General features: G+C 35.6%; 4 protein-coding genes and 1 pseudogene across 8 annotated transcripts; 3 read left to right on the top strand and 2 right to left on the bottom strand.

The window, feature by feature from the left end:
- The first annotated feature begins 32,808 nt into the window (after positions 1 to 32,808).
- Positions 32,809 to 35,077, top strand: LOC132313542 (uncharacterized). Of its 2 annotated transcripts, none has more exons than XM_059812350.1 (2): positions 32,809 to 34,801; positions 34,894 to 35,077. In XM_059812350.1, exon 1 carries the CDS (start codon positions 34,054 to 34,056, stop codon positions 34,780 to 34,782), a length of 729 nt encoding a protein of 242 aa, XP_059668333.1. In that variant the 5' UTR covers positions 32,809 to 34,053; the 3' UTR covers positions 34,783 to 34,801; positions 34,894 to 35,077. The 2 variants fall into 2 exon arrangements, with proteins under 2 accessions (XP_059668333.1, XP_059668332.1); XM_059812349.1 differs by having other exon boundaries at positions 32,816 to 34,801; positions 34,897 to 35,077.
- A 3,801-nt stretch (positions 35,078 to 38,878) lies between these two features.
- LOC132313541 (pentatricopeptide repeat-containing protein At2g35030, mitochondrial-like) lies at positions 38,879 to 42,011 on the bottom strand (annotated as a pseudogene).
- A 255-nt stretch (positions 42,012 to 42,266) lies between these two features.
- On the top strand, positions 42,267 to 54,858 carry LOC132313540 (condensin-1 complex subunit CAP-D2). Of its 3 annotated transcripts, none has more exons than XR_009483441.1 (18): positions 42,267 to 42,998; positions 43,093 to 43,418; positions 43,537 to 43,697; positions 43,801 to 44,983; positions 45,148 to 45,339; positions 47,660 to 48,322; positions 48,455 to 48,631; positions 49,221 to 49,288; positions 49,393 to 49,615; positions 49,697 to 49,796; positions 49,920 to 50,035; positions 50,114 to 50,171; positions 50,809 to 50,960; positions 51,078 to 51,255; positions 53,118 to 53,279; positions 53,362 to 53,452; positions 54,399 to 54,478; positions 54,622 to 54,858. XR_009483441.1 is itself a non-coding variant. In XM_059812347.1 (17 exons), exons 1-17 carry the CDS (start codon positions 42,866 to 42,868, stop codon positions 54,400 to 54,402), a joined length of 3,987 nt encoding a protein of 1,328 aa, XP_059668330.1. In that variant the 5' UTR covers positions 42,267 to 42,865; the 3' UTR covers positions 54,403 to 54,858. The 3 variants fall into 3 exon arrangements, 1 of the variants encoding a protein (XP_059668330.1); XR_009483440.1 differs by having other exon boundaries at positions 54,399 to 54,498; XM_059812347.1 differs by having other exon boundaries at positions 54,399 to 54,858.
- A 1,367-nt stretch (positions 54,859 to 56,225) lies between these two features.
- LOC132313539 (cystathionine beta-lyase, chloroplastic) lies at positions 56,226 to 66,819 on the top strand. 2 transcript variants are annotated; one of them, XM_059812345.1, is made up of 13 exons: positions 56,226 to 56,397; positions 56,945 to 57,113; positions 57,194 to 57,306; positions 59,883 to 59,953; positions 60,063 to 60,154; positions 60,525 to 60,612; positions 60,702 to 60,813; positions 62,393 to 62,489; positions 62,594 to 62,675; positions 63,269 to 63,386; positions 64,588 to 64,695; positions 64,790 to 64,892; positions 66,425 to 66,819. In XM_059812345.1, exons 1-13 carry the CDS (start codon positions 56,335 to 56,337, stop codon positions 66,607 to 66,609), a joined length of 1,401 nt encoding a protein of 466 aa, XP_059668328.1. In that variant the 5' UTR covers positions 56,226 to 56,334; the 3' UTR covers positions 66,610 to 66,819. The 2 variants fall into 2 exon arrangements, with proteins under 2 accessions (XP_059668328.1, XP_059668329.1); XM_059812346.1 differs by lacking the exon at positions 56,226 to 56,397 and adding an exon at positions 56,716 to 56,837.
- Positions 66,820 to 68,207: 1,388 nt separating this feature from the next.
- LOC132313538 (two-component response regulator ORR9-like) lies at positions 68,208 to 70,380 on the bottom strand. Its single transcript, XM_059812343.1, has 5 exons — positions 69,744 to 70,380; positions 69,523 to 69,626; positions 69,308 to 69,385; positions 68,837 to 68,907; positions 68,208 to 68,732 (listed from the first exon to the last, which is right to left on the bottom strand). Exons 1-5 carry the CDS (start codon positions 69,847 to 69,849, stop codon positions 68,459 to 68,461), a joined length of 633 nt encoding a protein of 210 aa, XP_059668326.1. The 5' UTR covers positions 69,850 to 70,380; the 3' UTR covers positions 68,208 to 68,458.
- Between the last annotated feature and the right edge of the window lie 1,235 nt (positions 70,381 to 71,615).

Genomic DNA, 71,615 nt, shown 5'->3' with positions numbered 1-71,615 from the left:
ATATCTATCCGAATCCAATGTGGCATAGCCAAGTAGGCTAAAGAAACTACTCCACTAAAACACCTGTTTCATTTTCTCTCATTGATTATCCTATATTGTGCCTTTCGTTTCTACCCATCTACTATCCTCCGGTACGCTATGAATTTCTCTATCACTAAATATGTAACCATGTTGAAAGAGAGAGATCATTCTAGTGATGGTATCTGTGGGGCGGATGCCACTTTGTCTAAAATCAAATAGCACAGTTAGGGCAAAATTAGTTTATACATCAAAACATTAAATTTGTAACCAAATCACCCTCTATACAAAGTTATAAACCCTTACCTTTAAGATCACAGTCTATACGAAAATTTAAAACCCTTGCCTTTCAACAGTCATGCATACATACACAGTCAGATGCATATATATATATATATATATATATATATATATATGTATCTGACTGTGTATGTATATATATATATATATATATTATTTAATAAGGGAATTCTTTGATTATTATGTTCCTTCTTTGATGATTATCCAAAATCAGATGAAAAAATCAAGTTTTCCGAAAAGAGTTTCGATTTTCTAAGGGATTTGGAACGTATTCAACGAAATTTTCAAAAACTCGGATTTCATTGATCTTCAATCATATCGTCAAACTAGTTGGACGTCTTCAATAATGGATTAAACCAATTCGGTTTGATGTTGTTTTGAATATTAAATCAATTTTGTAAAGATAAAAGATATAGACAGAGCCAGAAACGAAGAAAGGAGAAAAAAACAAGGAAGAGATATATAAATAGAGAGACAGAAGTGAAGCAATAATGTGGTATTGTCACATGGGATTCGGACAATTTGTTGGCCATATGGATGGGACAGATTATCATTACTCAAGACTTTAATATTGAATCAGCTGGATATATTATTCTTTTCTTGTTTTCATTTTTTTTTAATCTTTTTCTTCGGAAGGTTAAACAAATATCGTAAAGTATAAAGAATAATCCATGGGTTACAGCTCAAGGCCCAAAAGGGATACAAAATCACACATACTTGCGTCATTACCGGCCAATTAGGTGATGGATACCAGAGAATGCTTTATTTATTTATTTTTTATTGAATACTAAATAATGTTAATAGTTTAATTTTTATTTAGTGTAACTATGCTTTACCTGTAGTTAGACTGTTTGTCTCTATATATATCTCTAAACCCCCTTTTTTTTTTTTTTTTTTTTTGAGAATTTATAGAACAAATATCTTAATTTTTTGAGATTTCAGTTTATTATTTTCTACTAAATTTATTTATTTCTTAATTTTTTTTCCCTACCAACACTGTTAAACAAAAAAAATAAAAATAAAAATCCCAATATAATTGTGCACTGTTTTCGGAGCTCGGAGTAAATTCGTTTTATTTAATTTGCACTTTATTTTTGTTTTTTTTTTTTAAAATTTCTATTTTGTATCTTTAGATTCTTTACTTTTCTTTTATATTTTTATTCTTATTTTTATTTTCTATTTTTATTTTTACTTGTCTATTGCCGGTGTCCTCCAGAAGTGTCATTTTTTATCATTTTACAAAATTATTTATTTTTATATATTTTATAAAATGGTTTATTAAGGTTAATTTAGTAAACTTAGGGTTTAAATTTGTCAAAGGACCTATTTGCACCAAATTAAATTTTTGAAGTGTTTTTTTGCACGTGAGGACGTCCTCCAACAATGTCATTTTACAAAATTATTTATTTTTATATATTTTATAAAATGGTTCAGTAAAAGTGTTTTAGTCAACTTAAGGTTTAACCTATTTGTACCAAATTGAAATTTTAGAGATGTTTTTTACTTGTGAGAGGCTTGGTATGCACTATAAACATAATTTAAGATTATTTTCTGCACTTGACTCTAATTTCAATTCAAGTTTAGCATAAGCATTATTATTAGTTAACAATTTTTTTTTAATTTTTTTTTATTTTTTAGCATGTGTTCAGTTTATTCATCAGCTGAGCTCATGAATGATTTATTAAAAGAAAAAAAAGGAGGAGGAGAAGAAGAAGTAGTGCCTTTGAAGCAAAATATGTGTGCCCCAAAATGCAACAATTAAATATAATATATACTGCTATTAAGTAGGTCCCAAATAGAACTGATGACGTAAGCTTTTTTTTTTTGGGGGGGAGGGGGGGGGGGGGGGACAATTTATTTGCTACATCATCATTAACATAAAATTATTGCAGGCCAGGATAAACACATTTTCCTTTCTACTGTTTATTCTTTATGCAACAATATATATATTGTGGGCCAGAAGAATAAAGTTCACTTCATATATATTCTTTTCCTAGAATTCAAGTAATTAAAGTGAATTATTACCGGATTCAAGAGTATTTTAGGCTTAATTAACTATTACGCAATAGCGCCCATTACCAAATGCTAACAATACATGGTATATAATAAAAACATATATATATTTGATTACTCATTTCGAGTTGCTGTGAAGAATGCCCCAAATCTTATAAATCTGACCAACATCTTAAAATCATATATATATACCAGAATGATCAGATGTTTAGTCGGTTGTTAAGGTGAGTTGTTAAGTAATGAAAAACAGTGGAAGTACAAATGAATAGCATACAACAAATTTATTAATTAATTAAATTCGTTCCAACAAAAGCAATATACAGCTAATACGTAGCTTTAATTACAGCTAGCTCTCTGCAATTCAATTCATCTCACGTGTTAGAATATGTATTAAACAAGATTATAAATTGAATAGAGTAAAAGACAAAGATGTTTGCTTTGTGAAAAAAAGAAATAGTACTGATTGAAATTTATAATACAATACAATAATACCATGCTTGTTGTGAGAGAAAGGTTGAGATCCTTGGGAAGAGTACCAACCCAACTTCATCATATTCATCATGCATGTCTAAGCCAAGCGCTTCAGTTAATGCGCCTAACTTGCTAATTCCCTTAATCAGTTTAATTTGTCAAACAAAAATGGCAAAGAGGGGTGATGAGTTGCGCAACATGAATATATCAGATGAGTACAGGAAATTAGAAGAAGGTACTCAATCCTGTGCTACTCAGCCTAACTTGCCTGAAGCAGCAGCAGCAGCACCTGAAATCGAAGTACAAGATATTGATATGCAGCAGTACCACCACCACCCGCAGCAGCAGCAAATGACAATGATGATGCCCAAGGTTCCACGAGAATTACGTTCGGAAGAAAAGAATAAGTGATTGTTTGATCCTAGAGTGGTTTCAATTGGTCCCTATCACCATCTTGCCAAGCCTGAGTATGAAGAAGCGGAAAAGTTCAAGAGCAAGGCAGTGGATGCATTCATAGCAGGTGGCAGCAGACGAGGAAAGCTATGAATTCTATAAGTGCAGGATCTTGGAAGTGGTCAACAATGCTAGAAAGTGCTACCTTCCTGGCTCAACAGATGCATATGATGGCGAAGCATTTGCCAAGATGATGCTCCATGATGGTTGTTTTGTCCTTCAATTAATATACACCTTCAATCAAATTACTTGTAGATATTTTGTTGAGCATCTAGGCTACGCAGGTTACTGTATGTTATTCACGGACATCATTATGCTGGAGAACCAACTTCCTTTTTTGATTCAGCAGACCTTGATTGATACTAAATTTCTATTTGTAGAAGACAAAAACAAAGACAAACACAAAGACAAATGGGAGGAATCGATTGAGACTGTGATCAATTTGATGTACACGCATAAAAAAAAGAGAAAAAAATTATAAGCAAGAAAGCAGAGAGCTGCCGTTTCATTTCCTCCAACTTATGCGGAAAAGATTTCTCATGATGGAGGACTCTCTTGATCACCCACCTCCACCTCCACCACCGCCTCCACCACGAAGTAAATCATCAGCAGGGCAAGATAGGGAGGAGGAGATGACAGCCACATTGGACAGGGTTTATAAGCACTCATTTCGTTCAGCCACAGAACTGAAAGGAAAGGGGATACATTTCAAGGTTAGTACCACATTTTGTTTGAAAGATTTGAGTTTTACTACTCCTCTCTATGGCTACGGACAGCTAACGCTTCCTCAGGTTGTGTTTAACAGCGATACCAAATACCTCTTTTTAAATATGATGGCTTATGAATTGGCTCCCCCTTATGAGGATGATCCGGAGAAGAGCCTGGAGGTATGCGGTTACGTCTATTTCATGAATTCAGTCATAAATAGCGCTGAAGACGTGGTGGAGTTGAGGTCACATAATATAATTCATAACCTTTTTGGCACTGATGAAGAAGTTGCAAAAGCATTCAACTCCATGGCCAATGATGCCATTCTTCCCATGCCTGGCACTATTGCAGATGTGACCAGTGATCAAATTCAACAACACTACAACAGCAAGAGCAAGACTTGGATGGCTCAACTATTTCACAACCATTTTAGTACTCCCTGGTCTGCTGTGGCACTCATTGCTTCCTGAATTTTGTCATTTTCTAATTTCTGGAATTTTCTAATTTTCAGGGGTATTTTTATCTTTTTCTCGTTTTGCGTGTCGGACATCGTGGGGTGTGCCGGCTATATTCGAGTGTTGGGTGGGACATTTCTTTGAGTTCAGGACTCTTGGAAATGCACCGGTTGTCATTTCGACTTTTCTCCGTTTTTCGGGTGAGACACGCTACCGGAATCGTTGTGTACAAGAATTTTATTTTGGGTTCATTGCATATCATACGTAATTATTTTGTGCATATTTAATATGGTTGTGTGCCATTTTGTATAGTTTTATGCACATATGTGTGTGTAATGGGAAATAGAAGGAAAAAGAAAAGTCAAAAAGAAAATTTTGTAGTGTGACCTACCATTAGAGATTTTGTGACCAAGAGACCAACATTAGCCTCATTCTCCTTCTCTCACCCGGCACTAGCTCTCTCTCTCTCTTTCCTCTTCATTTTTCTTTTCTTTTTGGCTTCAAGCTTCAATCTTCAATTACTTTTTCGTCTTTTGAAAATTTTGGGTGCCGTTTGCGGCAAATCGAATAGCTCGGCAAGATCTTCAAGTTGATGTAAGCAATTGCAACTTTGGTGCATCCTAGGAATTTCAAAAATTAGGGCTTTGACTTGGAGTTTTGGGGGTTTTCATCTCCATTGAGGTAAGGGTGTTCTAATACACGATTTCTTGTACTTTTGTGAGTTTATAACTTGAAATGATGTCTAACATGTTCAATTGGTATAAATTCTTATAAAAATTGCTTAAATGATATGTATGGAATATATGTGACTAATTGTTAGTTGTTTTATTGTATTTAAATATACTTACATGAAGTTAAATCCATGTCTTCTATGCTTGTTATGCAAAGTTGATGTTAAATGAAAATTTTAGTTATTTAGTTTATAAATTTGCTTTATATAGCATGTATGAGAGTTTTATGGTGAAATTGATGAATTTAAGTACGAAACATTCCATGCATTCATTGGGATAGAAAAAGGGGGAAAATGTTTTTAAAACAAGTGAAAATTGTTGTGAGAAAGGTTTTCTAAAAGTGTTTGCGAAAACCCGGACGCTTAGGAGGCGCCTAGTGGCCCGTGGTGTTAGTGTAGTCTAGAGGGGAGTTTAGTTGAGCTAACCAGGTCAGATGCGACGCCTTGGAGGTGCCTTGTGGTCGTGGATGGTCAGCCAATCCTCCTTTCGTGACGCCTTGGAGGTGTCTTGGGTCGGATTACACTAACGGTTTGAAAGTTGAAACGGAAATGTTTCGGACATAGGGAGTGACATTTGCATGGCATTGCACTTCATTAGAATATTTGGTATGTATGTGTTTGGGTAAAAATTGTTATATACTTGTCGCTGTAGCTGTTGCCATATACCCCTGTGTTATGATCCCGCTCTCTTTTATCTATTCTTTAAGTAGATTCACGGGGTCACAAGAAGTGTGTCTTAGACACTTCCTACTGAGCGTTTAGCTCACCCTATTTTTTTTTAACATTTTTAGGTTCAAGAAAAGAAGTGACGGATGACAATCCACCGCAATCTTAGTTTAGATTAAAAGAATGTATCTTTTTGCTACCTTTTGTATTAGCCCTCATCTTATAAAGTGTTGACCCAAAGTGTATCATTTTGCAGCATGCGAAGTATTTAGTTTCATTTTGTACATGGCCATTGAATTTATTTACACTAAATCATTTAGTGTATTTTATATAACGTGTTGTAAATTATGTTAACATTGTTGTTGTTAATGTATTAGATGTTAAAATGTATTTAAATGTGTACGTGAGCGTAGTAGCATGGGTGATTGGTTATCAATATTGGTGTATCTTGGACAGTGAAAAATTTTGAGTTTGGATAACCCAGAACCGGTCGACGTAAAATTCCTACACATGGACCGGATGACCTGAACCAGTGGACGTGAAATTCCCACACGTCGACCGGTATCTTGGCAATGGGCAATGTCACTGTGCGTGACCCAAACCAGTTGACGTGTAATGCATAAACGTCGACCGGTTCCTGTTCCACACATTTTTTGTTTAGTTTCCTAATTATCCTTTTATTCAAAGTTACGAGTATTTATTTTAGGACCCAATAAAATTCAATAATTATTTTTTTATCACAGAAAAGACTATAGTGCCCTGAACTCTATCTTATTTATTAAGTGACAAAAGTAAATGACCATTATGCCCTCTGAATCTCATATTATTAGATTTATGGCAAATGACCATTTTGTCCTTGATGGGTTTTAATATACAAATTTAACGTGAAAGGACCATATTACTCTTGGATGATTTTGGGTCAGATAAAAACCCGTTTAACGATCCGGACCGAGTGGATTTAGGTCGTTACAGCCGCATCTTCCGCAATCACCTTGACTACCCTTCAAACGTACTACCAAATTCATCCATATTAAAGGTAAATTCACAATTATTTCTGTGTTTGCTTTTTTTTTTTTCTTTCTTTCTTTTTTCGGTAGGTAAATCATGTACACATTCATATTCTAATGAGAACTTGAATGCTTAAATTTTCATGCTTTAAATACCACCCAAGCTAAGCCTTTGATGGCGACTTAAGTGGTCTTCTTGTATCATTGGCCACAAACAAAAAATTAAATTATTGACTTCACATTAAACTAATTAATATAGAAAAAGCTACTCCCATATTAACTTTGGATATTTGTTTGTTATCATTTAGCAATCCTTTGGTGCTAACAAAATTTAATAGTTAATTCTGAATAAATAAAGTACTTAGTAAATTTTTTTGCACTTTGATAATGCATGAATGCCACTTTAAAAAATAATAATAATAACAATTGTTATTTAAAATAAGATAAAATCTAAAATGATAAAACTTCACTTATCAGTTATCATTAATCAACTCCAGGAACTTCAGATTTCCATCTTATTTGTCGACTATGATGTCATAAAAGCAACTTAGGCAAGGTTTGGCACCTCGAGGTCGGCTATTTCCCACCTGGGCAGGAACTGGTAGCAAGCAATTAAGAAGCAGCAATCAAATAAAAATCACTCTACTAGAGATGGGAAAAGTAAAAGAATGACAATTCTGTAATACCCCTAGTTTTCAAAAGGATACAATGGGAATTTAAATTTGATTTTATTGCATTTTTATTTCATTATGTGATTTATGTGCTCATTTGCGTAATTGTTTAATTGTTTCTTTTTTTTAAAAATAATTGTGTATTTGTTCTTGATTCTAAATTACTTGTTTATTTGTTTTAAAGTAATTGTTTAATTTTAATAATGTATTTGTTTTAAAGTAATTGTTTAATTTTAATTATTTAGTTGTCTAAATTAATTATTTTATTTGGTCTTGTATATGTTATAGGATTAGGGTTTTTTTTTATATAGTATGGACGCAGACTTATATTAGGTTTTAAATTAAACCCGGTAAATATAGAGTTACGTAGATTAGGGTTTGGGACGTCTATATATATTTTTCTTTTAAGTCTGCTAGGGTTGGGAACAATCCTACTCACGTAATATTTATGAGAAGGAAAACAGAGGCTCTAGACTGGTCTTGAGAGAAACATAGAGGGTCTCGGGTGATTTTTTGTGAGGCTAAAGGAGGAAGACTGGAGGAAGAACAGAGGGGTTGCTTCTGGATGGAACCAAGAAGCAATAGAGGAAGGGAACTGTGGGCAGAGCAGAGGGGAAACAGACTTGGAGAATTCTGAAACTTAGAGACGACGCTTAAGGTTTCAAACTGGAATCGTGAGGCAAGTTTCAGTCTATTCCTCTCCTGTAAACTTGTGTTTTGTGCATCTTATATAGACTCCAGGAACTTAATTAAACGTTTAAAAATGGACTTTATGCATGCTAGATGATTTCGGTAATCTGTTCTGTTTTTTTTTAACGTTCAAACTTATTCTTGCATAAGCTGTTGTGTGCAGTTTAAGTTTTTGTCAATTGGTTCACACTGGAATAGGAGGAGTCTCTAGGGGTTTGAGAGCTTTAATGGAACCCTAATAATCTTAAAAAGATCTGGAATAGGACACTGGACTTCGCCGGAATCACAGACGACAACCGGACGAAGCAGTTGAAGCAGAGGAGGCTCTCAAAGAGAGAGAGCCGGCTCTAAGAAGCAAAGAGCCGGCTCCAAGGGTTATGGGAGCCGACTCTAAGCAGGTTAGACCCTGCTCTACGTTTCTAAGAGCAGGCTCTGTGATTCTATGTACTTACTGGAGTGGTTTATACGTTGTTTGGCTCGTTGGTGATTTTTTTGAGCTGAGTTTGGGCTAGGCAGATGAAGTTATATATTAATTCATGAAATATTAGAGCCCTAGGATGCATTAATTTATTTATATGCTAATGTATTAAACGGTGGGAAAATCTAAGACAAGTCGTAGACTGTTTACGGACATAACGGATTGTAAAGGTTTAATTGCTTAAACTGTGTCTAGCAATTAAAAGAGTTGGAACATGGATTCCAAACATTACACCATGCTATATTAGAGCCACTTCTAATAAATTAATGTCTTAGTACTCATGGAATTAACTATAGGGAAGTATACAATGGTACAAGGTAAAAATATGCGACTTTGTACACTGCTAACGGATAGGAAGGACTAATTCGCTAAGTCTTGTTTTAAAAATTTAACGGATTGTTGCATGGTGTCTAAACAGGATATTATGCTATATTAGGACCCATAAAGCATAATTTATTCTAACATACTAAAGGTTTTCACAGTGTGGGAGTTTTAAGTAATGACGCACATTGTTGGTGATTATAAAGTATCTAGTTGTGTAAACTTAATTTAGCAACTTAGATGACTGGAGGATGGTTTTGAAATCTATGTTGGGTACAAAATAGGGTCATGTGTCTGTTAGACCTTATTTGTGCATAGGTTGGATTTTAATTAAGGAACTAATAAATTAGGTTTCATTAATTAAATGGAGATCGTTATTTTAATTGTTGAACTGTTCTATCTGTTCCAGCAAATATTGGTTAGAACTGTGGATTTACTGAGTTATAGTTTATCATTCTCAGATTTATAATTGACACGTTACTATTGTTAATGTTGCCAACTGCGGGATTGTACTATGGGTTAGCTGAAATTTCAGTCAAATGAATTAAATTGTCAATGACATGGATGGATACTGGATCTTAACTTGATGAATTATTAAACTTTGTCTCGTTAATCACATGGATGGATTCTAGATTGCAAGTTGATGAACTGTTTAAACTCTGTATATCAACTATTTGGATTACGTGAGTATGATTTGATGAACTGTTGAAAATGTTGCATCATTCAAGGATCATTTGCATTATATGTACCGGTATGGGACGGTGACATATCAGGGATGGATTAGATCAAAAAGCTAAGTCCTGCCCCTTCATACATATGGAATGGATTAACTAAAACAGTTAAATCCTACATGGATGCATGTCCTGTCGACTAAAACAGTTGAACGATATAATGGATATTTGTTTTATCTTTCTGCACTAGGAAGGAATTTATATATATTTATGGTACCGTGATACGAGCTTGAGTCTCCTAATCACGGTTAGGGTGCGTATATTGCAAAGGTTGAGTAGCTAGATATAGCTAATGTTCCCTGGTAGGTCTAGGTACTTGGCCGCTGAAAAGCGTGTTTTATATGTCACCTTCTACCCAGGCTGAACTATGTTATAGGCTAGTGAGCATCCTATAGTGTGTGTGTGTATATATATATATATGGACTATTGTAGATATTGCCGAGCTATCTAGGATGTATCTGCATATCGGGTTTATGTACGGATTGTAGTAGATTGGAACTTGCATGTGGGCCTGACCCACTCCTATTTTTCAGGTATTTGTCAGTACCAGGCGTAGAGTTTGTTCGTGTTGATGCAGATACAGACACTCACTCTTCCGGTTACATAGGGTTTCCTTTCTATTTTGGTTTTGGATTTTAATACTGTAAATTTATTCAAGGATTTGGGATCAGGGGTCCACTAAGTGGATTCCCGAGTTGTACAGATTTAAATTATATTAAATTATTATTTAAGGTTTGAGAATTTTCATATTAGTATTCTTTCTGTTTATTATTATTTAAATCTTACTTCAGTTTTGTTCCTACTTGTTTACATATTGATTGTTTGGTATCCCTCGGATCTGTGCTCGGACTTGATCACCCGTGGCTCTAGAAATGAGGGGTATCACAGTTGGTATCAGAGCACTCCAGGTTCTAGTGTCCTTAGGAGTGTCTTTTGTTAAAAGTCTTCCGCGTTGCGTCTCTTAAAAACTCAGAGCTATATCAGGATTCGTTGTACTCTGTTACGGTTTGTTAGGAAGAGCAGCTGATGTCAATTATATTCCATAATTATGGAATGGTTGACACTAGAAGGAGGATGGGGTTGAAGGCAACAGCGAATCAGACCCGACGGAGTAGAGGAGTACATTATCGAGTTCTCTATCAGAAGCAGAATTTAGGATTGAAAGTTTAGTTCCGGTTGGCGCTACTTTTCTAAGTATAAGCCAATGAGGGATATAGGAGTGTGTTTTAGGTCACCGTATAAAGGGACTAACACGATTTCAGTTGTTCTCATAAAGGAGACAACCGAGGAATAGGAGTCCAAAGAGGATTCTAGTGGAGGAGATTTCAACATACCCAAGAAAGAGGGTATTGAATGTTGAAAATCAAGGATCACGTGAAAGTGATCTTGTTCGCTAATAGTATAGTGAACAATATTCATAAAGTTGAGGTGGATAGCTATTCTTGTGTATTATCTTTAAACGAGGTAGATAAAGGGAACTCTTTAGGGGTTTAGGAATCGGATGGAGTTCTTCTTAGAATGAAACAAAGATTATATAGCACGTTCCGGGAAGTAGGGGGATCAGGTTTTGACGATCTAAGTTGTTTTATACAGCTACATTAGACGGTTTGTATTCTGTGTATAAGGAGGATGAAGGTTAAGCCTTTGGCATTTGCTGAGGCAAATGAAGTTTGTTTTGTGATATGTTTCGAGGTTGGATGATTACCTCCGAAACTGTAGAAAGGAGATTGTGAACCAATCGGGTAAAGTTGATTTTTAAAAGAGATTTTCTTTGCTAGGAGGAACGATGTTTTACGTAGGGGTTTATTGTGTTTTATTGTGTGTGCTTTATGTGTTTCTTTTTCGTCAAGTATTCAAGATTGGTAATACGGTTTAGTTGGGGACACAAGTGAGTGATCAGTTAACTACCGTTTTGGAGGAATAACGTTAATTACGCTAGGATGTTAGGCATGTGATCATAGGATTTGGTAAGTATATCTAACTTTAGCCAATCTAATGAACCTAGACATGCGTGGTTATAGTATATGTTCAGGATGGGATAAGAAAACCAGCAATTTGAGTCAAATGATATAGATTCATTTGATAAGCTGTAACGTCATGCTGGTTTATCAGAGGAACTGGCTTGGCTGAATATCTTCTAGGAAAATTTTAAACAGGTGTTCCTAAGTCAGTAGGAGGATTTTGGTATTGGTTTAAGTACTTGTTGGAACGACACTGACTGAAGATAGTAGAAGGATTTACTAGTCATCAGTCAATTCTTAATCAAGAATTTTATTTTCATCAAGGAGTGTCATTAGGAGGAAGTGCTGGAGATGCATATCAAGGAGGAAGCAGAGTTACTCATCTACACAAATAATATGGAAATTTTTTTTGGTTACCGTTCGCAACAAGTAGTTGTTGCTCAGAAATTGTTGACTATTTGGAGGATGAAAAGATTTCCATATGCGGTTGCAGTTAGACGGGATGTCTAATAGACTCTTACTTGTGTTAGAAAAGTAAGATGTCAAAGACTTGAAGATGAGACCGAACATCTAATATCTATCTCAAAGTCTGATGTCTGGTAAATAATCTAGATGGACCGTCAGAGATCATTATACCCTTACGGCCACTTCTCATGCTAGAGCGGGACTGACAGAGTAGTTTCCATGGATCTGGGTGAGAGATTTCTGATACTACAATAGGGTTATGATTCTGGTTGGGATATCGGTTGACTGATAAAATTAAATCAGCTTCACTTTGTCTATTTTGGGAACTAGTAAGATATCAGTTCCTACGAATGACATTAATTATGAAACGGCTTGGATGGATAGATATGGTGATTCACACTTTGCATTAAGCTTCATCTGGTGAAAGTAATAGGGAGGATGATGATCTTATCAGCCGAGAAGGTAATTGAGTTTTAGTATGTGGAAATATTAACGCTTGTTGTTACCAGGGAAAGGGAGGCGGTCAACTTAGAATATTTGAGCTGACCCCACAGGAAGTCGTACTTTACTCAGAGAAGTTTAAGGTACTGAAGGAGGCTTGGTAGATGTCTTTCTGCTTCTAGGAAAGTCGGAGTGACTGAGATGTAAAATTCCTAACTTTTGCAGTGTAGTCAAATTGATAGGAGTTACAACACGACATGCCAGGTTCGTTTTGGTGAGCCGGTACGGATAGGGACAAGTATATTACTGTCTCCAAGTGTCACCTGTTAATAAGGTGGAAAGTTGATACTTGGATATCATTGGAGGTTTTAGCCACTCCCTATCTCAACACGGAAGTAGGATTCATCAGGAGGTGGATGGTTGGTAGACAGTACCGTCATTGGTTGGAATTTTAATTCCATATGGATTACGAATTGTGGATCAAGCGAGTTCGATTGTGGACATTATTGTTAGTCGGGTTTGTTTTGACGCGTTGTGTCAGTTCTATATTGCGCTGCTAATGGAGTTGTAGTATGTGGTTATCTCTTATAAGCGTTAGACACTGCTATGTCAACGGAGTTTTTGAAGGTGTGGGAGCAACAACTATGCTTCGCATCTCTAGATGGAAAATTTGATTGGGATGTAAATTTTGATCATGGCAAATATGCTTAGGATATATCTTAGGATGGCACGGATTATTGAAAGCGGTATTTAGCTTTTCCGTATTATCTGTGCTATTGTCGGCACAAGGAGGTTAGTGCGACAATGTTTGGAATTTTGGATAGTATGTTGTACAGATCTCGCCCGGGTTGGTCTGGCATGGAAGCAAGGTTATATAATAATACCTTGTTTTTAGTAAGGGTACATTGGAGATAAATACTCTCTTTTGGTAATGATTGCGCACAGTTTGGAGGCGGCAGTCGGATTTTGTAGATAGTTGAACTCGTACATGAGCGTTTTCTATCAGGAAATGGTTGTTGGGAGGACTTTCGTATTGGAAACAATGTTTTTAGAGGAAGGTCAGTTTTATGTATTACACTGACTTTTCCAGGATGTTGTCTCTCGAGTTAGGCTGTAGCCTATTGTTTAGCGTTACTAAATAACTAGCGCTGGATGCATGGGAATTTTATGCGTCTGTTCTATGGAACTTTGAGGAACAGGGATGGTTACCCTTCGTTAACTATTGGGTAAGATTGGATCGTTGATCGATACAACCTAAGAGTTGTACATTTATGTTATTGCTACATAAACACTCAGTACATGGTTAGACATGTTGGAATTTGGTGGGGCTCATCTCAAGAGGCTGTGCCACATGAAAACGAAAATGAATTTTGCAAGGGCATTAGTTCAGAGTTTCGTGAATTCCGCGGAAGGAATTCCTTTTGTTAGGGGGGAAGAATGTAATACCCCTAGTTTTCAAAAGGATACAATGGGAATTTAAATTTGATTTTATTGCATTTTTATTTCATTATGTGATTTATGTGCTCATTTGCGTAATTGTTTAATTGTTTCTTTTTTTAAAATTAATTGTGTATTTGTTCTTGATTCTAAATTACTTGTTTATTTGTTTTAAAGTAATTGTTTAATTTTAATAGTGTATTTGTTTTAAAGTAATTGTTTAATTTTAATTATTTAGTTGTCTAAATTAATTGTTTTATTTGGTCTTGTATATGTTATAGGATTAGGGTTTTTTTTTTTTTTATAGTATGGACGCAGACTTATATTAGGTTTCAAATTAAACCCGGTAAATATAGAGTTACGTAGATTAAGGTTTGGGACGTCTATATATATTTTTCTTTTAAGTCTGCTAGGGTTGGGAACAATCCTACTCACATAATATTTATGAGAAGGAAAACAGAGGCTCTAGACTGGTCTTGAGAGAAACATAGAGGGTCTCGGGTGATTTTCTGTGAGGCTAAAGGAGGAAGACTGGAGGAAGAACAGAGGGGTTGCTTCTGGATGGAACCAAGAAGCAATAGAGGAAGGGAACTGTGGGCAGAGCAGAGGGGAAACAGACTTGAAGAATTCTGAAACTTAGAGACGACGCTTAAGGTTTCAAACTGGAATCGTGAGGCAAGTTTCAGTCTATTCCTCTCCTGTAAACTTGTGTTCTGTGCATCTTATATAGACTCCAGGAACTTAATTAAACGTTTAAAAATGGACTTTATGCATGCTAGATGATTTCGGTAATCTGTCCTGTTTTTTTTAACGTTCAAACTTATTCTTGCATAAGCTGTTGTATGCAGTTTAAGTTTTTGTCAATTGGTTCACACTGGAATAAGAGGAGTCTCTAGGGGTTTAAGAGCTTTAATGGAACCCTAATAATCTTAAAAAGGTCTGGAATAGGAGACTGGACTTCGCCGGAATCACAGACGACAACCGGACGAAGCAGTTGAAGCAGAGGAGGCTCTCAAAGAGAGAAAGCCGGCTCTAGGAAGCAAAGAGCCGGCTCCAAAGGTTATGGGAGCCGGCTCTATGCAGGTTAGAGCCTGCTCTACATTTCTAAGAGCAGGCTCTGTGATTCTATGTACTTACTGGAGTGGTTTGTGCGTTGTTTGGCTCGTTGGTGATTTTTCTGAGCTAAGTTTGGGCTAGGCAGATGAAGTTATATATTAATTCATGAAATATTAGAGCCCTAGGATGCATTAATTTATTTATATGCTAATGTATTAAACGGTGGGAAAATCTAAGACAAGTCGCAGACTGTTTACGGACATAACGGATTGTAAAGGTTTAATTGCTTAAACTGTGTCTAGAAATTAAAAGAGTTGGAACACGGATTCCAAACATTACACCATGCTATATTAGAGCCACTTCTAATAAACTAATGTCTTAGTACTCATGGAATTAACTGTAGGGAAGTATACAACGGTACAAGGTAAAAATATGAGACTTTGTACGCTGCTAACGGATAGGAAGGACTAATTCGCTAAGTCTTGTTTTAAAAATTTAACGGACTGTTGCATGGTGCCTAAACAGGATATTATGCTATATTAGGACTCACAATGCATAATTTATTCTAACATGCTAAAGGTTTTCACAGTGTGGGAGTTTTAAGTAATGACGCACATTGTTGGTGATTATAAAGTATCTAGTTGTGTAAACTTAATTTAGCAACTTAGATGACTGGAGGATGGTTTTGAAATCTATGTTGGATACAGAATAGGGTCATGTGTCTGTTAGACCTTATTTGTGCATAGGTTGGATTTTAATTAAGGAACTAATAAATTAGGTTTCATTAATTAAATGGAGATCGTTATTTTAATTGTTGAACTGTTCTATCTGTTCCAGCAAATATTGGTTAGAACTGTGGATTTCCTGAGTTATAGTTTATCATTCTCAGATTTATAATTGACACTTTACTATTGTTAATGTTGCCCACCGCGGGATTGTACTATGGGTTAGCTGAAATTTCAGTTAAATGAATTAAATTGTCAATGACATGGATGGATACTGGATCTTAACTTGATGAATTATTAAACTTTGTCTCGTTAATCACATGGATGGATTCTGGATTGCAAGTTGATGAACTGTTTAAACACTGTATATCAACTATTTGGATTACGTGGGTATGATTTGATGAACTGTTGAAAATGTTGTATCATTCAAGGATCATTTGCTTTATATGTACCGGTATGGGACGGTGACATATCAGGGATGGATTAGATCAAAAAGCTAAGTCCTACCCCTTCATACATATGGAATGGATTAACTAAAACAGTTAAATCCTACATGGATGCATGTCCTGTCAACTAAAACAGTTGAACGACATAATGGATATTTGTTTTATCTTTCTGCACTAGGAAGGAATTTATATATATTTATGGTACCGTGATACGAGCTTGAGTCTCCTGATCACGGTTAGGGTGCGTATATTGCAAAGGTTGAGTAGCTAGATATAGCTAATGTTCCCTGGTAGGTCTAGGTACTTGGCCGCTGAAAAGCGTGTTTTATATGTCACCTTCTACCCAGGCTGAACTATGTTATAGGCTAGTGAGCATCCTATAGTGTGTGTATATATATATATATATATATATATATGGACTATTGTAGATATTGTCGGGCTATCTAGGATGTATCTGCGTATCGGGTTTATGTACGGATTGTAGTAGATTGGAACTTGCATGTGGGCCTGACCCACTCCTATTTTTCAGGTATTTGTCAGTACCAGGCGTAGAGTTTGTTCGTGTTGATGCAGATACAGACACTCACTCTTCCGGTTACATAGGGTTTCCTTTCTATTTTGGTTTTGGATTTTAATACTGTAAATTTATTCAAGGATTTGGGATCAGGGGTCCACTAAGTGGATTCCCAAGTTGTACAGATTTAAATTATATTAAATTATTATTTAAGGTTTGAGGATTTTCATATTAGTATTCTTTCTGTTTATTATTATTTAAATCTTACTTCAGTTTTGTTCCTGCTTGTTTACATATTGATTGTTTGGTATCCCTCGGATCTGTGCTCGGACTTGATCACCCGTGGCTCTAGAAATGAGGGGTATCACAGTTGGTATCAGAGCACTCCAGATTCTAGTGTCCTTAGGAGTGTCTTTTGTTAAAAGTCTTCCGCGTTGCGTCTCTTAAAAACTTAGAGCTATATCAGGATTCGTTGTACTCTGTTACGGTTCGTTAGGAAGAGCAGCTGATGTCAATTATATTCCATAATTATGGAATGGTTGACACTAGAAGGAGGATGGGGTCGAAGGCGACAGCGAATCAGACCCGACGGAGTAGAGGAGTACATTATCGAGTTCTCTATCAGAAGCAAAATTTAGGATTGAAGGTTTAGTTCCGGTTGGCGCTACTTTTCGAAGTATAAGCCAATGAGGGATATAGGAGTGTGTTTTAGGTCACCGTATAAAGGGACTAACACGATTTCAGTTGTTCTCATAAAGGAGACAACCGAGGAATAGGAGTCCAAAGAGGATTCTAGTGGAGGAGATTTCAACATACCCAAGAAAGAGGGTATTGAATGTTAAAAATCAAGGATCACGTGAAAGTGATCCTGTTCGCTAATAGTATAGTGAACAATATTCATAAAGTTGAGGTGGATAGTTAACCTTGTGTATTACCTTTAAACGAGGTAGATAAAGGGAACTCTTTAGGGGTTTAGGAATCGGATGGAGTTCTTCTTAGAACGAAGCAAAGATTATATAGCACGTTCCGGGAAGTAGGGGGATCAGGTTTTGACGATCTAAGTTGCTTTATACAGCTATGTTAGACGGTTTGTATTCTGTGTATAAGGAGGATGAAGGTTAAGCCTTTGGCATTTGCTGAGGCAAATAGAGTTTGTTTTGTGCTATGTTTCGAGGTTGGATGATTACCTCCGAAACTGTAGAAAGGAGATTGTGAACCAATCGGGTAAAGTTGATTTTTAAAAGAGATTTTCTTTGGTAGGAGGAATGATGTTTTACGTAGGGGTTTATTGTGTTTTATTGTGTGTGCTTTATGTGTTTCTTTTTCGTCAAGTATTCAGGATTGGTAATACGGTTTAGTTGGGGACACAAGTGAGTGATCAGTTAACTACCGTTTTGGAGGAATAACGTTAATTACGCTAGGATGTTAGGCATGTGATCATAGGATTTGGTAAGTATATCTAACTTTAGCCAATCTAATGAACCTAGACATGCGTGGTTATAGTATATGTCCAGGATGGGATAAGAAAACCAGCAATTTGAGTCAAATGATATAGATTCATTTGATAAGCTGTAACGTCATGCTGGTTTATCAGAGGAACTGGCTTGGCTGAATATCTTCTAGGAAAATTTTAAACAGGTGTTCCTAAGTCAGTAGGAGGATTTTGGTATTGGTTTAAGTACTTGTTGGAACGACACCGACTGAGGATAGTAGACGGATTTACTAGTCATCAGTCAATTCTTAATCAAGAATTTTATTTTCATCAAGGAGTGTCATTAGGAGGAAGTACTGGAGATGCATATCAAGGAGGAGGCAGAGTCACTCATCTACACAAATAATATGGAAATTTTTTTTGGTTACCGTTCGCAACAAGTAGTTGTTGCTCGGAAATTGTTGACTATTTGGAGGATGAAAAGATTTCCATATGCGGTTGTAGTTAGACGGGATGTCTAATAGACTCTTACTTGTGTTAGAAAAGTAAGATGTCAAAGACTTGAAGATGAGACCGAACATCTAATATCTGTCTCAAAGTCTGATGTCTGGTAAATAATCTAGATGGACCGTCAGAGATCATTATATCCTTACGGCCACTTCTCATGCTAGAGCGGGACTGACAGAGTAGTTTCCACGGATCTGGGTGAGAGATTTCTGATTCTACAATAGGGTCAGGATTCTGGTTGGGATATCGGTTGACTGATAAAATTAAATCAGCTTCACTTTGTCTATTTTGGGAACTATTAAGATATCAGTTCCTACGAATGGCATTAATTATGAAACGGCTTGGATGGATAGATATGGTGATTCACACTTTGCATTAAGCTTCATCTGGTGAAAGTAATAGGGAGGAGGATGATCTTATCAGCCGAGAAGGTAATTGAGTTTTAGTATGTGGAAATATTAACACTTGTTGTTACCAGGGAAAGGGAGGCGGTCAACTTAGAATATTTGAGCTGACCCCACAGGAAGTCGTACTTTACTCAGAGAAGTTTAAGGTACTGAAGGAGGCTTGGTAGATGTCTCTCTGCTTCTAGGAAAGTCGGAGTGACTGAGATGTAAAATTCCTAACTTTTGCAGTGTAGTCAAATGGATAGGAGTTACAACACGACATGCCAGGTTCGTTTTGGTGAGCCGGTACGGATTGGGACAAGTATATTACTGTCTCCAAGTGTCACCTGTTAATAAGGTGGAAAGTTGATACTTGGATATCATTGGAGGTTTTAGCCATTCCCTATCTCAACACGGAAGTAGGATTCATCAGGAGGTGGATGGTTGGTAGACAGTACCGTCATTGGTTGGAATTTTAATTCCATATGGATTACGAATCGTGGATCAAGCGAGTTCGATTGTGGACATTATTGTTAGTCGGGTTTGTTTTGACGCGTTGTGTCAGTTCTACATTGCGCTGCTAATGGAGTTGTAGTATGTGGTTATCTCTTATAAGCGTTAGACACTGCTATGTCAACGGAGTTTTTGAAGGTGTGGGAGCAACAACTATGCTTCGCATCTCTAGATGGAAAATTTGATTGGGATGTAAATTTTGATCATAGCAAATATGCTTAGGATATATCTTAGGATGGCACGGATTATTGAAAGCGGTACTTAGCTTTTCCGTATTATCTGTGCTATTGTCGGCACACGGAGGTTAGTGCGACAATGTTTGGAATTTTGGATAGTATGTTGTACAGATCTCGCCCGGGTTGGTCTGGCATGGAAGCAAGGTTATATAATAATACCTTGTTTTTAGTAAGGGTACATTGGAGATAAATACTCTCTTTTGGTAATGATTGCGCACAGTTTGGAGGCGGCAGTCGGATTTTGTAGATAGTTGAACTCGTACATGAGCGTTTTCTATCAGGAAATGGTTGTTGGGAGGACTTTCGTATTGGAAACAATGTTTTTAGAGGAAGGTCAGTTTTATGTATTACACTGAATTTTCCAGGATGTTGTCTCTCGAGTTAGGCTGTAGCCTATTGTTTAGCGTTACTAAATAACTAGCGCTGGATGCATGGGAATTTTATGCGTCTGTTCTATGGAACTTGGAGGAACAGGGATGGTTACCCTTCGTTAACTATTGGGTAAGATTGGATCGTTGATCGATACAACCTAAGAGTTGTACATTTATGTTATTGTTTATACATAAACACTTAGTACATGGTTAGACATGTTGGAATTTGGTGGGGCTCATCTCAAGAGGCTGTGCCACATGAAAACGGAAATGAATTTTGCAAGGGCATTAGTTCAGAGTTTCGTGAATTCCGCGGACGGAATTCCTTTTGTTAGGGGGGAAGAATGTAATACCCCTAGTTTTCAAAAGGATACAATGGGAATTTAAATTTGATTTTATTGCATTTTTATTTCATTATGTGATTTATGTGCTCATTTGCGTAATTGTTTAATTGTTTCTTTTTTTAAAATTAATTGTGTATTTGTTCTTGATTCTAAATTACTTGTTTATTTGTTTTAAAGTAATTGTTTAATTTTAATAGTGTATTTGTTTTAAGGTAATTGTTTAATTTTAATTATTTAGTTGTCTAAATTAATTGTTTTATTTGGTCTTGTATATGTTATAGGATTAGGGTTTTTTTTTATTTTATATAGTATGGACGCAGACTTATATTAGGTTTTAAATTAAACCCGGTAAATATAGAGTTACGTAGATTAAGGTTTGGGACGTCTATATATATTTTTCTTTTAAGTCTGCTAGGGTTGGGAACAATCCTACTCACATAATATTTATGAGAAGGAAAACAGAGGCTCTAGACTGGTCTTGAGAGAAACATAGAGGGTCTCGGGTGATTTTCTGTGAGACTAAAGGAGGAAGACTGGAGGAAGAACAGAGGGGTTGCTTCTGGATGGAACCAAGAAGCAATAGAGGAAGGGAACTGTGGGCAGAGCAGAGGGGAAACAGACTTGGAGAATTCTGAAACTTAGAGACGACGCTTAAGGTTTCAAACTGGAATCGTGAGGCAAGTTTCAGTCTATTCCTCTCCTGTAAACTTGTGTTCTGTGCATCTTATATAGACTCCAGGAACTTAATTAAACGTTTAAAAATGGACTTTATGCATGCTAGATGATTTCGGTAATCTGTTCTGTTTTTTTTAACGTTCAAACTTATTCTTGCATAAGCTGTTGTGTGCAGTTTAAGTTTTTGTCAATTGGTTCACACTGGAATAGGAGGAGCCTCTAGGGGTTTAAGAGCTTTAATGGAACCCTAATAATCTTAAAAAGGTCTGGAATAGGACACTAGACTTCGCCGGAATCACAGACGACAACCGGACGAAGCAGTTGAAGCAGAGGAGGCTCTTAAAGAGAGAGAGCCGGCTCTAGGAAGCAAAGAGCCGGCTCCAAGGGTTATGGGAGCTGGCTCTATGCAGGTTAGAGCCTGCTCTACATTTCTAAGAGCAGGCTCTGTGATTCTATGTACTTACTGGAGTGGTTTGTGCGTTGTTTGGCTCGTTGGTGATTTTTCTGAGCTGAGTTTGGGCTAGGCAGATGAAGTTATATATTAATTCATGAAATATTAGAGCCCTAGGATGCATTAATTTATTTATATGCTAATGTATTAAACAGTGGGAAAATCTAAGACAAGTCGCAGACTGTTTACGGACATAACGGATTGTAAAGGTTTAATTGCTTAAACTGTGTCTAGCAATTAAAAGAGTTGGAACACGGATTCCAAACATTACACCATGTTATATTAGAGCCACTTCTAATAAACTAATGTCTTAGTACTCATGGAATTAACTGTAGGGAAGTATACAACGGTACAAGGTAAAAATATGCGACTTTGTACGCTGCTAACGGATAGGAAGGACTAATTCGCTAAATCTTGTTTTAAAAATTTAACGGACTGTTGCATGGTGTCTAAACAGGATATTATGCTATATTAGGACTCGCAATGCATAATTTATTCTAACATGCTAAAGGTTTTCACAGTGTGGGAGTTTTAAGTGATGACGCACATTGTTGGTGATTATAAAGTATCTAGTTGTGTAAACTTAATTTAGCAACTTAGATGACTGGAGGATGGTTTTGAAATCTATGTTGGATACAGAATAGGGTCATGTGTCTGTTAGACCTTATTTGTGCATAGGTTGGATTTTAATTAAGGAACTAAAAAATTAGGTTTCATTAATTAAATGGAGATCGTTATTTTAATTGTTGAACTGTTCTATCTGTTCCAGCAAATATTGGTTAGAACTGTGGATTTCCTGAGTTATAGTTTATCATTCTCAGATTTATAATTGACACTTTACTATTGTTAATGTTGCCAACCGCGGGATTGTACTATGGGTTAGCTGAAATTTCAGTTAAATGAATTAAATTGTCAATGACATGGATGGATACTGGATCTTAACTTGATGAATTATTAAACTTTGTCTCGTTAATCACATGGATGGATTTTGGATTGCAAGTTGATGAACTGTTTAAACTCTGTATATCAACTATTTGGATTACGTGGGTATGATTTGATGAACTGTTGAAAATGTTGCATCATTCAAGGATCATTTGCATTATATGTACCGGTATGGGACGGTGACATATCAGGGATGGATTAGATCAAAAAGCTAAGTCCTACCCCTTCATACATATGGAATGGATTAACTAAAACAGTTAAATCCTACATGGATGCATGTCCTGTCAACTAAAACAGTTGAACGACATAATGGATATTTGTTTATCTTTCTGCACTAGGAAGGAATTTATATATATTTATGGTACCGTGATACGAGCTTGAGTCTCCTGATCACGGTTAGGGTGCGTATATTGCAAAGGTTGAGTAGCTAGATATAGCTAATGTTCCCTGGTAGGTCTAGGTACTTGGCCGCTGAAAAGCGTGTTTTATATGTCACCTTCTACCCAGGCTGAACTATGTTATAGGCTAGTGAGCATCCTATAGTGTGTGTGTATATATATATATATATATGGACTATTGTAGATATTGCCGAGCTATCTAGGATGTATCTGCGTATCAGGTTTATGTACGGATTGTAGTAGATTGGAACTTGCATGTGGGCCTGACCCACTCCTATTTTTTGGGTATTTGTCAGTACCAGGCATAAAGTTTGTTCGTGTTGATGCAGATACAGACACTCACTCTTCCGGTTACATAGGGTTTCCTTTCTATTTTGGTTTTGGATTTTAATACTGTAAATTTATTCAAGGATTTGGGATCAGGGGTCCACTAAGTGGATTCCCGAGTTGTACAGATTTAAATTATATTAATTATTATTTAAGGTTTGAGGATTTTCATATTAGTATTCTTTCTGTTTATTATTATTTAAATCTTACTTCAGTTTTGTTCCTGCTTGTTTACATATTGATTGTTTGGTATCCCTCGGATCTGTGCTCGGACTTGATCACCCGTGGCTATAGAAACGAGGGGTATCACAAATTCCTATATTTTTCACAATACAATTGCGACTACAGAATGAAAGAAGATAAATATTTGGCACCTCTATTATTATTTTTCTTATATATCTATTATTGTGTAATTCACCTTGCACTTCTATAATTTTGTTATTTCATTATTTCTGTACTTATGTTTTCCCATTAATACATGTACTCATCATTGCAAGTTTAATGGGCCGCGTGAAAGTTGGACTCACCCAAGCTACTGCACTACTGCTGTTCCTCAATATATATATTATCGGAGGAGGTGATCTACATACCAAAATTAGATGATTTGATGAGTTGTAAGATAACTTATAATTAGGGATTTTATTTCAATTTAGATGATTTACAGATTGCTTGTAGTTAGGAATATTTTTTGTGGATACCAAATCTTGGGATATGATTGTGGTAAGCATTCCTTGTATAGTATATATTATTATATAAAGAAAGTCTCCCGAAAGGAAAGGGACAGAAGTTTTCTCCAGAAATCTCTTTGTTCTCTTCGTATTGTCATGGTATCAGAGCCTAATTTTCTTCCTAGGTTCAGACCCCTATTTTGGGGTATTCCCTTAGCATCTGAAATGTTGCTAAGGGTTTCTTGGTGCTATTTGTGCCTTGTTTGGGCTGCTAGTTTGTTCGGCGGTAATGTTTTCGCCTTTGCCGTGTCTCCGGCAATTTTTATTGACTTATTTGGGCTGCCGGTGTGTTCGGTAGCATTGTTCGTCACCTTCGCCTTGTGTTTGGTGTTATGTGGACTTATTTGGGTTGTGTATTCGGTAGCATTGTTCTTCGCATTCACCGTGTCTAGCAGTTTTATTGTCTTTTTCCAAATCGTTAGAAAATGATCTGTTTCATGATTTGATATGCAAGCTGAGCGTTATTTCCATACACTCTTCAGCTTGAGGAGGAGTGTTAGAAGATGTTATATTTGGAAAATAGTATTATAGGAACCCTTAAATTACTCCTTGACAAAATATTTGATATGAAAATATCATAGGAGAGATTTTAGAATATGATAGAATATTGATTGGAGTGATTTATGATATTGATTTTGGGAATCTTCCATTAATGTATTTTCCATATTTATCAATTCTATTATTTCACCTATAAATAGAAGTGATCATTGTATATAAAGATTAAGAGAGAATATATTATGAAGTGATGTAGCCCTTTGGGCTCTTTGTGCCGTGGATGTAGGCCTTGTGTTATTCGTGTTTCATTTCTCTATTCACTTCCGTTTTATGCTTTACAACATGGTATCAGAAAAGTCAGAAAAGTCAGAAATCTTGCCCATTAAATTAAATGGGAAGAATTATTTTTCTTGGGAGTTTCAATCCCGTATGTTTGTTAAAGGGAAAGAATTGTGGGGACATGTAGATGGATCAATCCCATAACCAAAAGCTCGGACTGAAAATGATAGCATAGCTAAATGTGAGTCTAATGATGCAAAGATAATTAGTTGGATTTTAAGCTCAGTAAATTCTAATATTGTACTCAATTTGCGGCCTTATTCTAATGTTAAAGATATGCGGGGTTATCTAAAAAAGGATTATAATCAAGAAAATTCTGGGAGGCGTTTTCAGCTTGAATTGGACATATTTGAATACTCCCAAGGGAATATGTTAATTCAAGACTATTATTCTGGATTCATGAATCTTTGGGCTGAATATAAGCAACTAATTTATGCTACTGTCCCAAGTGAGGGGTTACCATCTCTTCAAAAAGTGCATGAAATTAATCAAAGAGATCAGTTTCTTATGAAATTGAGACGTGATTTTGAATCTATTCGCTCAAATTTGATGGCTAGAGATCCTTCTCCATCATTGGATATGTGCTTTGGTGAACTTTTCCGAGAAGAACAACGTTGTTTGACTTAAGTTACAATTGAACAAAAGGGTGTTGGCACTAATCCACTGGATGTAGCTTATGCAGCTCAGGCTAAAGGAAGGGATTTGTCCAAAATACAATGTTATAGCTGTAAGGAATATGGGCATATAGCCAATCAGTGTAAGAAAAAATTCTGCAACTATTGTAAGAAGTCTGGACATTTGATTGTTGATTGCCGTAAACGACCTCAAAATCGATCATCCCAGGCTTTTAATGCTACCACCGTAGTGGGTTCTCCCTCTGCTGCTACGACCATGCAACATTCTCAAGCTTTTACTGCTTCTAGTTCCATAACTCCAGAGGTAGTGCAACAAATGATTCATTCTGCATTTTCTGTTCTTGGTCTCACAGGTAAACATTCCTCCTCATCTATTTGGTATGTTGATTCTGGTACTTCCAATCACATGACCTTATCCTCAACACATCTCACTAATGTGAAACCATATGTGGGAAATGTGAAAATTCATACTGCTAATGGGGAACATCTTCCCATTAAGTTAATTGGTGATATCCCTCATTCTTTGCCATTACATAATGTTTATCATACACCACGTTTGACCTCTAATCTTATATCTGTCGGTCAATTGGTTGATAATAACTGTAAAGTTTCATTTTCTACATCTGGATGTATTGTGCAGGATCAGGAGTCGGGGAAAGTGATCGGGAAGGGACCTAAATGTGGAAGGCTGTTTCTTCTAAGCTTGTTTAGCTATCCCAGGAATAAATCTTTATTTTCATTATTTTGTCCTTCTTCTAGTACTTCATATCAGATGTGGCATAAACGATTGGGGCATCCTAATGCCAAAAGATTGTTGTTCTTGTTAAAATCTGGTTTGTTTTCTAATAAAGACCTTGTTTCTTTCAATGATGTCTCATTTGATTGTAGTAGTTATAAATTGGGTAAAAGTAAGACTCTTCCTTTTCCAATTCATGGTTACATTACTACAAAATGCTTCGATTTGATTCATACTGATGTTTGGGGGGATGCTCCATTTCCCTCTCATTCTCGTCACAAATATTTTGTTTCCTTCATCGACGATTATAGTCGACACACGTGGATTTATTTTTTGCATTCTAAATCTGGAGTTTTTGATACCTTTAAGCGTTTTTTGGCTTACCTAAAAAATCAACTTTCCACATCCATCAAAATTCTTCGTTCCGATTCTGGAGGTGAATATATGAAAAATGAATTTCAAAATTATCTTCAACATGAAGGAATCATTTCCCAGCGAACTTGTCCATCTACTCCTCAACAAAATGGAGTAGCCGAGAGGAAAAATAGGCATCTTTTGGATGTTACTCGGACCCTACTTCTTGATGCATCACTACCCTCTCATTTTTGGGTGGAAGCACTTTCCATAGTTGCGCATCTTATCAATAGATTGCCTTCTCCAAAGCTTTAACATCAATCTCCATATTTTCGCTTGCATCAAGCTAATCCCAATTATAACCAATTGTGTGTTTTTGGTTGTATTTGTTATGTCCATCTACCTGCATAAGATTGAAACAAATTATCTGCACAATCTGCTCGTTGTGCATTTCTTGGGTATGCATCTCATCAAAAAGGTTTTTTGTGTTATAATCCTTTTGTCCTTCGTATTCGTGCCTCTCATAATGTTGTTTTTGTTGAAAAACAATATTTCTTTCAAAATACTCATGTCCCTTCTCCTCCGTCCTCCTTTTCTTATCCTCATGACTTTAGTAGTAATAATCCTTCTGTTTTCACAAGGTTTAAACCTGGGCTGGTTTATAAGCGACGAGGTAAAACAACAATTGGTGCAGAAGAAGGTTCTAACTATGACTCCTCTTCATCTCCTGATCCAAGTCCACAACCGCCTCCTCTTCGAAGATCCACTCGCCAAATCAAACCTCCTGATCGCGTAATTCTTATGACTACTCTATCATCAAAATCTATTCCCAACTCATATTCATAGGCCATACAACATTTATGTTGGAAACAAGTTATGAAGGAAGAATTGGAAGCTTTAGAGAGGAATCATACTTGGGATATTGTTCCTTGTCTTCTTGGTCATAAACTAATTGGTTGGAAATGGATTTTCTCTGTTAAACTTAGATCTGATGGCTCCTTCAATCAATATAAAGCTTGTTTGGTCGCTCTCGGGAATTGGCAAGAGTATGGGATTAATTATGAAGAGACTTTTGCTCCTGTGGCAAAAATGACAACTGTTCATACAGTGCTTGCTATTGCAGCTTCTCAATCTTGGCCTCTTTTTCAAATGGATGTAAAAAACGTCTTCTTACATGGTGATCTGAATGAAGAAATCTATATGAGACTTCCCCCTGGTGTCACAAGCAATTCTGCATCAGATGTGTGTCATCTACGACGCCTCTTTATGGCCTGAAACAAGTGCCACGAGCCTGGTTTGAAAAGTTTTGTAACACTATTCGTCAATTTGGCTTTAATCAGAGTACCACTGATCCTTCTATGTTTCTTCATCGCATCGCTATTCTCCTTGTATATGTGGACGACATCATCATCACTGGTACAGATACAATAGGCATTCAACAACTACAGGCTTCTTTACACTCTTCTTTCCACATGAAGGATCTTGGAAACCTTACGTATTTCCTAGGCCTTGAAGTGCTTCAGTCTGGTAATGGAATTTTTATTAATCAACACAAATATGCCAAAGATCTTATTGCTTTGGCTGGACTCGAGAACTCAACTCCAGTAGCTACTCCACTTGAAATTAATGTTAAGTATAAAAAAGATGAAGGCCAACTACTCTATGATCCTATGACATATAGGCAACTAGTTGGGAGCTTGGTTTATTTGACAATCACAAGACCAGATATTTCTTATGCAGTTAATTTGATGAGTCAGTTTATGCACTAACCTCGACATTTTCATCTTGCAGCTGTCAAACAGATCATTCGCTATTTACTCGGCACTCCAGAGCGTGGGTTATTTTATAAAGTTGGTTCATCTCTCCAACTTACAGCTTATAGTGATGCTAACTGGGTAGGTTGTCCTGATTCTCGTCAATTTACAACGGGGTGGTGCATGTATCTCAATGGCTCCCTTGTGTTATGGAAATGCAAGAAACAAGAACGAGTTTCAAAATCTTCTACTGAGGCAGAATATCGAGCCATGTCTTTTGCCTATTCTGAAATCGTTTAGCTTCGTCGTCTTCTATCTGAATTAAGTTTCCTTCAATTAAATCCTACTTCTCTACATGCTGATAACATAAGTGCCATCCGGATTACAGAAAATCCAGTATTTCATGAACGGACTAAACACATAGAGGTCGATTGTCACTACATTCGGGAAACCTATGTTAATCATCTCATTACTTTGCCTCATGTGTCAACAAATTTCCAAACTGCAGATATTTTCACTAAAGCCTTAACTAAGACTCGTCACCAGTTCTTAGTTGACAAATTGATGCTTGTGGATTCACCAACATCAATTTGAGGGGGGGTATCAGAGGAGGTGATCTACATACCAAAATTAGATGATTTGATGAGTTGTAAGATAACTTATAATTAGGGATTTCATTCCAATTTAGATGATTTACAGATTGCTTATAGTTAGGAATATTATTTGTGGATACCAAATCTTGGGATATGATTGTGGTAAACATTCCTTGTATAGTAAATATTATTATATAAAGAAAGTATCCCGAAGGGAAAGGGACAGAAGTTTTCTCCAGAAATCTCTTTGTTCTCATCGTATTGTCATATATATATATATATATATATATATTTGCATTTAAATTTTTTTTTTTCCTATTGGTTTGCTTTTGGAGTGTTTAAAATGCAAGTTCGTTATTTTTATTGATGGTTAAACAAAGATGTGTGTGTTGCAGTTGGAGAGCTATTTTTTCTACGTACATGTTTTTGCAGCCCTTGGATTATATTTTGGTGTCAAAATTGTTTGGAGTAAAATAAAAACGAATCATCTCTAAGAATATCCACTACACAATATCCCCATTGCTGCAACAACTTCAAAGTAGTCTCTCTAAGAACAAGAACATCAGCCAAACCTACTGAATTAACATCAGAGAAAAATAGGGAAGCAACTCTCACTGGATTACCCTCATGATTTCATAAAATTAATATAAAATGTGGTGGTCCACCGACTCCACCACCACATCCTTTTGAATCCACATTAAACGAGGCATCCAAATTGAGCTTAAACCTACCAGTTCCTCTTATAACTGGTAGCAGCATTAAGAATCCCAAGTGGAGATGCATTTTTAGCCATGTGTAACGAATTATGGTTCTAAGCAGGGGCCGAGCCGTTAGGAAAATTTAAAATTTCACTATTCCTTTGTACTAAGACTCTCTCTTTTACTTCGATCAACTCAGATTACTCTCTTTAAATATTTGCTTGAATTGAAAAGTTAATGGAGCTCTTGTGTTGAGCTGAATGTAGGCCTGTCAACGGATTGGATTTGGATCGGATTGATCAAATCCATATCCGATTTGTTAAGCAAACGGATTATCGGATTTGGATCACTAACGGTTCTCGAACTGAATGTCCCAATTCATATCCTATTTAGCTCGGACTCAGATTGAATAAGAACGACACACTATTGTATATATAACATTATGATTTTTTTTTTTTTCTTTTGGAATTTTTGGGCTACCTCTAATACAATTTTAATAGGAATATTGAAAATTATTTATATATATAATTTTAATGGGATCGGATCGGATTATTAACGGATCGGATCAGTATAATCCATATCCGATTTGTTAAGCTAACAGATTATCGGATTCGGATCGTAATCGGATTATCGGATTTTTTTGTTGAATTCATATCCGACTAATTGGATCCGGATCAGGATTCACTCCATTGATCATGTAATGTTTTCGATTTTTACAATTTTTCCATTTACTGGAATTTTCAGATTTTTCGAGGGCATTTTTGTCTTTTCACGTGTTGCGTGCTGGACACCGTGGGATGTGCTGGGAGTGTCAGAGAGTTATTTGGGGCATTTCATTGAGTTCAGGACTCTTTGAAATGTAAGGGTAGTCATTTTTACATTTTTCAGGTCGGACGATTCGTGTGGGAGCCGCTACCGTAATTGTTGCATACTGGGATTTTAGTTGGGTTCATTTGCATCTCATATATTTTATTTAATGTGTATATGTAGGTTTTATATGGTTGTGTATGTATGTAATTTTGTGGTAGAAAAATTAGAAGGAAAATAAAAGAAAAAGAAAAAAAATGGTGGGACCTACCATAATTGTTTTTATTGGCCAAAAGGCCATTATTTAGTCACACCTTATCTCTCTCGCCTCTATCCCTCATTTCTGTTTGTTTTTTTTTTTTTTTTTTTTTTTTTGCAAAATTCAAGCTTTAATTTCTCTTTCATTCTTTGGAGTTTTTAGGTGCCGTTTGCGGCAAATCGAAAAGTTCGGTGAGATCTACAAGTTGATTTAAGCAATTTCAGCTTTTGGACACTCTAAGAATTTCGAAAATTTGAACCCATTTGAGGGTTTTCTACAAAATTGAGGTAGGGGTGTTTTAATACCCATTTCTTTGAGCTTTGTGAATTAATCTCCTTTAATTGATGCACAAGCATACTTATATTGTGTTAAATTCTTGAGATGTAATTTATATATTGTATACATAATTTTTTTTATGTTGTAGAAAGTGTGTGATTATGTGATAGCCGCCTTGTTGAGATGATACATGCTTAAATTAATGATGTTAATTTAAGTTTTATATATTTAAGTTGTTGGATTTGCAAATTGAAAGTATGTAAAATGCCATGAATTAGAAATATGAGAATGTGATATTGTGTGGAAGTTCATGTTTTAAACATGTCTAAATGATGTGGATGATATGTACGAAATTTTTATATTGCCATAACATTGAAGGAATTGCATAATTCATGCATTACCATTGGAAAAGTTTATTAAAAAATAAAAAATAAATGAAATTATTTTTGAAAAAATATTTTCAAATGTGTTTGCGAAAACCGCCTAGGAGGCGCCTAGTGGTCCATGTTGTTAGTGTAGTCTAGAAGGGAGTATGGTTGAGCTAACTAGGCTGGATGCGACGCCTTGGAGGTGCCTTGGGTCGGATTACACTAATGATTTGGAAGTTGAAACGGTATTGTTTCAGAAATAGGGAGCGACATTGCATGGCATGGCATTGCGTTGGCATACATTGTATATTTGGTGGTTAGACGACTTGCGTATGTATTTGTTGATATAACCGTTACTTTACTTGTTTTCCCCTAGGCATGATCTCATTTACTTATATTCTATTCCTTGTATGGATTTACGGGGTCGTAAGAGGTGTGTCTTAGACATTTTCTACTGAGCGATTGACCCACCCCATTTTATTATTAACATTTTTCAGGATACGGAAGGGAAGTGGCGGATGACGCTCCTCCACAGTTTTTGACGGGTTAATGGACTGTTTTGACTTATTTTGTAACTATGATCCCATTTTATTATTATTATTATTATGTAGCAAGATAGAAAATGACGGTAGTATCTTTAGTTAACCTCAGGTTCGGATAAAGATCCGATTAGCGATTCGGACTCTCGGATTCGGGTCGTTACAGTAATCGGATTATCGAATTTTTTGTTGAATTCATATCCGACTAATCGGATCCGGATTAGGATTTGCTCCATTGACGGGTCCATCTGAATCAAATTAAAAAAATGAGAAAAAGTGATCGTGAATTGAGCAACATTAGTAACAGGACAGAAAAGAAGCTTGTCAACCAGGTGCTGAAATAATCAAAGATGATGACTTCGATGGGTAGATAATATCCATAGTTGAAGAGAATCGTCCCATTGCATCTTTACAGAAGGTTCCACAAGAAGTAAGGGAGGAGGAGGAGATAAGGGATGCTTTGATCCTAGAGTGGTTTCAATAGGTCCCTATCACCATGGCAAGCCTGATTTGAAAGAAGCCGAGAAGTTCAAGACCAGAGCCGCGCCTTACACTCATAGCTGACAGCAACCGACTGCCTACCAAGGCCCTACTGAAGATGTAAATGATCGAATACAAGAGCATTACAATAGCACGATGAAGACTTGGACAGCTCCACTATGGAACAACTATTTTAGTACTCCATGGTCTGCTGTGGCTTTCTTGGCTGCAACTTTCGCACTGCTTCTCACCATCATTCAAACATTTTTCCCTTGATAATTAAGCAAATTAGTTCAAGGTAAATTTTTTAAAGTTAATTGTTTTTTTTAATTAACTCAAAAGAAATTAATTTAATTGATAAATATATGAATTCAGTCGTTTTTTCCCCTCAAATTGGGTCTTTTAAGACTTAAAACTGGTTCTCCATCTTCCATTCCAAAATCCCTCCGACATTCCCCTGGCTTTGAAGAGTCTTGCCACCGCTCTTCATTGTTGGTTCCGTCGACTAGAGATGGCATGTGGGGTTCTTAGCTTATTGAAATTACAGAAAAACAGTGTGTAATTATTATAAATTATGGAGTACATCAGTGTAATTTTTCTATTATTTTTGTTGCATGTATTGTGGGAGAAAAGTTTGTGGTTTATATAATTTGGAATAGACCCCTCCAGGTCAATTAATGTAGTCTGAATTATTAGGAAGATGTGTTATCCATACAGAATCCACTCATCCAATCAAGAATTTTTTTTTTATTTATCATTCTTTTTTCTTATTTGTTTTCAAGTTAGAACCTGATTGTTTGAAGTCAATAAAGAGTATTGGATCGTCTCTGTCTTTCTTCTAACTCCGGTTTAGTTTCTTGAATTGCGAAATTAATCGAGTGTGTCAACCGATCAAAAATGGCAAAAAGTGATGCTGATGAGTTGAAAAGAAGAGAGGAGAGAAAAGAAGCTGGTCAATCAGGTGTTGAAATAATAAAAAATGATGAGTGGAAAATATTCATAGTTGAAGAGAGACCCATTGCATCTTTACAAAAGGTTCCACGAGAATTAAGGGAGAGGGAGGAGAACAAAGGATTATTTGATCCTAGAGTGGTTTCTATGGGTCCCTATCACCATGGCAAGCCTGAGCTTGAAGAAGCGGAAAAATTCAAGAGCAGAGCGGCGCGTACATTCATAGCTGACAGCAACCGAGAGCGCGAATTCTATCATAACATCTTGGAAGTAGTCAGCGATGCTAGGAAGTGCTACCTCCTGGCTCAACAGATACATATGACGACCAAGCATTCGCCCGTATGATGTTGCTTGACGGTTGTTTTATCCTGCAGTTCATAGATGCTCACACCAATACTAGACAAAACGAGCCTTTTCTACTTGAACTGGCGAAGCAGGTAGGTGTTTCTGCTTACCGTGTCATAATTTCCGACATCGTGTTGCTGGAAAACCAACTTCCTTTCATAGTTCTCCAGACCTTGATTAGAACCAAATACCCAGACAGCAGAGGCGAGGAATTGATGGAGAATTTCATTCTCAAAGTTTATATAGATAACATGGCAACATGGACAAAAAAAACTTACAAGCATGAGAAAGTACAACCACCCCTTCATTTCCTAGATCTTGTGAGGAGAAGATTTCTCGGCCGCTACCCTCCCAAAGATGAAGAATTTAGCAGCGAGGAAGACAAAGATGGTCGTCGACTTTATTCCTTCAAAACAATTATTCCCTTCTTGCCCAGAAGATGTTCCGTCAAAACAATTATTCCCTTCTGGTGCAGAAGAGGGCATAGCAGGGACACCAAGAGTAAGGACGGAGATGCAATCAAGGATGCTTTCACTTACTCATTTCGATCAGCCAAAGAACTTAAAAGCAAAGGGGATACATTTCAGGCCTAGCACGACATTTTTTTTGAACGACTTTGCTTTCACTTCTAGATTTGGCTACGGACGCCTGACTCTTCCTCAACTCGTATTTGGCTATGGAATGAGGTACTTCCTGCTAAACATGATGGCCTATGAATTGGCCCCCTCTATAGAACTTATTGAGTGGGAGATATGCAACTACATATATTTCATGAATTCACTCATAAATGGAGCTGAAGATGTGATGGAGCTGCGAACACACGGCGTCATTCATAACTTCTACGGCACTGATGAAGAAGTCGCAAAAGCATTCAACTCAATGGCCACAGGTGGTGCATTTGTTTGCTACCAAGGCCCTATTAAAGATGCAAATGATGGAATACAAGAGCATTACAATAGCACGATGAAGACTTGGACAGCTCAACTATGGAACAACTATTTTAGTACTCCATGGTCTGCTGTGGCTTTCTTGGCTGCAACTTTCGCACTGATTCTCACTATCATTCAAACATTTTTCCCTCGTTAATTAAGCAAATTAGTTCAAGGTAAGAATTTCAAAGTTAATTGATTTTTTTAATTAACTCAAAAGAAATTAATTTAATTGATAAATATATGAATTTATTTTTTCTCATGGTAGCAGGTTCGGGGAGGACAGGGGAGCTAGCCAGTGGGATTCATAGATCCAACTCTGCTGCTATGCTACTGCTGTTTTTCAAAATATAATTATTTCATGTTGTGCTTAAAAGCAAGATTTCATGGGATGTTTATTATGTAAGAACGTCTTTAATGATGAATTCAATAAAGAAGTAAGCGTTGCAATATACCTTTATATTATATATATATATGTGTGTGCGCGCGCGGGGCAGTGAGATGCTTAATTTTGTTCCCTACCAGATTCAACTCCCTGGCCAATCTGTAAGCAGTTTTAACTGATAAATTACCATCAGCTGTGAGTTTCCATATTCTGCAGTCTTCACCACCAGTTTCTCTAAGAGGAACTTCATGGATGAGACCAGCATCTCTGCTATTGAAAGATTCTCTAATTGGCATAGTCGAGCTACTGTGCTGCAATTACTGTGGATTGTCATAAGGAAACTTAATTATCTGTCCTCTCCATTTGTGAACTTGCAGGATCTAAATGGTGGTACTTTTTGAGTGGCCAATGACAGAAGGCTTGGCATACGATTCATTTGTTTTCCTTCTTGCTCTTCTCTTCTCTGTGTTGTTGTATTGCTTTTATGTTGTCACTTAAAGTGAATGCAAATGTTAATTATTTAATTTTTGAATAGTGTAAACATACTTTATCTGTATATTGTATTCTGAGTTGGGACTTCTTGTGTCTATTTGTAAATGAGTAAGTTTAGAATCAATCAATCTTTTGGATTGTATCTTCATGAACAAATCTTGATCAATTAAAAGGTAAAAGAAATCTAGATGGACATCATATCTTGAATTTGTCATTTCATGTAATTGAGTGATTTAACAGGTTTCCCATTTATCTCAGCTATAAGACCTTTATTTTTACAAGGCATGTCAAAATTTTCAATGTTTAGTGCACTGGAAGGACTACATTGTTCGTGTTGATCAATATTTGATTAGAAGGCATTTGAAAATCAAAAGAAAGTAGATGGTGTGCAATTATTCACATAACACCAATAAAATTACACACCACTTCTAAAAGTCAAAAGCAATTAAGTAGCTAAATTTGATAGAGTTACCAAGAAAATTACACATCTCGCAAAAAAACAAAAAAGAAAAACACAACTTGCTCCAAACAAGACTCTTAAGCAGTTAAGCTACAGAGAAAGAGAGACGGAAAAAAGAAGAAGAGAGATTAAACAACTGGAAGTACAATAAATAAATAGCCAGTATAATTGACGGAATACAACTTCCTACGGAGTATATTATTATGTTTGATTAATTAAGTTAATAGAGCAGAATTATCAAAATCAACTTCAAACCTATTTTGTTCCAATAAAGATCTGTCTCTCTTTTTTTTTTTTTTCAACTCAAGTTTTATTGTGAAACCAATTGAACATGAAGGAAACAAATGGCAAAAAGTGATCAATTGAGCAACAATATTAATCTGGCAGAGGACAGAAAAGAAGCTGGTCAATCCAGTAGTGTTCACGAAATCAAAGATGATGGAGGGTGGATAACATCCATACTTGGAGAGAGACCCATTGCATCTTCAAGCAAGCAAATAATACCGGAGGTTCTACGATAATTAAGGGAGAAGGAGGAGAAGAGGGGATTGTTTGAACCTAGAGTGGTTTCCATCGGTCCCTATCACCATGGCAAGCCTTTGCTGAAAGAAGCAGAGAAGTTGAGGGCTATAGCAGCATATGCATTCTTAGCTGACAGCAAACGAGAAACCAATGAATTCTACAAGAAGATCTTGGAAGTGGTCTGCGATGCTAGATAACATGGCAGCGTGGACAGAACAAAATAATACTAAGCATGAGAGAGAACAACCGCTTCATTTACTACAACTTCTGAGGAGAAGATTTCTGGGTTACTCTGGTCCGATAGAAGAAAAGAGAAGCAGTATTAGGGTACATGATGATCATGACCAACCACATTGTTGTTCCTTCGAACTAAATCCCTACTGGTCCAAAAAATGGCATAGGGAGAGCAGGCTGCTGCCTAAGGACCCAATCAAAGATACTTTCAGTTACTCATTCCGTTCAGCCACAGAACTCAAAGCAAGGGGGATATATTTCAGGCCTAGCACCACATTTTGTTTGAACGACTTCACTTTCACTTCTCAATTTTGCTACGGACGGCAGGCACTTCCTTTACTCGCATTTGGCTATGGAATGAAGTACTTCCTACTAAACATGATGGCCTACGAATTGGCCCCCTCTGCAAAAATTAAAGACTGGGAGGTATGTAGTTACATATATTTCATGAATTCACTCATAAATGGAGCTGATGACGTGATGGAGTTGCGAACACACAACATCATTCATAACTTCTACGGCACAGATGAAGAAGTGGCAAAAACATTCAACGCCATGGCCACAGGGGGTGCGTATCTTTGCTTCGAAGGCCTTATAAAAGACGTAAGCGATCGAATACAAGAGCATTACAATAGCACGATGAAGACTTGGATGGTTCCACTATGGAACAACAATTTTAATACTCTCTGGTCTGCTATGGCTTTCTTTGCCGCAACTTTCGCACTGCTCTTGACTGTCCTTCAAACATACTTCCAAATTTATCCTCTTTCCTCAAGTTAGGGTAAATTCAGATTTTTTTCTTTTGTTTTACTTTTCTTCACTAGGTAAATTACACACAAACACATTTGTTTCTTTGAGGACTCGAGCACTTAACCTTCCGTTTAAAAGGAAGATTGAACTAAGTCCTTGGTGGTGGATTTTGTGTTTTCCTCGTATCACCACATATCACGAATTCACAACATCAATTTAATACTCAAGAATGCTTAAATCATGTTATTTCTTTTGATTAGATTATAAGTTTTACAAACCTAGATATGAACTATAAAAATTGCATCTCAGTAGCTTTGCCCCTTTTAGAATTGTTGGTTTAAAATTGTGAATTGTTATAAAGCAACTTCAACTTAATAAATTGCCCTCTCTATTTGTGAACTTGCAGGATCTAAATGGCAGTGCTTTTGAGTGGTTTAAATCCTAACTTAAAATCCAAAGTTCAGCACACTCAGAATGAAGTAGTGGCCAGTGACAAGAGTCTTGCATAGGTTTGGGAGTATGTGAATCTTCTCGAAAGACAGAGTTCCACACTCAAACGATGCTTTTTTTTGCATCATTACCAATTAGGTGATGGATGTCCCGAGATAGTTTTTATGTTGAACAGTCACTTATGGTGAATGTATTGATTAATTATTTATTTTTTAACTAGAATAATATGTTTTATGTGCATACAGAGTTAGACTTCTTGTGTCTATTTGTGAACAAGTAAGTATAGAATCAATCATCTTTTCGCTACAATAGCGTACCATATGTTTTTCAACATGAACTCTAGGCTTAATCAATTTTTTTATTTTCTCTTCATGAATAACATCTTTTTTTAAATGAATAGGCAAAAGAAATCTAAATGGACATCATCTTGAATTTGGCATTTCAGGTCATTGAGTGATTTAACAGGTATCCCATTCATCTCAGCTATAACACCTTTATTGTCACAATGTATGTCAAATTTTCAATGTTTAGTCCACTAGAAGGACTACCCAGTTAGTGTCAATTGGAAGGCATTTGAAAATCAATTGGTTGCAGACCGTTCTCTAATATTCACATAACACCAAGAAAAGTACACGCTGTCTCCCAAAAAATCAAATGCAAATGATATGAGACAAATTGCTCCATGAATTGACTTCCGAGTCGGATATTCAGACAAAAATATTCATCATCTCAAAAGTGTCTCAAAATATTCTACGAAGCTAACTTAAGGTTAAGTGGAAATATTTTGCCACCATAACAATGCCTCTGCCATATAAAGGAAAAAGATAATAGAGGAATCCAATTCTCCAACCCTATAAATCAAAATTGGTGTGATGGGATGCATCCCAAGGAGAACCGGCAAAAGCAAGAAAATCAACTAACCTTTGATAATTGGATTACTTTTTCTCAACTAGTACTAAGACATACCTCCAAAATTAATCTTAGAATCATGGTTGTTTTTACTGGTAAAAGAACAACCAATTATTGAAATTAACATTAAACAAAAATTTCATAACTCTGACATAAATATACAAAAATATAATCAACATGAATATGAAAAATATACAAAAATATAATCAGCATGAATATGAACCTGAGAAGATTGTTGAAGTTAAGATTTTGCCAACATGGATTGCTCACTGATATGTAGTGTGGTGGGTACACCTAGTTTTAAAATATATATATATCAATGAATTCAAGAACAATATTGGTAATCATACTTATCAGGGAAGAAAAAACACATTGGGAATTCACTAAATTGTTAATATAATTACTTCTATAGTATTGCTGTGGATATCTTACCTGTGTAAAGAATTTGTCTTACATCCATGTATACCAACTTAACACCACATTCTCCCCAATAAGTACATCATGAAACTTCAATGCAACTGCAAGCTGGCTGCCTTTTTAGACCTTTGTCCTTCATTCACAACCTCACTTTTGCAGCTTCTCTCCATTTTCCATTTGAAGCATATATGTTAGACAACAAGAACTACGAACCAGCATTTTCTGGTTCCACCTCTCTAAGTTTCTTTGCAGCCAACTTCCCTATATTTGCGTTATCATGAACATTACATCTGGCAAGAAGAGCCCCCCCAAACACATGCAGATGACTTAGTTGGGAGCCTCTCAATGAATTTAAAAGCCTCTTCGAGTCTTCCTGCCTGCCCATAGAGATCAACCAAGCATGCGTAGTAATCTTCTCTCACGTGGATAGACCTGTTTCTCACCATCTCATCAAAAGTACTTCAGCCCCTCTTCCACAAAACCGGCGTGGCTACATGCAGAAAACAACCCCACATAGGTGACATCATCGGGTTTGAACCCTAAATTTTGCATGTCTTTGAACAAATCGATTGCCTCTTTACCACATCCATGGTGGGCATAGGCTGCAATCATACGATTCCAAGAGACCAAATCCCTTTGGCTTGTCAACCCATCATCAAACATTTTCCTAGCTGTACCTAACTCCCCACATTTTGAGTACATGTTAATGAGTGCAGATACCACAAATGCACTGCCTTGATAGACTGTTTTGAAAATTATCTGGTGAACTTGCTGCCCCTCACCAAGACCAGCTAAATTACTACAAGCACCCAAAACAGTCACAAAAGTTCCTTCATTAGGCTTTACCTTATTGGAAGATTGCATTTTTGAAAAAATCCTCAAAGCCTCTTCACTTTGACCATATTGGACATACCCAGTGATCATCGTTGTCCAAGAGATTACATTCTTTTGAGGCATCTCATTGAACAACTTTTGTGCCCTTTGTAAATCCCCATTTTGGATCAATCCTGTGATAATTGCATTCCATGAAGGGAGATTCCTCTCTGGCATCCTATCAAACAAATCAAAAGCTTCATCTAACATTACATTCTGTGCATAACCCGCAATCACAGCATTCCATGAAGTCACATTCCGCTCCGGCATGCTATCAAAAAGCATCCGAGCTTCTTTAATCCGCCCATTTTTTGACAAGCCCACAATCATTGCAGTCCAGGACATAATGTCCCTTTCAGGCATCTGATCAAAAACCCTCCATGCCTCATCAATCCTCCCACTTTGAGCTAAACCCATTATAATAGTATTCCAAGAAACAATATTCCTCTCTGGCATTTTCTCAAACAGAATCAGAGCTGAATCAATTCGACCATTTTGCACATAGCCATCAATCATAGTGTTGCAAGAAACAACATTCTTGTGAGGCATTTCATGGAATAGCTTCTCTGCTTCCAAAATCCAGTTCTGTTTTATATAAGCAGAAACCATAGCTGTCCAAGTGACCACATTCTTCTTGGCATCCACCCTATCAAATAATTTTCTTGCTTCTCTAATCATCCCACACTTGATGTAACCCAAAATCAGAGTCTTCCATGTAATCACATCTGGCTCAGGCATTTTGTCAAACAACCTTCGTGCCGCGGTAATTCGACCATGTTGCACAGACCCATAAATCATGGTGTTCCAAATAATTATATTTTTGTGAGGCATTTCATGAAATAACTTCTCGGCTTCCAAAATATAATTCTTTTTAATATACGCGGAAACCATAGCTGTCCAAGTGACTGCATTCTTCTTGGCATCCACTCTGTCAAACAATTTTCTAGCTTCTCCAATCATCTCAAACTTGATATAACCTGAAATCACAGTCGTCCATGTAATCACATCTGGGTCAGGCATTTCGTCAAACATTCGTCGTGCTTCGGTAATTCGACCATTTTGCACATACCCATCAATCATAGTGTTCCAAGTAACAATATTTTTATGAGGCATTTCATGGAATAGCTTCTCTGCTTCCGAAATACGATTCTTTTTAATATATGCAGAAACCATAGCTGTCCAAGTGACCACATTCTTCTTGGCATCCACTCTATGAAACAAATTTCTTGCTTCTCCAATCATCCCACACTTGATATAACCCGAGATCAAAGTCGTCCATGTAATTACATCTGGGCCAGGCATTTCGTCAAACAACTGGCGTGCCTCGGTAATTCGACCCTCTCTGCTGAACTCCGTGATCATTCGATTCAACCGACCCACATTTTGATTGACTGTACAATCTATCGCGGGTGTGGATGATTCTCCAATTCCGGGTCCACCCATTGAGTGATATTGATGGAATTGGGATTCCCATTGAAGCTTGAGACTGCATAGAATGACGACGAGGCTTTGAAGAGAATTCGGAAGGTGTAATATGGTGAAGTTGGCACTATGTCTCAGAGTGACTGACAATCGTATCTTAAACAATGATAGCATTTCAGCCAAACATTTAGTTTTGCAGATACAACAGAATAATTTTTGTCTTCCATAGCAACATCAGCGAATGGTTAGAATTTGAAACAGTCAGTAATGGTGGTGGGCTGTTTGATTTTCATTGCCTTTTAAAATTAAATACTCCACTAAATATAAATTAGAAAAATTAAAACAATCTTTTAAACAACTAAATACTCCACGATTTTACCTGCTTTAACAAAAAAAAAAAAAAATTTACCTCCCAAAAAAAACTAAATATAATTTTAGGCATTATATGATTTTTTTTTTTTAATTTTTTATTCTCGCAAATAACACAAAATTATGATTGAATCATTGGCTTATTGCGATTGTTAACACAGTTATTTTTTTGGTTAAATTATTATAGTAAATATTTTTTTACATATGAAGTGATATAATTATTGTAATAATTTGTTATCATATAATTAGTGTAATATAATTAATCCTTTTTATAAGGTTGTTGAAGATTTTAGTGATATTGATGGCAATATAATTTTTTTTTCAAGTTAAACCGTATTAAATGATTTAAGGCTGCATTTGATAATATGAAATTAAAACATTAGAATTAAAATTGAAATGAAAAAAAATATTTAGTTCAATTTTTTAAATTATTTTTTACTAATTCAACTAATTCCAATTCAAATACTTCAATTTTATTACTGCCAAACATAACCTAAAATGATTCATAATTTCATTCTTTAAATTAATCAACAATTTTGATTATTTTTAACACTTGTTAATCTAGTAATCTTTTTTTTAAAAAAAAGAAAAAGAAAAATTGTCCCTAGAAACTCCGGCAAACAGACCATCTTAAATAAAATTTAATTTTTGAAAACAAAAATCTTAAATAAATTGTTAAACTTGTAAATACTTAATAGAAAATTAGATTAATTTTAATTTTAATTTTTTAATTTTATTTTTTAATTTTTTATTTTTAGCTTTTAGCTTTATAGTAGAAAGTTAGATCACCTGTCCAAATAAGAAAATTAGACCCAAAATGGGATTCATAAAATCATCAGATAAAATTTGGATTTCTAGATTTCCCGCTTGTTTTTTTAATCGCCGTTTCATTTCAAATTCTGTGTCTGCGCACACACACATCATCTCTCCCTCTCTCCCCTCTCCCTCTCTCTCTACATGGCTCCACGCTTCGTCTTCCCCCAAAACCTCCAAGCCCTCGAGGAAGACTACGACGATGGACGTCTCTCCGCTCAAAACCCCACCACCATCTCCTCACTCCGCTCTTCGGAACTCGAAGAATTCGTGAAAGGTCAGTTTAATCCCTCATCAATTCTACAAAATTCCCCAAAATATTCCTAATTTTCTATCACATTTTCATTCGCTTTTTCTTTTGATCAAAACAGGTGTAACATTTGATCTCTCCGACAAAGAGCTCTTCTGTATCGAAGACCCGGATTTGTTCGGTCGCGTGTACTCGCTGATTAAGGGTTTCACTAGTCTCACCCCAGCTTCTAAATTCAATCTCGTTGAGAGTCTTCGCTCCAATCTCAGCGTTCTGCTCCCAAATGTCGATTCACTCTCAAGAGCCTCTCAGGCTCAGGACGATGATGAGGTTCCGGCACTCGATCGGGTTAATTCGCATCGAAATGCATTCAAAATTTACACCTTTTTCCTCATCCACATTGTCCTTGCTGAGGAGAGCAACGTTAATTCCAACAACAATTCCAAGGTACTCTCTCTATTGTTCTTGATAAATACTTCACGTGTATATATTTACACACACACAGTTTCGCAGTTTACACACATTCCTGTTGTTTAATTTGAAGGATTATTGATTATGTGTTTAGGTAGCAGCAAGCACTCGGAAGAAACAGCTTATAAATTCATGGAATTGGGAATCTCAGAGGGGCAGAATACTAAATTTAATTGCTAATTCTCTAGAGATCAACCTTCCGTTGCTCTTCGGCTCTTCGGATCCAGATGAAAATTATTTGTCTTTCATCGTCAAGTAAGTTGGATTGTCGTTGTAATTCCAAGGTCTGATTATATATGTTTATATTATTGGTTTTCTCCTAATTTTAATTTTATTATGTTGAATTTGGTTGTTGTAGAAATGCATTCTCTATGTGTGAGAGTGTGACACTGTTAAAAGATTCAGACACAAAAACTGCTTTGTGTCGTATAATTGGGACTTGCGCCACCAAATATCACTACACGGCACAATCATGTGCTACAATTCTCCACCTGATTCACAAATATGATTTTGTTATCAGCCACTTGGCTGATGCGGTTGTTGGGGCTGAGAAAAAATATGCTGATGGAAGTCTGGCCATCTCCCTTATAAGAGAGATTGGGAGGACCAACCCAAAAGCCTATGTCAAAGACACTGTTGGGGCTGAAAATATTGGACGATTTCTTGTGGATCTTGCTGACAAGTTGCCCAAGTTGGTTTCAACCAACATTGGTGTATTGGTTCCACACTTTGGTGGAGAGTCGTATAAAATAAGAAATGCTCTTGTTGGTGTGTTGGGAAAGTTGGTTGCGAAGGCGTTCAAGGATGTTGAGGGTGAAGTAAGTTCAAAATCTGTTCGTCTTAGAACGAAGCAGGCCATGTTGGAAATCTTGCTAGAACGCTGCCGAGATGTTTCAGCTTATACCAGGAGCCGGGTTCTCCAGGTTTGGGCTGAACTATGTGAAGAACATTCTGTTTCAATTGGTTTATGGAATGAGGTAGCAGCAATTGCACCTGGCCGGTTGGAGGATAAGAGTGCCATTGTCAGAAAATCTGCACTCAATTTACTTATCATGATGTTGCAGCATAACCCCTTTGGTCCACAACTTCGGAGGGCTTCATTTGAAGCAACTTTAGAGCAGTACAAGAAGAAGTTAAATGAGCTTGGAACAAATGTCACATCAAAGTTGGATGGGTTACCACTGGATAACGATGCCTGCAATGGAGATGGTGAGGTTGATGATGTAAATACTGAAGGGACGTTCAGGGAACAGCAAGATAGTTTAACTGATAGCTGCATGCCTCATGTAGAAGATGGAATTGGTCAAAAGGATAGTTCTGTTCCAGATGTTGGGAATTTGGAGCAGACCAGAACCTTGGTTGCGTCACTTGAGGCAGGCTTGAGATTTTCTAATTGTGTATCTGCAACAATGCCAACCCTTGTTCAATTGATGGCTTCTTCTTCTGCCACTGATGTCGAGAACACAATTCTATTGCTAATGAGATGCAAACAGTTCCAAATTGATGGATCAGAAGACTGCCTCCGTAAGATGTTGCCACTGGTAATGCGTTATTCATCATCATGCCTTGGGTGTTGGGGCATAATAATTTATTCAGGGTCTTAAAATGTTCTATTTTTCTTAGTGTTATCTACTCCATAGATATTTTTTTTTTCTTAGTAAATGTTTGAAATGAACATTGATCTATGGGTTCTGGCTGTATACAGGCATTTTCCCAGGACAAATCCATTTATGAAGCTGTGGAGAATGCATTCATTACGATATATATAAGGAAGCACGCAGTAGAGACTGCTAAAAATCTTTTGAATCTCGCCATAGATTCAAATATTGGAGATCTTGCAGCTTTGGAGTTTATGGTTGGTGCGTTGGTTTCCAAAGGGGATATAACAGCTAGCATGGTATATTCCTTTCTTATAATTGAGAAGCACTTTTGACAAATTGTTGATGCTTCTTGAGCCATGTGAGTTAGGATCAAATGTCATTAATGATTTAACATAAAAAATTAGAAATTTAAAATATCATATATTCTCTATAAAGTCAAGCATGCATGCAGTTTCTTTTTCGTAAATAGCGTGCACATAATTATGATTATTTCTCTTAGCAGTTAATAAAATCAGTATTGCAATTTAATTAGGTTGTATGATTGTGATAACGATCATGGCACTATGAAAAAAATAAATAAATAAAAAGGAGAGAAAGAAAGAAAGAAAAAAAGAAGAAAAGAAAAATGAGATAAATGATGATCATTGGTACTTGAATTTCATGGGGCTCTTATTTATTTTTTATTTTTTTAGTAAGTAATTTCATGGGGATCTTATGCTATGGCACGTGAGCCGATGAAACCGGAAAGAAATTCCGATTCCAGGTTATAGCTTCTATTATTTGCTGAAGTTGATTTTTGCCCTTTTGGCTTCAAAATATGGTGTTCACTTGCCATGGACTGGATGTGGAACTATGTAATGACACTGTTCATAGATGTTTGCTGGCTTACAGAGCATCAGTTATCTTCAGATCTTGCCTAGACAGAGCTTTAATCAGTTAAACTAGTTGTTTTGCTAATGCCATATTTCATAGACCAACTGCTGGGGAACTGAACCAAAGTATTAGAATTGCATTCTCCAATCTGCACGTGGAAATAGCAGGTTATTACTAAGGATTGACATCGATGTTAATTTTCAAAAAAACTGGACAACATCGATGATGTGCTGCAGCATCATCCTGTCAAAAACCTTTGTTTTTCAAATTCTAATAGGGATTTAATTTTTGATCCCCTCCAAAATTAAATAACTTTTGAGATTTTGTGAATTACTGAATTTTATGTAAAGGAAAATGGTGAATATCTTTAATGAAACTCTAGGAAGTGATAGAGCATACTCACTGAAATATATTATCTTGAGGACTAAGTAAGGCAAATAAAAAAGTTCTGATATCAATGTGAAAGCAAGTTATATAACTAATGTAATCTTTGATAATATGAAGAATTAGCTTTCCTAATGGAGAAATGATTTTGATTTATGTGTTACAAATAGCAATATGCATATTTCTGTGTGAATTTTTTCGAAATATGTTTAGCAAGTGGAGAATTTGTGTTGTTTAGGACAATGTGCTTAATTATTATATGTTTAATTGGCTTGAATTTTTTTGAGGAGAATACTTGCTTTATGCTAAGTGGAAATGCTCAAAATGGAATGAACCACATTATTGGAAAGATGGGTTCAATGTGGACCAATATTGAAATTCAGCTTCCATTAATCTGAATTCGTGTGGTTCTGATAGAACTTATTGCATGAGAGAAACTTCATTGTTTTATTTTTCCTCTTAAGGTTGTATTATTATCGCAAATTTGATAAATCATGAGACAAGACTACTAAATCCATGATTTTGGATTAATCTGATCCACAAGCCCTCTTGTTGGACAACAGTTGCGTAGTTGACATTAAAGACTTGGGACTAGGATTGTATGTAGATTCTCCTCTTCTCTTGACCCAGAGCTCAAAAACAAATTCCAGAGAACCCGAAGGCAGAGCCTATTATTGTCAAGTATGAGTTCAAAATTAGAAACATAGAAATGTTTAATCGTAAACTTATCTAAACCAATTAACAAACATAAAGATCCAAGAACATAACTTAATCAAACCTGTGGACTATTACTACGTGCCTACTTCCCATTATGAAAAAATCATAAGAACACCAAAATACCCTTACCCCTAAGCCTTAATAGGAGCACAAAAATGAATCAGAAGCTTTTTAGCTCAAGGATAATATAGAATAAGGTTCAATGAGGACATATTTATGGAAGGTCCAAAGTTAGCATCTCTGTAATCAAAGTAACTTGCCCATAATTCCTTTCTTCCTGTTTTTTCCTTCCTGCACCTCTTTATCTGAACACGGATTCCTTACTGAATGTTGTTTTGAAATCAACTAATATCTCTGTGAAGTTCATTTCAAACCTTCTTATGATTGCATGAGGATTGTTTCCCAAAAGTTTGGATTATGCCTAGTAAGCTGCATTTTTCATCCTGGAACTTTTGTCCATCCTTTCTTCATTATGATCCTGCCTCTCTATCTATTTAATTTGAAATTTAGGTACAGTAAACAATGATATATAATCCTTGAATTCTATCTTCCTGTAGAAGATTAAAGTACTGAAGTCATATTTATTATTGTTATTATTATTATAATTTTATTTATTTATTATTATTATTATTTTTTTTGCAGATATCAGCATTATGGGATTTTTTTTGTTTTAATGTTAGTGGAACCACTGCAGAGCAAAGTCGAGGTGCATTATCTGTCTTGTGCATGGCGGCAAAAACAACCACTGGGGTTCTCAGTTCTCACTTACAGGACATTATTGATATTGGGTTTGGTCGTTGGGCGAAGGTGGATCCTTTGCTTGCTAGGACAGCATGCATTGCTCTTCAGAGGTTGTCTGAAGAGGACAAGAAAAAACTGTTGTCTAATAATGGTAGCCGAGTATTTGGTATTTTAGAAACTTTAATCACTGGGTTCTGGCTTCCAGAAAACATTTGGTATGCTGCTGCTGATAGAGCAATCGGTGCTGTATATACAATTCATCCAACTCCTGAAACCTTTGCAGCTAACCTGGTTAAAAGATCTTTTAGTTCCGTATTTAATAGTCATGGAGGAGACGAGTTGCAAAATGACATTGAAAGTGGTAGCTCCAACATCCTTACTACAGTTCAAGTAACAAAACTTAGTAGATATTTATTTGTTGTAAGCCATGTTGCTATGAACCAGTTGGTATATATTGATTCCTGTGTTCGGAAGATCCAAAAGGAGAAAGCAAAGAAAGAGAAAATGATTGCTGAGGACCAAAGTGTTCATAATAATGGCACTACACCTCCTGATGCACCAAAGGTGAGATGGATTTGTGATATGGTATAACTTAATTTATGGAACAAAATGGCATTATTAGTGATCTTTCTTTCCTGAGATATATATGTATTTTCGTGTATTCAATACCTTATTTCCGTTCTTGATTTCTTGCAGGATAATGGTATCAATGCAGAGCTAGGTCTTGCTGGTTCTGATGATGCAATACTTGATACCCTCTCTGAAAGAGCAGAGAAAGAAATTGTTTCTGGTGGTTCTACAAAGAAGAACTTGATTGGGAATTGTGCATCTTTCCTAACAAAACTTTGTAGAAATTTTGGTTTAATGCAGAAGGTGATTGATTAAATTGTTATCTACGTCAGTTGGTCACTACACACTTTAAGGGCATTTTTAATTTTTAAAACCAAGTATTATTCAAATGATTCAATTTTTTTGGTAAAATTTAAATGCATTCTATATTGCATAAATAAAGTGGAGCCGTGAATGAGTACTGATGGTTCAAAATGAAACTAGATATTGTTCTCAATTTTTAATTTCTTATATGTCAAACGTAATTTTGAATATATGATAAACTGATTTACTGTCTATTGAATAAGAAGGCCATTATGCTTTGTTGAACCTGCTTATGCAAGATGCTGCGAAGGAAGACTGGAGGTAGGCCTAAGTTGGGGTATTATTTTTATACAGGGTGGCCGCTCTTAGACTTGGATATGGCCTCACTTTGTCAGGCTGAGCTCTTACCATTGCATCATGCAATTAAAACAAATACTTTCTTACTATTTTTAAAAATTAAATTGAACAAATTAATATTTCCACGGTACTTATACACCTTATTTATGTATACTTAATTGTATTATTATTGTTGTTGTTGTTCTTATCCAAAATTTGTTGACGAACTAACTTGACTCCTTTTCTTTTGTAGCACCCTGAACTGCAGGCGTCTGGAATGCTTGCTTTATGTCGATTTATGATTGTTGATGCAGATTTCTGGTAATAAGATCTCAGTCTCTCTCTCTCTCTATATTGATATATATATGTATATCTCTGTCTGGAACAAATATTATGTCTAAACTTTCAACAACATGATTTTCCAGTGATGCAAATCTCCAGCTTCTCTTCACTGTCGTGGAGAGTGCGCCATCTGAAACTGTTCGTTCCAATTGCACTATAGCCATTGGTGATTTAGCGGTTCGCTTTCCTAATCTATTAGAACCATGGACGGAGAACATTTATGCACGGTTACGGGATCCTTCAGTTTCTGTCAGGAAAAATGCTGTATTGGTTCTTTCTCACCTCATTTTGAATGACATGATGAAGGTTTGAATCCGCATAACCACTCTGTCCTTTAGTTTTTTTGACTAGTCACTTAGGGTCTAATATTGACCATTGCTTGGTCAGGTGAAAGGCTTTATAAATGAAATGGCTGTTCGGATAGAAGATGATGATGAAAGGATTTCAAATCTAGTGAAACTTTTCTTTAATGAACTTTCGAAAAAAGGTAAGTTGTGTTGCCAAACTGCTAAATTCATACTGATGACTAACATGCATTATGTGTATGCATGTGTGTGGGTTAATGAAATGAAATTGATTCTTTTGTTTTTCCCCTTAATTCTGCCTTCAGGGAGCAACCCTATATATAATTTACTTCCTGATATTCTGGGCAAATTATCCAACCAGAACTTGAAAAGAGAGTCTTTCTGCAACGTAATGCAATTTTTAATTGGTTCCATCAAGAAGGTATGGATCATTTAGCTTAATCAGTAACAATAATTTGTCTTTGAGGGCATCTTTATGTTATATTTGAATTTTCTTTAGGACAAGCAAATGGAAGCTCTTGTTGAGAAGCTTTGCAATAGATTTAGTGGAGTAACAGGTACGGGTTTTGCAATTGTATAAGTTGTCTTATCGTAACATTTTCTTGTCTGATGCTGATTTCTAATGTGTTAGCTTTTACGGCATGAAATAGCTAAAAACATGGCACTGTGCTTTTTAGGTTGAACATCAACATTTGCCTGATGCTGCTAACTTGATATAACAAATTGCAACAAGCCAAAGTGGGATAGTTATATATTGATAGGTTTAGATTAGGATGACAGTCAGTTAAAGTGGTTTAGAAACTGTTTGTTGTTTTCCTGTTCTGCTCTGGTTTATGTAACAGTTATTTCTTATGTAATCAAAATGTGTTTGACCAAAGGGACCGTGCACATTTTTCCGAGAAGGGCCCCTATTGTCTAAAACAGTTCTCTCCCCATATTTTTTTTTATTAATTTTCTATTGAATGGTTTGCCTGCGGTGTAAGAAGCTGCTTTTAATTGTCTTAAATTATTATTTTTGGACAATTGCTTAATTTTCTTCAGCACTAATCCTGTAATAATTCACCTTATTGTTGCATATGCTGTTGGATCTAAAGAATTATATTTAAGTTTTAGGTGCTTTCCATTTGTGTATTAATGATGACTAAAGATTTTATTATTTTTTCTCCTGAACTATGGGACTGCTCTTTGGTGCAGATATTAGGCAATGGGAATATATCTCTTATTGCCTCTCTCAGCTGGCATTTACTGAGAAAGGCATGAAAAAGCTGATTGAATCATTTAAGATGTATGAACATGTCTTATCCGAGGATTCTGTTATGGATCATTTCAGAAGTATAATTAACAAAGTAAGATCTGTTGCAGTTGCTTCACCATTTTTATTGTTAAACTTATCCTTCGATTTTTCTCATTTATGGTTATGCAATCAACAACATGTTTCCTGCTTCACATCATCTGTAAATCAGGGAAAGAAGTTTGCCAAAGCAGAACTCAAATCATGCATTGAAGAGTTTGAGGAGAAGATTAGTAAGTTCCACATCGAAAAAAAGGAGCAAGAACTTACTGCCAAAAATGCCCAAGTTCATCAACAAAAAGTTGGTAGCTTGGAAAGAGAGGAAACTGCAGTCTCTGAAATTTCTGAAGGTAGGTGCATTTATATCCATACGTGTATATTACATCATTAGATTAACATAAATGGTTCAAATTTTAAGATATTTTATTGTCATTTTTTTTTTCCTGTAATCAATTTGGAATCAGTCAAGTGATTGATGTAGGTTTAGGTTTCTGATAAATATGAAAATTTTGAGACAATAAGTCAAAGAAGCCCAAAAGTTCTATGCTCAAATGTTTAATGAGACACAGTTGACATGTGTTTTATATGATAAAAAGGTTAATTGACTGTACTTTGAAAATGGTGTGAGTTCTGGCATTTAATTATTTGCAAGATGTAACTTAAGGTTCTATGGTGTTGAGTGATTCCCCACCTCATGGCTGTTTGCCAGTCACTAGTAATTGGGAAGGTCCTGAAAATTTCAGCTGGTTCTAGACGAGATATCCTGTACTGAAATAGTTATGATACTTGAATGATTTCTCACTAATGGCACTTTGTGCAAGGAAAACCTAAAGTCTAGTCTGCACCCATTGAATCCTTCCAGCACCCTGATTTGATGGATTCACCACTAAGCGACGGCCTTTTTGGTGATGACCAATGTTGTTAAAGGCGCGCCTAGGCTCGAAGCGCAGGTCTAGCGCCTGTTGTCATCCTAGGCTCATTGCTATTTACTAGGCGTGCGCCTCAGTTGCGCCTCATCCCTATTTGTCAAGCGCACCTCACTGATTTTTTTCTAAGAACTATGATTATTCTATTTCTTATGCCAAAAAAGGTACTTTTGGCAACTTAATAAACAAACAAGAAAGCTCAAGCGTACGAGAGAAGAAACTTTTGTATAAAAGAATAAACAAAAAGAAATTCCAAGAGTCAAAGTGTTAACCGAACAGAGAAAGAGTGAGATCGTGAGACGAGCGACGGAGACACGTTAGTTCTTTCTTCTTTTCTCTCTCTTCTCCTCTCTTCTTATCTTTGTTTACATCTCTCTTCGTCTAGTTCTCCTCTGTCTTTTTTTCTTTTTTATTTATTTTTTGGGTGGGGTGCAGGGGGCTCTGTTTTTTTCTCCTTTCTCTTCTCGTCTACTTCTCTCTCTTCATCTACTTCTTCTATCTCTGCGTCTTTTTTTTGGCTTTGTTCTTTACTTTTCTTTTTTTGTTAACAGTTAAATTTTTTTTTTTTTTGGTTAACAGATTTATTTCTTTTTGTGCTCTGTTTTGCCATTCAAAAAAATAAATTATGCTTTGCCTTTCAAGAAAACAAATTTGTGCTCTGTTTTATGATAGTTGGATGCTTGTTTAGTTGATGGGTTTACTTTTTTATATTTGACATTAATTTTTAGAATATTGATATGACTTATGAGATATGAATGTTTATATGGTAGTTTAAATTGTCAATTGTGTGCCTCACTTCATCAAAGGACCTCTAGCGCCTTGGGCCTTTAATAACACTGGTAATGACCTGCTGGGATACAATTTGCACTAACGTAGAACTATCTCTTACTGTAGTTGTTTTTTGGTAAGCAACATAGCACTATCTTAAGTTGTTCGATATAAACCTTTTACCAACTAGGAGCAATTTGTGATTCTAGGATTTAATTAAGTTTTGGTTGCTCCAAACTTGATCTTGTTTATGAAATTCTATTATCTTTTGAATTTTATTGAACATGTATCCAGTCTAGTAGCTTCAAATATAAATGGGGTTCAGGTATTGCAATGGGGAAACTAAATTTTGTAGAATATTACAAATTTACAAGTATACATTTTAATGCACCTCCTTAATGCAGCAGATGTTAGTCATTTACCAAAATAATGTTGGCTTTGTCCTTTTGACCATTCCATGTTTATGATGTTTTGCTGCTAAAACATCTTGTAACCTTGAATTCTTGAAAATGGAACAGATAACGAGGATGATCTATCAACAGAAGGGACGAGACTGACTCCACACGATGAATCAAAATCCAAATCTGTTGGGTCAGAAGAATATTCTCATGCTTCCAGTGAGGTGACGGAATCGGAACAAGGTGACAATGAAGTTCAATCATCTCAAGTTTATTCAAGAGGTAGTATAAGCTATCAGGTCTTTATAATTGCTTTTCTATTTTATATATTAGTGCACTTTCAGTAAAATGCCGGCATTTGCAGGCGCTTCTAAATGTAGAGCTAAGAATAGCAGCATAAAAGATCGAGTTGATACTACTATCTCTGCTAGAAGAAGTACCAGGTCAAAGAAAAGGTAACTGCCTCTTGATTTTGTTTTATATAACTTTGTATGTGTTGTTGGTTCTTTGGACCATTTTCTTAACAAGTGAATAAAGAAAAAGGCAAGCGAAGTTAGTTGGGTCATTTGAATGATGGTCTCTAGCATGACAAATACTCATTTGGGACCTAAGTCAAAGATACATGGGACGCTGTAAAGTGTCTGTATGTAATGGAGATTGCATTCATAAATCATGGCCAGTGTTTAGTAATAGGACCAGTATTAATCTTCTACTTTTGAATAATTGCAAGTTTCTGTCTCCAGCTTGAACTGGACTAGGAGTGTACTGTCCAGGTGCCCGTTCTTATCCTATAATGATTTAAAGTATTCATATAAACTGTATAACGTTGATTTTTTTTTTTTTTTTTTAACTATTGAATTTAAAGTTTTAATTAATTAATCACAACCAAAATATATTACAATAAAATTTCTAAAGCTTTGTATTTGCACCAGTTGTTACAAGGATACATTAGAATTGGTATCCATATGCTTTTAGAATACCTACAGATATATCCTAGCTTCAGTTGTTATGGTGGACAAAATCATTTGCTTGGAAAAATTAATAAGAAAGCAGTGGTATCTAGGACTTGCAAAATGGTGATAATATGTGTATTTCAGGGTTATCATTATTGGTAGAAACGACCTCTAGTAATTTCATTAAAAAAAAAATTGTGTTAACACTGAATATGACAAAAGATAAGAGAAATATATTGTTTGAAATACCATCTGGGAATTGACTTACTTCAAAATGAACACGCTATTCATGTACATGGAACATGGCTTTTTAATCATAATGTAAACCACAAGTAGTTAGTCCTTTTCTTTTTACACTTACCAGAGCAAAATGACTCACTTTGTCGTGATTGTAAGTTTGTAACTGGTTGAGACTTATATAAAATGTGAGATTTTTACAACCATGCAGGTAGAAAGAGGATAAAGTATTCAGACTCTGGTTCCTTTTTTGTCTGTGGAAGTGAAGAAAAAGCATTCCTTGTAATGGAGGTGCATGTGATATGTTTGACGTAATGTCGAACCCTAGTCTAAATGAAAAATCTCATCCTCAATATTGCTATTTTTTTATATTTGTAATTTATGGCTTGTAATAATATTTCACGAGTTCCTCAACTTGACTTTCATTTTTGTAGGTGGGGGAGATCGTAGCATAAGAAGCTTAAAATCAAACTGAACTTGGTTATGATATATATAGAGTTGATGAGTCCCCTGGTTGTAGTGACTGTGGCATGAAATGTACTGATAGATATATCATCTTCAATGTTCCACAGCATTATTGTAGAATTTATTAAACACCAGCTCTGAAAGGAAACATATGATAATTTTTTCATGTCTGCTATCAAAGACAATAATTTATATCAAGCCATATGAAAAACTCTCCTCTTTCTGATATAACAGCAATAGTGCGGTGCAATAGTAAAATTTCAGGTAGATAATTACTGTAAACGTTTACTATGCATGAAAAGAAATAACGTAAATAGTTTTGTTAGTTTTTTAGTCTCTCTCACACTCTACATGGTTCGGAGTATTATTTATTACTAATATATTATTTTTTCAAGTGTAGGTTTAATAAGTTATAAATTTCAAAAATTTTAAGTTGTTTCTAAATTGGTTGTGTTAATGCTTTAGCAATTTAATTTTAAAATAATGGTAAAGATTAATTCATAATTGTTTATAAACCATTGTCTTCACTTTGTATAAATTTGTAAATATGCAAGGCCAACAAAGTTACAAACATGTACATACATACTATGTTGCCGATATCTTTCATAATTTTACACTTATAAACATCTGTGTAAAAGTAATTTTAATAACAAATTACATCAATTATTTTTAAGTTTACGAATAATACAAATTTGTACACTGATATGGAGAGGCATGTATTTGACGTAAAGTCTTTGTAGTCTCACCACGCCCGCATAATAACAGAGAGTGTACCAAGTTTCAATAAAAAATATGTAAATATATGAAAGTAGTGGAAGAATAAAGATTCCAAAACAAGAATAGAAGCAAGTTTATATAGGCACAGCCCAAGAGCTCGCAACGACCAAATCAAATAGGACCAATACATCCCATAAATAGCCAACGTAAAAACATGTGTATATTTATGTATTTATAAAGAAAGGAAAGTGATAAAAGTCAGATATTTGTAACCATTAATGTATCATTCCTTTATTAAAATATTTTAAAAGTGAGATGTTTTATCTTTATTCATTACTAATTTAGAATTTTTGCTGGATACAAGTAATCAGAATATGATATGTCATTCATTCATTAAAACACTTTGAAAGTAAGAGATTTTATCTTATCCATCACTAATTTAGAGTTCTTATCAGACACAAGTGATTGGAGTAGGGAAAAAACCGATAGTCTAATAAGAATACTTGATAATTTATCTTATTAGCCTTGTCACCTGCCAAAAAAGCTAATCTAAAATTTAAAGGCTTTCTATTTCTATTTATTTATCTTAATTCAGTCATATTAAATAGGTACAACAAATCACATAAATAGTCAAATTAAATAAAATAAATATCCGCAATATAAAAACGCCCAATAAATCAAAATAAAAAATAAAAATAAATAATTTCCCCCAAAATTTTATTTATCATAAATACGGTGTAATAAATTATTTATTTATTTTTTAAAAAACAAATCACACGTGTGTTTAGTGAAACAGTCAAGTGTGATCTGTAGAGATAGAATCTGACAAATCCACTTTGCCAACACTCTCTTTCCTAAATTTCGCACCATAATTCCTTCTATATATACGGGGCCTCATATATTCAACTTTGACGACGGCGATTTCTCTCTCACCTCTGCATCGCCTGCTGTAGAAAATTTCAGCAATGGCTTCTTCTCTATCTCTCAGGTCATTCTTTACTTGTATCCCAACTGATCTCACGGACCATGTAAGTACATACACTCTATCTTTCTCTCTCTGTATATATATATATTTGTTTTCTGATATAACGTTCGAAGGAAAGGGAAAAAAATTCAAACTTTAGTTTTTATTTTTTATTTTTTATTATTTCATAAATTAAAATGGGAATATCTGGGAAAATGATATGTGTTTTATTTGTTTTTTGATACAATGTTCGAAGGAAAAAAACGAAAATTTGAAACTTTTTTTTTTTTTTTTTTCGCTTAAATTAAAATCTGGGGTTTTCTGAGAAAATGACACTTAAATTGAGCCTGATACAACTACTTGACGTATTTGGGTTTTCAACCAATTCATTCGTTGGGTTTTTCTTGTTTTGGGAAAGCCGAAACAGTAAGAAGCAACATATTGATTTTCTTGCTCTTTTTGTCTTTTATTTTCGTATGTTTTTCTCGGCAACCAAACGGAGGGGTAGGATTTGTTTCTGTTTCTGGAAACATTTGATGTTTTTTGTTTTATTTTCTTCAACCAAATTGTGGGTTGATATTTGTTTCTAATTGGATTTTATTAATTTTTAGGGTTCTATAACTGGGAATTTCCCAGCGAGTTTTGGGTGCAGAAACACATTGATTACTAAGGGGAGTCTCTCATTATTTGCTAAGAACTTTGAATTGAACTGCTCTAGAGACAAAGAGATGGATGTGACCACTTCGGCTTTGGTTGACAGTGTTGTTGAATGCGTGGATGGTTTGTTACTTTGGGAATGATATTGAATTAATAGGCTCTTATTTGTAATTATGTGTGTTAATATGGTTAATTCATTGCAGAAATGGAGCTTAAAGAGCCAAGTGTTTCGACAATGGTGATGAATTTTGAGAACAAGTTTGATCCTTATGATGCTGTGAGTGTACCTTTATATCAAACAGCCACGTTCAAGCAGGTAAGTTTATATACCTGTTTTACATACCCTACAATTGATGATTGTGATATATGTTAACTGTGTAACTATACAACTATATAAAAAATAAAAAAATGTAGACACTGAACGTGAGATAACAATGCATATATTTTAGTAAGGACATTTTCCTTACTTTGAGGCAAGAGTGATTTTCACTTAAAGTTAATGCACTGGTATTTGGAAGTTCATAAAGGTACTCCTCTTTCTTTGGGTTTATATAGGGGATCATTAGTGGGTAAAGACCTTTAGGACAAACAAGGAATGTCGGGTATAAGTTGACCGAATTGTTGACAATCCAATGGGATCAGATTATTTCAGACAAACATACTAGTCCTGGGTGGCTTTGCACTCCCGATCATTCAGCTTAGGAGAGCGCATTTAATTCGGTTAGGTTAAAGCTTGTGCAACATAAAATGTGCTAAGATGGCTAGGGTTCTTGGTGGGAAAAATGCTCCTCTAGAGGGTCAATGAGGTCATATCTATGATAACCCAATTTCTCAATGAGATCCAGCTACTCAACCACTTGTCTCTGGCATCCTGCCAACCCACTGGAATGTTTCCTGAACCTTGCTCCCAATTTAGGGGATTCAAATGGCACCTTTGAGTCATCCTTGAGGATTGTTGGTCCTTCAAGGGCCTTGAGAATGGACGTCAACCCCACGATTCCGGGCTTAGCTTGTCGTCGAGCCCTATCCACCATAGGAGAGGAGGTCATTGACAGAAAAAGTGGACATCAACCCCAGGACAACGGTCTCTCGCTGCAATTGAGGCTTATTCGTAAGAGAGGAAGTTTTCGTGTCTCTGGATCCACTTCAATTTGTATAAGTACTGCGAAACTTAAAACTCAAATTTTTCAGGGTTGTCCTTGAGGAGCGTGCCTGTCAATTTAAGCAGATTGTTGGATGCGAAGGGAGGACCCCCAAGTGTCCCATCTTCGATAAAGGTATACAAATATTTGTCAGATATCAAGTTGACAAGTTCCTATTTAAAACTGGCTTGTAGTTGATGTTCATGATTCAATAGGTCTACAACTGAAGATGATGATGATGAAATGACATCAAAGATTGTACAAAGAAATTTATTAAGCTCAATCATGTGGCTAAGGTAAATGTAAGATGAGACCTCAACGAACTTTGGACTTTCAATTGAATTAATATATTAGATAGAATAACCTCCTAGGACTTATGAAACATGGATACTTATTTATAGGGACATATTTGTATCAAGTTCGTGTAAGATACTTACCCCCCTCGAATACTCATGAATTTGTGTTAGATACTTCCTCAACATATTCATAGATTCCATTCTCTGAATATATATTCCTTTACTATGAACTCGTATCCGGTTCTTTTTAGATAATATGACCTCGTGTCCCATGCAATATATGTGCATACACATCTATATCTCTCTCTCTCTCTGTATATATATATATATATATCTAGAGAGATAGAGAGAGAGAGAAGTATGGTTGGAAAGAAAAGGAAGGCCAATCGAGCCTTAAAATAAGAAGGGAAAAAGAGACCAGCAAGAAAGAAGGAAGACTGCTTGGTGGAGAATGGGGCCTATATTTCTTAGCTTTGTGATCCATCACCACCAAAACGAGTTTATATTGTTAGTGTAATATAAAATGGGTACAAGATAGATATGCTACTCCGTTTAGTAAGAACTGAAAGAAAAAAACTTCACCAATAATGGACTTCTGGTAGATGGCTTCCATTGAAGCTTATCTACTTGTTGTCGCTAAACACAAGTTACACAAAGTGTTTCTTTAAATGGGCTTCTAATGTGTGAAGGCTCATTACCTCCCCCCGAAAAGGGGAAAAAAAAAAGAAAGGAAATAAAAGAAAATGCTATCTAGCACTTTATTGGAGTTACTTCTTTGTTTTATATTATTAGTGATTGAGGAGTTAGTGAAAGTTTGGATGGATGAATGTGAGGACTGGATTCAAATATGAGAGCAACCACTTTGTACAAAATAATCCCACAGTTTAGCTTTGTCTCCCCTCCCAGTATGTTGCCCAGGGCCAACACTGGGTAATCAAGTTTATATTTTGAAGTAATGAAAGAAGAAGAGAAGAATTTAAAAAAAGAAAACAACTTGACATTTTTGGAGAGAGAGATAAGTGAAGAAGAAAGAGAGATCAAAGAGTAGAGAAAAAAGAAGGGGATAGAGAAGACTAGAATGGAAAGGATTAAAGGAAGATAGAGAAGAAAGAAGGGGTATAAGAGAAAATTTGGGAGAGGGGGAGAGGTCTTTCAATTGATTCTGAATATTTTTTTGTCATGTACCACATGATATATGGCTTGTATGTATGTAAACTATCTCATGTAGTGATATAGTTTGAGGTTCTTGCTAATAAGAGAGAGAGAGAGAGATCTTCCAATTTGGTTCCTGAATATTTTTGTGTCTTCTGCGAGATAATTATGTATCACATGATATATGGTTTAGTGTGTATGTCTAAGCTATCTCATGCGAGATTATTTAGTTTGGTGTCTAAGTTATGTGACATGCTAACTTTTGCATCTCACTTCATGTCTTTTCATTTTCTGTTCTGCAGCCTTCGGCCACTCAAAATGGCCCTTATGATTATACTAGAAGTGGGAATCCCACCCGTGACGCGCTAGAAAGGTCTGATTTTTCTTGTTCTAGTTCCTAATTCAGTTGGTTTATATTTATTTTTGAACACCTTTGCTCTGTTCTTCCTCCTGTAATCATTATTCTCCTTGCATATTCTCAGTCTCCTGGCAAAGCTTGATAAAGCAGATCGAGCATTTTGCTTTACTAGTGGAATGGCTGCTTTAGCTGCTGTCTCTCATCTTGTTGGAACTGGTGCCTTTTTATTCCCTCTCTCTTCATTATACATACATACGTGTGAACATTTATATATGCTTGTGTGTAGTTGTACTATGTTCATATTATCTGTGGTTCAAACTGTCCGGATTCCTGGGAAAAACCCATAGGTGTGGTATGCCAATCTCCAGGATGGGGTATATTCTGTAACAAACTTGCATATGAGCTGGCACCATGGTTGATTGAGGCCGTGAAGTCTTTGCCCAGTTCATTACTTATATTGTTTTCAGATTTTTCACTACATTATCTGTAACACAAAATTTTTCTTAGCCTTCTTTATTGCTTTCCAATAGCCAGCTCTATAAACTGTATTTTATGTTTTACATTAATTGGTAAGGTGTCTTAACAGGTGAGGAAATTGTTGCTGGAGATGACATATATGGTGGCTCTGATCGATTGCTGTCCCAAGTAATTCCAAAGAAAGGAATTGTGGTTAAGTTAGTATCGGTTCTTTTCTGTTTACTAAATAGAGATACAAAAATTTTGCTGCAAGAAAAACTGAGATAATTTCGTTTACAATGTACAGGCGAGTGAATACAACAGACTTAGATGAGGTCGCATCTGCAATTGGCCCCTGGACAAAGCTTGTCTGGCTGGAGAGTCCAACTAACCCACGGCAACAAATTTCTGATATTCGTGTAAGCCAGTTTTATTTAAAATCACAATGTTAAATTTATAACAGCTATGGGATGTAAATTGACATTATTTTTAAAAGCACACATATAGGGTAGCAGGAAACTTCTGTGTTCATGGCATGAAGCTTCTTATGCATGTAAGGAATAAGTTGCTGTTTTATGAAACAGAAAATTAAGTACTCAAAAATTTTAAGAGCTGAATTTAAGTGCTGAAGTTTTAAGCGGTAATTGTAAGTTGAGAATTTTCTTGATACTTTTTTGGAATTGAAATGTTCAGCATTTAGTGAAAAGTGAAGGCATTGTCACTTAAAATTTTACCTCATTTTAAGTATCACTTTTTTTTAGTGATATCTAAATTGCATTATTAAATGTACTTAATTGGATAAACACTCAATTCATTCAGATTAAGTGATGAATTGGGTTGTTAAACAACACCTAAATTCTTCATGAGCACCCACGCATTACAAAAGTGTATGGTTGTTTGTTACATATATTTTCTTTTTTAATGAGTAAATATTTTACCACTTCATGTATGGAAGTAGTCCCTACTAGCCATTGCTAGGAATTTGTAAACCTTGTGGAAGTTAATAACCAGCTTATCCTTAAATATATAAATGCATTGCTAATTTCAGCATCCTGATTACAGTCATGGTTGCTTTCTTTTGCCTTGAGTGGAAATGGTTATATCTATTTTGGCAGAACTCAATTGTATCGCTCCCCTTCCCAATTTTGTTTAGATATTCCTCTCTCTCTTTCTCTCTCTCTCTCTCTCTCACACACACACACACACAAACACACACGTACAATTGCTGGGCATTTAGTCTCTTCTTTGTTTCTTGAGACTTACCGGTTTATTATTTGTAATTGACTTTAACTCATCAGATGTATTCTTAATGTAACTTGGTCAGTCTTGTGGGTCTTTGATTATTCTATCTTACCTTGGTATCTTAACCCTTGCATGCATTTTCTTGGTTTCTTAATCCTTACTACTGCTAAGTCTGCTATGAAATTGTTACATCCAAATTGTCTGCTTGTGGTTTTCACTGATAAGTGATAAGTAAACATATTGACAAACTCTTATGGTGCACTTCACCTAAAGTAGATTGTCAAGGGTTGTATGCAAAGTAGACATTTGGATTACTGCTGTTTCTCTGAGAATTCTTGTTGTACATTTAGGATCCTATTTCTTTGGCGACAAGTGGAGGATTTGTATTTCTAGATGATCTCTCTGGCCACACTCTATGTTTTTTGGTTGACATCTCTTTTTAGTTTCTGTTGAGGGAAAGACCCTCTTTTTAGTTGCTGTAGAGGGCTATATAGCCTTTTTTGGTTGACCTTTGTAAAAAAAAATTTCTTCACAACTCTCTCTCTCTTCCCCTTGTGTTCGTGTCATTAATGATAATGCTTTAAATCATAACAGATTTAATGTACAAGGAAAGAGGGAAAATGTTCCTTGATCTTTATATAGTTGGATGCCCTTGATGCATATTTTTTCCCCATGAAATTATTACTAGTGTAGGAAGGTACAAAATTTATTTATTTTTAATTAGAATATTCTTTTTCATGCTTACCTCCATTTCAGAAAATAGCAGAGATGGCTCATTCTCATGGTGCTCTTCTGTTGGTGGACAATAGCATTATGTCTCCTGTACTGTCTCAACCTTTGGAACTTGGAGCAGGTATAAACAAAGTCCATGGTGATGTAGATTTTAGATCTTACAAATTCTGCAGTATTCTCCTTCAATTGTTGTAGTCATTTTTGATTATTCCATCTCTTTTTCAGACATTGTGATGCACTCTGCTACAAAATTTATAGCTGGACATAGTGACATCATGGCAGGTGTGCTTGCTGTGAAAGGGGAAAGGTCGTACGTCTTTTCAAGACAATGTTTCCATTTGTTCAATATATCACATAATGCATCGGCCACCACTAACGATAAGTTTCTAAATGTTCTGTGGTTGGAGACGTCATTACCAAGTTTTTTTTATCCTCATCATCACAATCAGCATCGATAAAGTAATAGAAATAATGTAATAACCATTAATAAATGTTTTGAGTAATAGTAATAATTAAAGTAACCACTACTACAAGATTGATTTTTGGAATGCAAAGAAAACTGGGAATGCATATAATTTTGTCTAACAAATTATTTATTATTGATGTTGCTTAAATTTTACATTGATTTTGAATGGTTGGCATTTTATGCCAACAGGTTCGTTGTCGTATTTGCCGTGTTTGTTCTTGATGACTTATTTGGTGCACTTCAGACTTCAAGTGGATGTCCAAACAAGTATTATTGTAAATAATTTCAATAATCATGGATACACATGGTCACATATATTTGTTACTTACATGTAGGGTTCAAAGCTAGGATCCCTACTGCAATACCTTCTTCTGTTCATTCGAACCATATCATTTGTAATTAACATTTTTTATTGCATTTCTTTTGTTCATCAGCTTGGCAAAAGACTTGTATTTCCTGCAAAATGCAGAAGGCTCTGGGTTAGCTCCATTTGACTGTTGGCTTGCTTTGCGAGGCATTAAGACTATGGCTTTACGTGTTGAGAAGCAACAGGTGCTACTCCCAAAACCTTGTTTAGTTGAATGTTTATATTTATTCTTTGGGTCTTTGCATTAACACATATCACTGGTATTTCTGTGATATTCTTATTTACTCAATCAAAACCTGGTGATGGTTCCCGAACTGTCCAACTGTGAAAGCATCAATCTATATGCCTCAGTTAGTATCCAGTGATTTATGAATCATCTGGGTTTTTAGTCAATAGTAGCTAAATAAATGAATAAAGGCAAATAATATGAAAAAGAGATGATGTCACTATGTGTAAAGACTCACTACATACCGTCATATCTTTCATTATTGGTCGTTTCTTATGTCCAATAGATGCTAATTCACTATCCCATGAATATTTTCATTTCTATTTTTTTTTTCTTACCACACATCCATATTAAGATTTGCATTTCTGTTTTGAAATAGTTAGAAGTACCAAATAAAACCAGATTAAAACTAGGAAATTAGTATTTACATGATTGTATGAGAATGTGAGTGCTAAACACTTGTCCCTTTGAAGAAAATTAAAAAATAATTAAAAAATTGGTTGATTGGGAGATCCATTGCAAGATATACGTTAAAAATATAAATAAATTTTTCATCAAATGACACTTCCATATCAGATTTGGGTGAAAAGGAAAACAAAGAACAAAAGTTAAAACCAAAAAAATTACTGCTTAGTTGAAAAGTTGGAGTGGTTTGATCCAAGATCTAGTTCAAGTTCTTGTGTATTTTTGAGGTTTAATTCCCAAATCTAAGGTTTAGGTTGAGTTCAAAGCTAGCAGAGGGCTGTTATAGAGAGAGAGGTTGAAAAATAAGGTCGAACATGTCAGTCAGCTTAAAGAGCCAACTGGGCCGAGTTTCTATACATCGGCTGATATTGGAACAACTTGACCGAGGGACCTCGAGTCTCTACACTGTCATTGCCAACGTTGTAGCGACTCAGCCAAGTCATCTCAATTCTCTATCGAGTCAACGGTGAATTATATTCACAATGACATATCGGATCATAAGGGACTCAACTCCTGCCATGTTTATTACAACCTGGCCAAGTCAGTCCGCGTCGTTCAGCATGTACTATGTAGAACCTTGTTAATGATGTAGTTGATCTTCGCTAATTTCCTCTAAAGGTATATTTGATGTGTGAATGCTAATTTCCAAAGTAATTATGAACGTATTTGAAAAGAAATGCGTTGACTTTTGGCAGGAGAATGCACAAAAGATTGCTGAATTTCTCTCATCCCATCCGCTGGTGAAGAAGGTTAATTATGCCGGTCTTCCTGGTCATCCTGGACGCAAGTTGCACTATTCTCAGGTTCTGATTTGGATGGAGCTTTGAGATTAATGGTCAAAGTCAACTACCTCTCCGCTCTTTCAATTTTAAAACTCTCATGATTTATATATTGCAGGCAAAGGGTGCAGGATCCGTACTTAGTTTCTTGACAGGGTCATTGGCACTATCGAAACATATTGTTGAGACTACCAAGTACTTCAGCATAACTGTCAGTTTTGGTAATTGTTCTTCCCACTCAATTTCATGCATGTTTGCTGAAATTTTCTCTACTATCGAACTGGAAATCTTTTATTTGATTAAGAGTTTCTATTAGAGCCTAGAGGTATGATAATTATACTTATACATGTATAAATTGTTGATGAGGAAGCTAATTTGATCACATGGAGAAACATTATAATGTTTTATGATATCATAGACTGGATGTACAGAAAAGGTTGATTAAAGTTTTTAAATTAGTTTGTTTTGTGCTTAACTTTCAAACAGCAAGTACTTAGATGGTTTATCACATAATGTGCGACAAGATTCACCTAAAATTTCTGCTTATCAAAAAAAAAAAAAGATTCACCTAAAATTTCTTAGTGAAATCAAATAAATAAAACGTGAAACAAAACATGTAACTTCCATTTCCATGACTGATGGAAGTGTCAGATATTCATTTCTTTATATCTAAAATTGGAATAAGAGTGTAACACGGGCTGGTGAAGTGGTCAGTCCATGTTCAACTCAAGGTTATGAAACCTTTAGATAAAACCTTATTCAACAACTTTCAAATATGTCAGCTCTGGTTGAGAAGTTCAGGTTGAAGATCTGGTTGAAAAATGGGTTTGGTTGGGGCTGGCTTCGGATTGGCAGTAATTGAAGTACTATAAAAAATTTCTGAAAATAAACAAATAAAAACCTCATCAACTACCATCTGGTTACGTAATCCATTCAAGATAAGAATTTATACAAAAGATATGGGTCATTATCCAGTGTGGTCCCCCTCAATCGAGGCTCTGGGAGAGGCAAATTGGATACAAACCTATTTTTTGACTGAAAATAGGTCGCTTTTCAAGTAGGCCTTGGTGTAATTTTCCATCATTTTTGTGTCACATTAATAATACATCTTTGAAGTTCTAAAGTTTTAAGGTCAGGTTTCATTTGGTAATAATTGCCCTGAATGCAATTTTTTAGGTGCCCTTGCAATTCAGAGAAAGTAAATAGTTAGGCTCCCTAATTATGTAGAAGAGGGTATAAATAAAAGAAGATTTTTTAAATTCCAATACAGTTGCACTACCCTTTCCTAAAATCTGTTAATGAGAGAAATCCCTTACCTTTTTTGGTATATCTTGAAGTTCTCTTGATCAATTCCTTGCTGTAGAGTTCGTAGTCAAATTCCAACCAGGAATTTGAATTATCTTAACATTGTTTTTTTATTTTTCTTTCTTTTTCACTCTTTTTGTTGCTTTTGTATCCTTTTTAGCTGGATCTAGTGTACCACCAGCCATGTGTGGTGATATGGTTTAAGATTGAGGCCCAAGTTGGGTTTAAGCTTGTGATTTATTTCAAGAATGATGGTTTGATGAGATAACGATGTTTCTTATAGTAGTAACAGATAGAAAGTGGAACATATCTTATGCTGGAATTCTATTGCATTATCATAGAAAAGAATGTCATGTGGCCGATTTGGATAATGCATTCTTCTCTATGATGCTAAGGATAAAGTAATTTTTTTACTTGCACTCACGATGTGATTGTGCTTTAATGCCAGGGAGTGTAAAGTCTCTCATAAGCATGCCCTGCTTTATGTCCCATGCAAGCATACCTGCTGCAGTGCGCGAGGCCAGAGGTCTAACTGAGGATCTTGTTCGTATTTCTGTGGGAATTGAAGATGTGAATGACCTGATTGCTGATTTAAACAATGCGTTTAGCACTGGGCCCTGTGCAAGTGCTTGAAGATGACTGACCCTGAGGGCAGTTTTTACTTTATTAAGATAGCAATCTTGCAGTGACTTGAAATGTGAATGGGTTGGTCATATGAAAATTTGATAGTTATTAGTCAAGTGTTCTGAGAGAGTGAATATTTGCAGCCCAAATCAAGTTTGGATTTTGAATTTGTTTCAGCTCACATAATGAATTCTGAGATTCATTCTTTGTCTGAAAATATATTAAGATATTTTTCCTCGGCACAGAAAAATAAATAAAAAATCCGAGGCATAGGAAGATTAATTTAAGAAGCTGTGGCAAGGTCTTGTTAGTCATTTATTCTACCACAAAATTAATGTTTTCTGTTGTGTTAGGTGTAACATAGTTGTTGCGTATGTGATGTAGTGGCACATAATTGTACATGATAAAATGACACGCATGGTAGGAGACCAGGGTTCAACATTTGGAACTCCCATTAATTCAAAGTTGGTCTAAGGGATTTGGCTTAGCTCAACATGAATATCGAAGATTCTACCCAAAACTTCAAAGCTGAGTATCCTTCTGTTTAGATCAGCCATATGCAAAATGTTTATAGTGAATATGACTCGGTTAGGCCCAAAGTCAATTCAATACAGTTGAAAGTTATGGCCCAATTAAACTACTAAAGTCACTCCAAACACAAACGTTCAAAGGTAGAATTAGACTTTTAATCCCTGATATAGGAACATAGGAAGGAAGAAAAAAATGAATGGAAGGAGAGGGGAAAATAGAATATTTTCCTTTTCTTCGATCTAAAGTGTGGGCATGGGCTAAAACTTATTTTTTTTATTATTTTTTTTTAATTGGTGGATTCCAACCATTAATTACTCTTAAAAAAATAAGATCTGATACTACTAATGACTGGCCCAGCCAAAACTTGGGTTAGTCCAAAAAAAAAATAAAACTTCAGCGAATAAGGATTTGATTAAATTATGGTTGTTAGTCTGAATCTTTTGGTATAAAATATGTTATTTAAAAACTTATTAAATGATACACATGATGTCACATCATTACAGACATCTCCTATAAGATGTGCAATCTAAATATTAATTGGCCAATAAATAATGTCACATCAACATTTGTATCTCGTTTTACAAACGCTCCTACATCTACATCCGGATAAATGCTGAACTTAAAAAAATAATAATAATAAAAATAAAATAAAATTATGAGTGGAAATCACAAAGTGAAAAGCTTTAGGCAAATGAAAACATGATAATGCATTTTAACATTTCACTTGAAAATTTAGTACTAGCTGAAAATTAATGTTCTAGTCTAGCCGGAGAAAACACAAAGTGAGATTTTTATTTTTTCAACAAATAATTTGAAAGACTTGAAACTCCTTAAAGAGAAAAAATATCACTAAACTACATTATTTGCTAATTCCCAAAATAAGAATCATTACACAACAAATAATATAAATAAGATAATCCATGTAAATAATTTCTTCTTTATCCCTTGGGAATGATTGAAAGTCATCAAATGCCTGACAATCACAGTCAATGTATCTGGTTTTCATTAGACGGGGGGTAAACTTTATTGGTTAATGTTGAGCTAATCTCGATTAATTGATCTACGACAGCCAGTGATAAGTCACTTTCTTCCTTCATATAACTAAAATCAGCAAAACAAAATTAGAGTGGAATAATTTTCATGTAAAATGTTTACAGATCTCTCATCTTGACGATGAATCTCTCTGAGTCTTGATCTTTCTATTAACCAAGAACAATCAAAACTATTAACCCAAAGAAAAGGTCAAAAGAAAAAACAAAGGGTTATCATAATTCTCATTGTTCAAAAAAAAAAAAGAAAAAAAAAACTATATATTTGGCATGATTGATTAGACTACAGTGAGACCACTGTATCTAGGTCTTGTTCTGTCTGGTGAAAGCCCTTCTTCCATGGCCTTCCTCTTGTTATTGTTGGATTGTTGTTGTGATGGTGGTGATTGAACTTGTGGTGTTTCTGCTGCTTCTTGTTCTTCTTCAGATTCTTGGTTTTCTGGCTTCTGATGATCCTTAAATTTGGTTTTCATCATATGGGGTCTAAGCTTATTCACATCAGATAATCTCACAGGTTTCAGAAAAAATTCTTCTGCTCCTTCTTCTAAGCATCTGTCAATGTGATCAACAATTAATAATCGAATCAATTCACCTAAAAAATCATCAAATTTTCCCAGATTCCAAACATTCTTCAGATAAAGATTTTTTTTTCTTACCTGTTTATCCTTGAAGGAACATTCTCAGATGACATTATCACCACTGGTATGTCTCTTAGAGATGATGATTCCTGTAAAATAAATAAATTCCCAATTAATTTATAAATTTATTATTGGTTTTCATGGAAAATTTCTTCTAAATATCCTTAATTAAAATTTCTTAAATATAAATTAAAAGAAGAAAAGAAATAGAAAAGGTGGTTTCACAATCTCAATCATGTTTTGGATGGAAGTGGTTGAAATTTTTTTTCTAGAGATTCTCAATCATCTCAAATGGATGGTGAGAAAAATAGCCATGTAAGCAACCTTTAAAACTATGTTGATAAGGAATGGTAGAATGGGGTATGAAAAATTCTGTCATGGGCATATTTTCCAGGAAAGGAAAATGATGTGGGAAAGATTTGGGAGAAAGGGAAGAATATATCACAGGTAGAAGAAAAAAACAAAAGGAATATTTAAACCAAATCATACCTTAATTTTCTTGAGTAAATCATACCCTGTCATTCCAGGCATACAGTAGTCTGTAATAATCAAATTCACTTCCACATCCTGCTAAATCACAGGTACCCAAAAAGAGTAAAATCACTAGAAATTTCCAAGAACGCTTGAAAATTCTCAGCATTGAAATAGAAACAACAATATATATATATATATATATATATAAGAAAAGAAAGAAAAACAAATACCTGATTATTGTTTGGAGAAACAGAAGGTTGATCTGGGCTGCTTTGGTAATCTTCATGCAAACCAAGAAATTCTAAAGCCTTACTACCAGAATCCACTGTAGTGACTGAAATGAAAACCAATGGCTATAACAATCAGAACCATGATACGGTTATTTTTTAAAAAAAGAGCCATATGAAAAAGGCTCTGTTTTTGTTTGTGTGTTTGGTAACCAAGAAAGTACCTTGATAGGATGAGGTCTTGAGGAGCCTCTCAATGAGTTTTCTGTCTATGAGGCTATCATCAACAGCCAAGACATGAAACTGTGACTCTGTTGTGGCCATGCCCATTGCACCAGCTCAGAATTGAAGATCAAAGAGGAAACAAAGAAGAAGTGGTGGTTTGCTGCTGCTGCTGCTGCTTGTATTGGTGTTCCTTAATTTCTTGTTGATGGATATTGAGAATTTTATGAAGATGAGCTTTGTGTTGAAATAAGACCCACCAAAATACACAACCCACAAAGCAAGATCTGACCAGATTTCACCCAAAGATTTCCCAAAATTTCCAAGTTGATTTTGAATTACAAGGCAAGCAATGCACAGTATTAAAAATTAGTAAAGAAAGAGAGAAAGAACCAACAAATAAAGAATATAAATAAATCTACAAGTTGGTTCACAATATTGTATTGTATTGATTCTTGAGTTGGGTTTTTATTTATATATCTATATATATATATATATATACAAGAGAGAAAAACATAGTAACATATATAGAGGAAGAAGAGGTTTAAATTGGGATGCAAGCAAAAGGAGGATGGTTGGGTTGGGTTGAGAAGAGAATGGGACCCACAAAAATCCTCCCAAGAGATACAGGTGATGTCAGCAATGCTGCCTTTTCCCTGGTGTGAAATCATGTGCGCTTACCATATCTTGAGCAGGTGGGGGAGTGGCGCAAAGAGAGGGCAATTTCTTTTGATTCCCTTTTAAGATTTGCTTCCGATGCCCCCATTCAATGCTCCATCATATCCCATCTTCTCATTTCACATGCATACATTCCCATTCGTCCCTTTATATATATATATATATATATATATATATATATAATATTTTGTTAAGTTGGGTTAAATATGAATATTGAATTATTGATGATAAATGTATTTTACGAAGTATCATAGAAGGAAAATTTCGCAATAACAAATTATCATTTTTTGGTTTAAAAAATTGACAGTAACATGTTAAAATTAAAAAACATTTATATTAAGATTCTATTTGTTTGGACGTAAAATATTTTTTAAAAATTTTTTTTTTTTTATTTTTTGATGTTTGATTGTCGTAAAATATTTACGAAGAAAAAAATATTAAAATTTAATAAAAATAATTTATTCAGCAATTTTTACTCCGCCTGATGGACTCGACTTAAATTTCGATGTAGACCTTTGTCAAACACCGACAAAAAAAAATAAAACAATATTTTACTTTAAAAAAAAAAATATTTTCTAGAAAGAATATTTTACGTCAAAACAAACGGAACTGAAGTAATAATTATTTTTTAAATTAATGTTTTGAAGTTAGTTTTTGGCAACATTTTCACTTACAGTTTTATGGTATCAACTTAATTATCACTTCATTTATTTGGCATATTGTCACGATCCGATTCCTAAGACGCTTGGAGGATGGAAGACACGCATGCTGGTTGGCAAAGAGCAGAGTTTGACTGGGAATGGTTCCAGGGAAGGGGCGTGCAGGACCACAGGATGGTACCTCTTCAGAGTTCAGGCAGGTCGACTCGGTTCAGTTCGAGGTGCTTGTCGCTAGTCTTGGACTTGACTATGAAGAAGGGAGTTGGCCATCTCTGCACAAACTGGTCGGGAGCTGGAGCCGTTCCCCTGACGAGGCCATGGCAGGCCGAAACCAGTCAGCATGTATCCTTGGGAGGGCAGGTCGTGGTGGCTGACCAGGACGCTTGCGCGAGCTGAAGCAACGCCTTGATGCCGCACGGGCCGTGCCGCTACGCCAAATCTCTAGGCCCGTGACAATATGCCTTGAATATAACATTTAATGCTAGGCATATAGAGAAAATTATAATCTGATAATAGATAATATCTTAGTAATTGGAT

This window comes from Cornus florida, unplaced genomic scaffold, assembly GCF_030987335.1.
Source record: "Cornus florida cultivar Cherokee Brave unplaced genomic scaffold, ASM3098733v1 CherokeeBrave_3.0.0_Hap2_Chr06, whole genome shotgun sequence".
Classification (NCBI taxonomy): domain Eukaryota; kingdom Viridiplantae; phylum Streptophyta; class Magnoliopsida; order Cornales; family Cornaceae; genus Cornus; species Cornus florida.
This window is presented reverse-complemented; position numbering and strand designations above follow the sequence as displayed.

What these genes read in the sequence shown, in the direction of transcription:
- LOC132313542 (XM_059812350.1), top strand. Translation starts at nt 34,054, where the DNA reads ATGAAGAATTTAGCAGCGAGGAAGACAAAGATGGTCGTCGACTTTATT.
- LOC132313540 (XM_059812347.1), top strand. Translation starts at nt 42,866, where the DNA reads ATGGCTCCACGCTTCGTCTTCCCCCAAAACCTCCAAGCCCTCGAGGAA. An exon ending in ACTCGAAGAATTCGTGAAAG is followed by an intron (nt 42,999 to 43,092) that starts GTCAGTTTAATC and finishes TGATCAAAACAG; the next exon opens with GTGTAACATTTGATCTCTCC. An exon ending in TCAGAAGTATAATTAACAAA is followed by an intron (nt 50,961 to 51,077) that starts GTAAGATCTGTT and finishes TCTGTAAATCAG; the next exon opens with GGAAAGAAGTTTGCCAAAGC.
- LOC132313539 (XM_059812345.1), top strand. Translation starts at nt 56,335, where the DNA reads ATGGCTTCTTCTCTATCTCTCAGGTCATTCTTTACTTGTATCCCAACT. An exon ending in TGTTGTTGAATGCGTGGATG is followed by an intron (nt 57,114 to 57,193) that starts GTTTGTTACTTT and finishes AATTCATTGCAG; the next exon opens with AAATGGAGCTTAAAGAGCCA. An exon ending in CTCTCATCTTGTTGGAACTG is followed by an intron (nt 60,155 to 60,524) that starts GTGCCTTTTTAT and finishes GTGTCTTAACAG; the next exon opens with GTGAGGAAATTGTTGCTGGA.
- LOC132313538 (XM_059812343.1), bottom strand. Translation starts at nt 69,849, where the DNA reads ATGGGCATGGCCACAACAGAGTCACAGTTTCATGTCTTGGCTGTTGAT. An exon ending in ATTTACTCAAGAAAATTAAG is followed by an intron (nt 68,908 to 69,307) that starts GTATGATTTGGT and finishes TTTATTTTACAG; the next exon opens with GAATCATCATCTCTAAGAGA. An exon ending in GTTCCTTCAAGGATAAACAG is followed by an intron (nt 68,733 to 68,836) that starts GTAAGAAAAAAA and finishes TCACATTGACAG; the next exon opens with ATGCTTAGAAGAAGGAGCAG.